The sequence below is a fragment of the Phyllobates terribilis genome, unplaced genomic scaffold (assembly GCF_046119375.1).
Source record: "Phyllobates terribilis strain yellow unplaced genomic scaffold, ASM4611937v1 Scaffold_4__5_contigs__length_816908805, whole genome shotgun sequence".
Lineage (NCBI taxonomy): Eukaryota > Metazoa > Chordata > Amphibia > Anura > Dendrobatidae > Phyllobates > Phyllobates terribilis.
Genome location: NW_027362764.1, coordinates 482,325,429 through 482,397,517, shown reverse-complemented (window position 1 = coordinate 482,397,517; position 72,089 = coordinate 482,325,429). Strand labels below are relative to the sequence as shown.

General features: G+C 42.7%; 2 protein-coding genes across 2 annotated transcripts in view; both read left to right on the top strand.

The window, feature by feature from the left end:
- RBM22 (RNA binding motif protein 22) overlaps nucleotides 1-5,601 on the top strand; it is an 18,564-nt gene extending 12,963 nt beyond the window's left edge. The window contains exons 9-11 of the mRNA XM_073678729.1: nucleotides 4,741-4,829; nucleotides 5,115-5,237; nucleotides 5,403-5,601. Of these exons, the coding sequence (XP_073534830.1) occupies nucleotides 4,741-4,829; nucleotides 5,115-5,237; nucleotides 5,403-5,530 (340 nt within the window). The 3' untranslated portion in view covers nucleotides 5,531-5,601. The remainder of the gene's footprint in view (nucleotides 1-4,740; nucleotides 4,830-5,114; nucleotides 5,238-5,402) is intronic.
- Nucleotides 5,602-51,224: 45,623 nt separating this feature from the next.
- On the top strand, nucleotides 51,225-65,297 carry SSR1 (signal sequence receptor subunit 1). Its single transcript, XM_073678728.1, has 8 exons — nucleotides 51,225-51,466; nucleotides 54,240-54,352; nucleotides 57,625-57,718; nucleotides 60,383-60,645; nucleotides 61,857-61,933; nucleotides 62,227-62,305; nucleotides 63,474-63,567; nucleotides 64,422-65,297. Exons 1-8 carry the CDS (start codon nucleotides 51,400-51,402, stop codon nucleotides 64,487-64,489), a joined length of 855 nt encoding a protein of 284 aa, XP_073534829.1. The 5' UTR covers nucleotides 51,225-51,399; the 3' UTR covers nucleotides 64,490-65,297.
- The last annotated feature ends 6,792 nt before the right edge of the window (nucleotides 65,298-72,089 follow it).

The window sequence follows — 72,089 nt, the reverse complement described above, 5'->3', positions numbered from 1 at the left end:
TGCCTGAAAATGGCACCAATAAAAACGTCAACTCATCCCGCAAAAAACAAGCCGTCACATGACTCTGTCGGCCAAAATATGGAAAAATTATAGCTCTCAAAATATGGCGATGCAAAAACTAGATTTTACAAAAAAAATGCATCTTTTAGTGTGACAATCATAAAAACCCCATATGATTCTGGTATCTCTGTAGTCGCACCGACCCGAAGAATAAAGTCGTCTAATCACTTATACCACACTAGGAACGGCATAAAAAATAAACGCTAGGGCTGGGGTTGGGGTTAGGGTTAGGGTAAAAAAAAAGATGATGGTATGGCAACTAGTGTTGAGCGCAAGTGCTCGTTATTTGAGTTTACATCGGGTGCTCGGGTATGCATTCACTATCGTGTGTTCTCGAGTAACATGCTCGAGTTTCCGCCACATATGCTTCGCGGCCAAAAAATCTTGCGGGGATTGCCTGCCATGCACGAGCGATCCCCGCATGTTTTTTTTTGGGTGTCTAATAACCGTGAAACATGCAGGCGGGGACTCAAGCATGTCACTCGAGCACCCGTGATACATGGTGCATACCTGAGTACCCAATGCAAACTTTAGTAGCGAGCACTTGTGCTCAAGAGTAATGACAACTTATTCAATATGATGACCTAATGTTATCAAATTCTGTGTCGTACCTCTGGGTTCAAAATGTTCACTATATCCCTTGATAAAATTCTTGAGGGGTGTAGTTTCCAACATGGGGTCACTTGTGGGGGGTTTCCACTATTTAGGCACATCAGGGGCTCTCCAAACGCGACATGGCGTCCGCTCTCGATTCCAGCCGATTTTGTGTTCAAAAAGTCACACAGTGCTCCTTCCCTTCTGAACTCTGCCGTGCACCTAAACAGTGTTTTTTCCCCACATATGGGGTATCTGCGTGCCCAGGGGAAATTGCACAACAAATTTTGGGGTCCATTTTTTCCTGTTACCCCTGCGAAAATAAAAAAAAACTTGGGTTTAAAGTAACATTTTTGTGAAAAAAGTTAAATGTTCATTTTTTTCTTCCACATTCCAAAAATTCCTGTGAAGCACCTGAAGGGTTAATAAAGTTCTTGAATGTGGTTTTGAGCACCTTGAGGGGTGCAGTTTTTAGAATGGTGTCACTTTTGGGTATTTTCTGTCATAAAGACCCCTCAAAGTGACTTCAAATATGATGTGGTCCCTAAAAAAAAAAAAAAAATGTTTTTTTTAAATTTTGTTGGAAAAATGAGAAATCGCTGGTCAACTTTTAACCCTTATAGCTCCCAATAAAAAAAAAATTTGGGTTCGAAAATTGTGCTGATGTAAAGTAGACATGTGGGAAATGTTATTTATTAACTCTTTTGTGTGACATATCTCTCTAATTTAAGGGCATAAAAATTCAAATTTTGAAAATTGCTAAATTTTTGCCAAATTTCCTTTTTTTTCACAAATAAACGCAAGTGATATTGAAGAAATTTTACCACAATCATGAAGTACAATATGTCACGAAAAAACAATCTCAGAATCAGGGGGATCCATTGAAGCGTTCCAGAGTTATTACCTCATAAAGTGACAGTGGTCAGAATTGTAAAAATTGGCCTGGTCATTAACGTGCAAACCACCTTGGGTTGTAAAGGGGTTAAAGAGAACCTGTTCTCCGATTCATGCTGCTTGGATGCAGCAGCATCAATCAGAGCGTGGCTGTGATTGCTGCCAGTTATGTTTTACTATGAAACACTGCTGCGTTTCAGAGAAAATATAGCTTATAGAAATAACTAGGGTCTATGTGTAGTGGCGTGACCAGTCTGATGCGGCCCCAATCTGACTACCCCCTTCCCTGCTCAAGTTGATTGACAGGTCTGTCCCTATATGTGTATACATAAGGTTTCATAACATAGTCAAATGGTTTGGGATAGCAAGAAGCAGGCTGGGAAATTACCTCAGGCTAGTCAGCAAAGACACACAGTTCCCAGCAGGCTTTCCCAAGTAGGAGTAAAACAAACCTGGTTGCAATCGCACAGTTAGGCTCTGATGTTTCCCGTGGTTCAAGCAGTATGAATCAAATCACAGGTTCCCTTTTAACCATATGTAAAGGGAGGATAAAAAGAACTCCTTGGATATTTTTATCAATTCACAACATTTAGAGAAATGGAAATGTAAGTGTCCCTTTACACAGGCTGGCGGCACGATACAACCACCGATTGGTAAAGCTGTACTGATCGGTTGTTTAAATGCCTGTTTACACAGGCAGACCAGAGAAAACAATGCGTACTGAGCGATTTATATTACACACAGACCGCCATTATTCTCGCCAGTGAGAGTCCTGTTTACATTAAACGATGCACCGCCAACAACGTTGATATTTTTCGCTGCATAAAAGATTCTCACCCTGTGATTGGGTGATCAGCAGCCTGATTACACGTTAAATTATAATCGTGAAATGAGCATTTTAACAACGCTCTTTCATGATTATTTAGAAGTGGTTGGCACGTAAGCACAAGTATGTAGTCACATGGCGAACGTCGGGATATGCAATCTGTAGAATCCGAACAGTGACTAAATGACCGTGTTAGATTGCACATTTTAGACTCCCAAATTCTATAAACGTCCTGGAGATTCCCTCTGATGCTGATCACACACCATGTATTTGATGTCTCTTGTTTTTAAGTTATGGTTTCAATCTTTTTTTATGTTGTCATTTTTTTTTTTTTTTTTTCTTTGATGTAACATTGTCTCTTCCAATTAGCCACTAACTTTCAGTGATAGTGGAAAACATTTACATGTGCAGTGCTCAGTACTTTATTGTACTTGACAATTTAGATTCAGTGTTTGCTCCTTCTGCAGATAAGATCAGTAAGTATGGATGTAAAATGTGTATAAGAGGTGATTGGCACTTAAAAGTGATCACCATCACTTCTTTCTATCTTGCTTTACAAAAGATTGAAGGGCAACTTCACAGTTACTGTTGTAGTTCTTAACCCCTTTAAAGCCTGGGGCATATTAGTACGCCCCAGGCCATCACCCCCGGTTCAGTGAGGGCTCCGGCGCTAAGCCTGCGCTGAACCGGGCACATGTCAGCTGATTCTTACAGCTGACATGTGCCCGCAACAGCCGCGGGTGGATTCGCGATCCACCCGCCGCTGTTAACCAGTTAAATGCCGCTGTCAATCTCTGACAGCGGCATTTAACAGCGCCGCACCGGAAGAGCGTCACTTACCCCGCCCATCGGTGACCCCTTCACTTGATCACTGGTCTGCAGCAGACTCCAGTGGTTGTCATGTACTGATTGCTATGAGCGCCACCTAGTGGTCGGCGCTCATAGCACAGGACCATTTCTGCTACATAGAGGTGATCTGCTCATCACCTCTATGTAGCAGAGGCGATCGGACAGTTGCTGCTTCTAGTCTCCTATGGAGACTATAGAAGCAAGCAAAAAGTGTAAATAAAAATAAAATAAAAAATGTTTTTAAAAATATTAAAAAAATATAAAAGTTTAAATCACCACCCATTCAAAATAAAATAATTAAAAAAAAATCCACATACATATATTTGGTATCTCCGCGTTCACAATCGCCCGATCTATCAATATAAAAAAAGAATTAATCCGATCGGTAAATGGCGTAACGAGAAAAAAATTCTAACCGCCAGAATTACATTTTTTGGTCGCCGCAAAATTGCAATAAAATGCACTAACGGGCGATCAAAACATCAGATCTACCCCAAAATGGTATCGGTAAAAACATCAGCCCGGCGCGCAAAAACTAAGCCCTCACCCGGCCCCAGATCCCGAAAAATGGAGATGCTGTGTGTCTTGGAAATTGGCGCCATTTATTTAGCAAACTTTGGATTTTTTTTTCATCACTTAAATAAAAAAGAACCTATACATATTTGGTGTCTACAAACTTATAATGACCTGGAGAATAATAATGGCAGGTCAGTTTTAGCATTCAGTGAACGTGGTAAAAAAAAATGAAAAAAAAAAAAATCTGTGGTATTGCACTTTTTCTTTTAATTTCACCGCACTTGGAATTTTTTACCGTACATGATATGGTAAAACCAGTAATGTCGTTCAAAAGTACAACTCCTCCCGCAAAAAATAAGCCCTCATATGGCCATATTGACCAAAACAAAAAAACGCTATGGCCTTGGGAACCAGAGGAGCAAAAAACGAAAATGCAAAAACGGAAAATCCCAGGGTCCTTAAGGGGTTAAATAAGTTGTCCACTACTGTCACATTGATGCCCTATCCATAGGATCGGGCATCAATGTATGATCGGCCTGGGTCCTGCACGCAGCACCCCCGCCGATCAGCTGTCAGCGATGGCGGCCGCCGGCCTGAAGTGCTTACCTGCAGTTCTTGGCCATCCATCTGTAGTGGCTGCCGCAGGGTACTGCACATCCGCCTCCCATTGAATTGAATAGGAGGCCGATGTGCGTAACAAGCGCCGGCCACTGCAACTTGACTGCCAGGCTCTGCAGGTAAGGACTTCCAGTCGCCTCTACCAATAACAGCAGATCATCGGGGGTGCTACGGATAGGGCATCAATATGAAAGTAGTGGAGAACTCCTTTAATGGCAGCAGTCTTAAAGTGGGTTCTGACCAGTATGACAGCCTGAAAGCACATGAAGCCATGTCAGTTTACAAATGGATTTTTAGAATAAAACCTGTGCTGCATATAACTTCTCATGTAAAGTGTCATGGGCCTGACAAGAAGTTGCTCTTATATATATTTTTTTTTGCAGATCTCAAGCCGCAAGAGGGAAAGAGAGAGAGCGAGAAGGCATTGCTGACTCTGGATTGAAACTTGAACCTGTCCCTGGGTTACCTGGAGGTATGTACAGCAGGACTTTTATTTTTTAGAAAAAATAGTCTGCACTCTATTCTTCTTTTTTTTTTTTTTTTTTTTGTAGACCAAAAAATGTCTTATTTAATTTCACATTGAAAGTACGTTGTTAAGGGGGTTTTCTGTTTTAAACCTTACTCTTGCACCAGTTAAAAATAATGAAGTCAGGGTTAAAATTGCCTCTTGTCCCGAACTCTGTAAGAAGATAAAGGGTACAAACTATCCAATTATAAAATATGCTAAATTAATAAATCTCATTTTTGTTTTCTTAAGTGTTGCCACCTCCACCTACAGAAGAGGAGTCCTCTGCAAACTATTTTAACCTTCCGCCAAATGGATCCTCTGCTTTGGTTAACATTGCACTGCCTCCTCCTGGATTAACTGCTCCACCTCCAGGTAATTTTAATTCCTCACCCACTGATCACTCTTGTTTTCTAGTGACGTTGGCATGCAATAAGTTTGTAAACTGTTGGTTCTTGTATTCTTTAACCATGCATTGGCACTTCATGATTGGGGTCAGTAAGCTCCGAGTCTTGTACTACTGTATTTTTTCTCTTGCAGGATTCAACCCACACATGTTTCCTCCAATGGCTCCGCCACCATTCCTCCGTGCTCCTGGTCATATTCATTACCCTTCACAAGATCCCCAACGTATGGGCGCACATACAGGCAAGCCTAGCAGTGTCTAATTCTGAGGATATTTACAATAATGTAAAGTAATGGCTGCTAATAAATCAATGGTAAATTGTCAAGAAACAAAGACTTCATATAACTGCCACAGTGGATGATGTGCGCCAATGTATGAGTCCACTATGGATCCCTCTAGGAGAGGAGTGAGGACACTTGTGTGGGATTTACAGGCTTTCAAAATGTATATGTTTTCATACTGGTAAAAAGAGGAGAAAAAATATCAAGTGTTTTGGAAATCTTTTACTAGTTTTGGCTGTCTTTTTTTTTTTTTTTTTTTTCTCACTTTTTTTAATAAATTAATTATCAAAACAGAACTTTTTTTTTTTTTTTTCATGAGATCTAATTTTTTATGTGTGCTTATATTTGGAGGTATATAAAACAGTATTTATAAATTATGACTTATCAAACAACATTTTATGGGGCTATTGAAATACATACACATTTCCTAGAAACAGGGTAAACGTCTAGTTTAGGCTGCAAAAAATGACATGTCCATGCCCTTCTGGCTAAGTGTGACCTAGGCTGAAAATATTACTTGCTCTTTGTTAAATAAACCATCTAGGGCTAATACTATAGATTCAGTCAGTATTAAATTATGTACATTGATGATTTATTTGCAATGCTCTTAACCACAGTATGTTTACTCGCTTTTTTTTAGCACAGATAGTGAAGTGGATCTGCTTCAAATACTCTTAAAATTTGTTAAAAAAAATCCTGGTGAACATACCCTTAGTAATGTTTGCACTTTGTATAGTCTTGCGCAGTAGCCCTTTAAATTCCATAAAGATCAGAGAATGAGGCCTATGTAAACTCAAAAGGTATACGAGAAATATTGAGATGCTGAATGATTGGACACAAACCCGTTGAAAAGCAAGTGCCTGCATGTGTGCTTGTCCTCATAGGGAACTTCTTAACCTCTTTATGACGTGGTACGTAATAGTACATACCACGTCATAACCCCCTGTTCAGCGTGGGCTCCGGCGCTGAGCCCGCACTAAACCGGGCAACTGTTCTATACAGCTGACATGTGCCTGCAACAGCCGCGGGTGGAATCGCGGATCCACCTGTGGCTGTTAACTAGTTAAATGCCGCTGTCAATCCATGAGAGCGGCATTTAACTCGCGCAAACCAGAAGCGCGTCTGTAAGGTGCCCTAGCGAGGTAATCGTGGGCGAGCTGTAGCCCCTGCTCGCTTTGACACCCTACAGACAATTTTGTGTCCTCCCTCTGATGTGTGGCTGGGTATGTGGTGCTCTTCACTCACTTCAAACCATCCGATCAGGGCTGTCTCCAGGCATTTCTCTTCTGGGACCAGGGCAGCAATAAATTCAGAGAACACAAAGTTCTTAACCATAACTGGGATTTTACTTGGGGGAGAGGAGTATATACAGTATTTACAGTCGGGTACATTAGATGAGGCCCAACAGGTTTTCATCTCCCATACAGGTACTACAAACACTTTCAGCCCTGATGCCCTCTTTAGGTGAAGCATCTCTCTAACTTCTCTAGCTGAAGAGAAGTTTCCTCCCCAGCGACAGTGTGTCCGGCTCCTAGATCTCCCTCACGGCTTAACCTGGAGTCCCATCTTCCTCTGCAACCTGCAGACTAGAAATGCCCCGGGGTCCTCAATACCTCTGAGTTTCTCCGGCCGGCTAATGGGACTCCTGCGTGAGGAGATATTTACACTGCTTATCCTCTGTCTGAGGGTAGGGAGCCCCCGTCTACCCTAGCAGACAATTTCCCTGGCTGTCCGCTCGTAAGGCTTCCTGTCACAACTCTGACAGGACTCTGACACTTTCTGGAAAATTCTCCAGATGTTACCTAGGATACCTCGCCCCCTGCGGCAGTTAATTCCTCACTGTCATTCATTTCAGGCTCTCACTAACAGCTGCGCCCAACAGTGGCATCTTGTGGCCGATTAAAAGTACTACAGCCCCACAAGGAAATCTATCAGGGACAAACTTTATACACACTTTATGCGTGATCATGGCACTAAGTTCCCCCTCTACTCTACTGGCTGGATCATGACAGCTAACCCCTTAACTGGACCTAACAGCAGCTCAGAGAGATCTAACTATGGGAACATTCTCTTTTTAACTCTTTTTCAGTGCCAAAGGAAGGCTACGTCCTTCTCCACTACTACACGTCACTTAACCTGCCCATCGGCGACCCCATCACATGATCGCGGGTGACCGATGGGTTGGCATGACAACCCAGGGTCTGAAGGAGACCCCTGTGGTTGTCACTGCCAGATTGCTATGAGCGCCGCCCAGTGGTCGGTGCTCATAGCATGTGAGCAAATCTGCTACACACAGGCGATCTGCTTATCGCCTGTGTGTAACAGAGGCAATCGGATAAGTGCTGCTTCTAGTCCCCATGGAGACTATTGAAGCATGCAAAAAGTGTAAAAAAAAAATAAAGTTTTAAAAAATATTAACTCCTTAACATTTGACGTACTAATACGTGACTGCCCTGGGACTTAAGAGCCAGACCCGTACTAGTACGTCATGGCGATCGCGCGCGCACACAGGCTGTGCGGCCGCGATCGCCGCTGGGTGTCAGCTGATAGTACCGGGTGTCAGCTGTGACAATGTGCAGGGAGCGGTCCTGCACCGCTCCCAGCACATTAACCCCCGCGATGCTGCGATCGAAGTCGATCGCAGCATTGCGGTGGCAAGGGGAGGTGATCGCAGATACTCACCTCCTCTTCCGGCTTCCAGCGCTGTCTGCCGTGGCTTCCAGGATATTGCCATGACGACCCGATGTCGTCATGACAACATCCGGGTCACCAGACAGCAGGAAGATTTTTTGGACATGCGCAGTGCATCTCTAAACAATCTTCTCCCTGTCCAGCGCTGACAGCCTGCATGGCACAGGGATGGTGCTGCATTCCTGTGCCATGCAGGCGATCAGAGAAAAAAAAGTGAAAGTCCCATAGTGGGAGAAAGTAATAAAGTATAAAAACTATCAGAAAGTGAAAAAAAAAAAGAAAAAAAAATTGCAAAAATATATAAAAAAAAAATAATCCACCAAAAATAAAAATATAATGTACCCATCAATAAATATTATTATAAAAAAAAAACAAAAGTACACATATTTGGTATCGCCGCGTCCGAAACAACCTGACCTATAAAACTATCCCACTAGTTAACCCCTTCAGTGAACACGGTAAAAAAATAAAAATAAAAAACTAAGCAAAAAACAATGCTTTATCGTCATACCGCCAAACAAAAAATGGAATAACACGCGATCAAAAAGACAAATATAAATAAAAATGGTACCGCTGAAAACGTCATCTCGTCCCGCAAAAAACAAGCCGCCATACAGCTCCATCAGCCATAAAATAAAAAAGTTATAGCGCTCAGAATAAAGCTATGCTAAAAAAATAATTTTTTTCTATAAAATTGCTTTTATTATGTAAAAGTGCAAAACATAGAAAAACGATATAAATGTAGTACCGCTGTAAACGTACTGACCCGAAGAATAAAGCTGCCTTATCAATTTTACCACACGCGGAACAGAATAAAAAAAAAAAAAAACAATTCCTGAATTGTTGTTTTTTGTTTATTCTGCCTCCCAAAAATCGGAATAGAAAGCGATCAAAAAATGTCACGTGCCTGAAAATGGCACCAATAACAACGTCCACTCATCCCGCAAAAAACGAGCCATCACATGACTGTCTGCAAAAATCTGGAAAAATTATAGCTCTCAAAATATGGCGATGCAAAAACTAGATTTTACAAAAAATGCGTCTTTTAGTGTGTGATAGCTGTCAGTCATAAAAACCCCATGTGATTCTGGTATCACTGTAATCACACCGACCCGAAGAATAAAGTCGTCTAATCACTTATACCGCACGAGGAACGGCGTAAAAAAAATAAACTCTCGGGTTAGGGTTGGGCTAGGGATAGGGCTGAGTTTGGGGTTAGGGTTGTGATGGGGTTGGGATTTTTTTCAAAAGTAAGAAAAAAAGATGACGATATGGCGACTAGTGTTGAGCGCAAGTGCTCGCTACTTGAGTTTGCATCGGGTGCTCTGGTATGCATTGAGTACCGTGGGTATTTGAGTGACATGCTCAAGTCTCTGCCCCATATGCTTTGCGGCCAAAAAAACTTTGCGGGGATTGCCTGCCATGCACGAGCGATCCCCGCATGTTTTTTTTTGGGTGTCTAATAACCGTGAAACATGCGGAGCAGGGACTCGAGCATGTCACTCGAGCACACGCTGTACATGGTGCATACCTGAGTACCCGATGCAAACTCAAGTAGCGAGCACTTGCGCTCAAGACTAATGACATCTTATTCAATATGATGACCTAATGTTATCAAATTCTATGTCGTACCTCTGGGTTCAAAATGTTCACTATACACCTTAATAAAATCCTTGAGGGGTATAGTTTCCAAAATGGGGTCACTTGTGCGGGAGCTCCACTGTTTAGGCACATCAGGGGCTCTCCAAACGCGACATGGTGTCCGCTAACAAATTGAATGGAAAATCGGTTCAAATTGTTAGCGGACGCCATGTTGCGTTTGGAGAGCCCCTGCATGCCTAAACATTGGAGCTCCCCCACAAGTGACCCCATTTTGGAAACTAGACCCCCCAAGGCTCCTATCTAGATGCATAGTGAGCACTTGGAACCCCCAGGTGCTTCACAAATTGATGTGAAAAAAACACTTTTTCATTTTTATGAATCAATTTGTGAAGCACCTGGGGGTTCCAAGTGCTCACTATGCATCTAGATAGGTGCCTTGGGGGGTCTAGTTTCCAAAATGGGGTCACTTGTGGGGGAGCTCCAATGTTTGGGCACATCAAAAAGTCAAATGGCGCTCCTTCCCTTCCGAGCCCTGCCGTGCGCCCACAGTGTTTTTTCCCCACATATGGGGTATCTGCGTGCCCAGGGGAAATTGCACAACAAATTTTGGGGTCCATTTTTTCTTGTTACCCCTGTGAAAATAAAAAAAAATGGGTCTAAAGTAACATTTTTGTGAAAAAAGTTAAATATTAATTTTTTTCTTCCACATTCCAAAAGTTCCTGTGAAGCACCTGAAGGGTTAATAAAGTTCTTGAATGTGGTTTTGAGCACCTTGAGGGGTGCAGTTTTTAGAATGGTGTCACTTTTGGGTATTTTCTGTCATAAAGACCTCTCAAAGTGACTTCAAATGTGATGTGGTCCCTAAAAAAAAATGTTTTTGTAAATTTTGTTAGAAAAATGAGAAATCGCTGGTCAACTTTTAACCCTTATAGCTCCCTACCAAAAAAAATTTTGGTTCCAAAATTGTGCTGATGTAAAGTAGACATGTGGGAAATGTTATTTATTAACTCTTTTGTGTGACATATCGCTCTGATTTAAGGGCATGAAAATTCAAATTTTGAAAATTGCAAAATTTTCGCCAAATTTCCGTTTTTTTCACAAATAAACGCAAGTGATATCGAATAAATTTTACCACAATCGTGAAGTACAATATGTCACGAAAAAACAATCTCAGAATCAGGGGGATCCGTTGAACCGTTCCAGAGTAATTACCTCCTAAAGTGACTGGTCAGAATTGTAACAATTGGCCTGGTCATTAACGTGCAAACCACCCTCGGGGGTTAAGGGGTTAAAATAAAAAGCGTTTAAATCGCCCCATTCAAAATAAAACAGTAAAAAAAAAAAAAACGCATACATATTTGGTATTGCCGCATTCAAAATCGCCCGATCTATCAATATAAAAAAATAATTAATCCGATCGGTAAACGGCGTAACGAGAAAAAAATTTAATTACGTTTTTTTTGGTCGCTGCAACATTGCAATAAAATGCAGTAACAGACGATAAAAATGTTGTTTACCCCCAAAATGGTATGAATAAAAACGCTTGAAGACGCTTACGGGTCTCGGAAAATGGCGTTATATTTTTTTAATTTTTTTTTTAGCAAACTTAAATATTTTTTTTCACCACTTAAATAAAAAAGAACCTATACATGTTTGGTGTCTAAGAACTCGTAATGACTTGGAGAAGAATAATGGCAGGTCCGTTTTAGCATTCAGTGAACATGGTACAAAAACAACTGGAATTGGACTTTTTTTTGCAATTTCACCGCACTTGGAATTTTTTTCTCGTTTTCCAGTACACAATATGTGTAAAACCAGTGATGTCGTTCAAAAGTACAACTCGTCCCACAAAAAATAAGCCGTCACATTTCCATATTGACCCAAAAATAAAAAAGTTATAGCTCTGGGAACAATGGAACGAAAACCGAAAATGCTTCAGTCATGAAGGGGTTAATATGAAAAATTTAATGGGAAAAAAATGTAATTTTTCATGTTCACAGGCCAATGTTCTAAAATTTTGTGAAACACCTGTTTGTTTAAAATGCTCACTGCAACTAGATGAATTCCTCAAGAGGTGTTTTCAAAAGGGGCTTTGCAAATATGACCTGGCATCCACAATCTAGTCTATTCCAACATAATTTACTCTCCAATGATCAAATGCTGGTCCCTCCCTTCTGAGGCCTGCTGTGTGTCCAAATAGTAGTTTCTGACTACATATAGGGATCATTGTACTCTGGACTGTGGGTTCCATTTTTTTCTTGTGAAAAAGAAAAAGTTGGGGTCCAATCAATATTTTAGTATAAAAAAAAAAAGTTTTCCTTTTTTTTTTTTCCTTTTACTTTGCATTAAAGGTGTGTCACCAGGTTATTGCTATTTAATCTGAGAGCAGCCTGAGTAGAGGTAGATGCACTGATTCCAGCAAGTTGTCACTGGGCTGTTTGTTGTAGTTTTAATAAAATCAGGGTTTTATCAGCAGTAGATTATCACTGGAGGATTAGTCTTGTGCCATGTAGTCCTCCTACTCTTTGTAATGCTGCCTCCATCAATGATTAGCAACTTACTGCCTATGCACAGTGTACACAGAAAGCTACCAATCAGTAGTGTGAGTGGGTTATACAGACCTCGGTATTCAGAAAACTGGTAGATCTGCAGCAGATAAAGGAATAACTTTAAAAACTGCAGCAAGCAGCCTAGTGGAATCAGTCTCTGTCATTGCATGATGCTGGTCTCAGATTACTTAGCAAAAAGCTGGTGGTTCCGGTTTGTGAAGGCGCACGCTGATGACGTCAGGAGCGCCGGAAGTGATGGATGTCGGGAGAGGTGCAAAATTCGAATGGCAGCGCTGTGTATGGTAGGGCATGAACTGCGGCATAAAAGCAGCAGTCAGCCCAGCGGCGGAGCGGCTAGGTGGCAGCCTGCGACCCTCCTCAGCAGCAGCAGCAGCGCCAGGAAGGTGGATTATGAACTCAAGATGGACGAGTCCACAGCCTCCAGAGGAGATCATCTGGAAGAAATGATTCCTTCTAAACTCCTGAGTGGTAAGTGACCTCCATGAATATTCACCTTGTAATTGGGGGTTTCTTGTCATTTTCCTTGTTAGGAAAAAACCTAGGAAAGGTGGTGCAAAAACTAAGCACAATGAATGTGCACTGTGCAAAGCAAGGTTACCAAGTTCATGGGATAAGAAGTTATGTCAGTCTCATATAGAGAAGACTATCTGTGACGAATTCCCTAACTTCGCCTCAGATATAAGTTCTTTAAGGCAGAGGTTAAGAATAACTTTTAAGTCCCTAATTCACCATAAAGTGGCTAAAGGGGAAAGATAATGAAATACAGAACTGTATCTTCAGATTCTGAGATGCTGATTATGTCAGAAGGGGTCCTGTAGAAGAAACCGACAAGCTAATTAGGGTGGTAAATTCCAGAATGGCTCTAGGAGAACCTAAGGCCCCAAAATCTGTCCAGGACATAAAGTTTGGGGGGCTGGAACAGCGGAAGCAGTGAACCTTTCCGGTAAATGATAGTTCTGTCCCTTATTAAAAGGGAGTGGAAAAAGCCAGAAAGGTAGGGGTTCTTGCCCTCATCAAAGCGCAGATATCCCTTTGAGGAGGATTCCTTGGCTATATGGGTAAAGGCTCCTAAAATTGATGAGGCTATTTCAAAAGCATCAAGAAAAGCGATGTTACTCTTATACAAAATGTGAACACAAAAAGACCTCCCTGATAGGAAGGCAGATAGTATCCTGAAGAGATCTTGGGAATCTTCTGTGGGTTCCTTGAAGCCAGCCATTTCAGCAACATGTACAGGCAGGTCCCTGATAGTATGGCTGGACCGGTTTGAAATCCAACTAAATAATAAAACATGGAGGGAAAATATTTTAGCCGCTATCCCCATGGTGCAGAGGCCAGCAGCGTTCCTGGCTGATGCTTCAGTGAAGATAGTGGCTCTATGGTTGAAGTGCTGGCCTGGGGCCATTCAAAGTCTACACTTTGTTCCATTCCCTGTCATGGAGATTACCTGTTTGGCACAGTATTGGATGAACTTTTGGAAACAGCAGGTGACAATAAAAAAGGGCTTCCCTAATTTAGCATTTCCACCATATAAGAGGTCCATTTGTAGGAGGAGATGCAGCCGGAAAAGGCCCCCAAGAAACCAAGACAAGTGAGAACAGAAAAAGAAGGGTTCTACTCTCCCCTTTTTAGTACAAAAACTGAATGTGACTTTCAGGACGAAAATAAAGCTAAAGAGGCTGAACAGCTTCCTGAAAGTCAGATCATTCAAAATGGAGTTTACAAGATCGGCAATAAAACTTCTGTTTCCAGATTGTTATATAGTAGTCTTGAATTTAAAGGACACGTACGATCATGTACCAATTCACATGAAACACCAAAATTTCCTGAGAGTGGCTCTCAGCATAAGAAGAGTAATCAGGAATTTTCATTTTCAGGCCCTTCCCTTCAGGTTGTCAATAGCCCCTCACGCATGAAAATTGCAGCAGAGATGATAGCTCACTTATGGGCAGGGCCTGGACAAGGGTTAGGCAGGTTAGGCACCTGCCTAGGGCGCTATATCTTGCCGCCCCAAGGGGAACGCAGTTTTAAATGCCTGCGGCCGCCCCCAGGACCTCCCGCAGGAATTAAGCACACTAATGGCCAGGGCGCAGGCACAGTGAGCAGTGTCAGTAAATTATTGACACCACTCACCCTTTTCTCTGCCTACGCCCCGGTTGTTGCTCCCTCCCCTCACTCAATTGTATTTGTGTCTATGATACGCAAATACAATTCAAGTGAGTGACGCCAGGCACAGGAGCTGTAATAGTCTTCCTGCTCCGCCGGGAACTCCAACAAGATGCAGGCTACTTCCGGTGTGTACCCTGTTGCAAACGGCGCATGCAGGGGACGTTGGATGGCGTGTTGCCATCACTGCATCTCTACGTCCAGCGCCCACTGCTATGCAAGACAGAAGAGCCTCGATTAGGTGAGTACAAGCTTTTTTTTCCCCTTATAATATTTGGTCATTATATGGGGGACATTACAAAAGAGCCTATGGGGGCCATAATATGACGGTCTGTGGGGGACATGATGTTAGGGCTGTGAGGACATCATACTGTATAGCAGGCACTGGTGGATATACTGTGTGGATTGCTGTTGGCGCCATTATACTGTATTGGAGACTGGGGGACCATAATGCTGTATATATGGGGCTGTGGTGGTGACCATACTCTATAATCAGAGAGCTGTGGTGACCATCATACTGTGTAGGGGGACAGTGTGAGGAGGGGTTACAGTATGGAGAGAGGTTAGCTTGGTGGTGGGACAGTGTAAACATATAGAGAGTGTAAGGGAAAACAGTGCAGAGGGAACAGCTATGGTATAGGCCATAGTTTATAAGGGTGGACGCTGTGGCGGTTATAGCTGATAATGACTAACAGTGAGGTGATTATAGCTCATTAAGTCAAACAAAGTGGAGTCCATATACCATAAGAGGCTTATTTAGGGCATAGCATGCAGGGCTGTGGAGTCAGCATAAAATGGACCGACTCAGACTCCTAAAATATATAATAAATTGGGTACAGTTCAAAGCAGCTTGTGGGGAATATTTTTTCATAAGAATTTGGGAAAGTTATGAAATGTCTTATAAATGTCTGTCCTATTCCTAATCTAAGGGTCTAGACTTTTAGCTGAAAAAAAATGTCCTACCGAAAATGTATCACTTAAACATGAGCCTTGTATGAGGGAGTCGGAGTCGAAGGTTTGGTTTACCGACTCCACAGCCCTGAGTATGGACAGATATTTTTATGCAGATGGCATTTTAATACCACTTATTTTTAAGAGCATAGTGTCGCGAAGGGCTGCAGAAGACCGAAGAAGATGGAAGTTTGCTGAGATGAGCTGTGGCTGTGAAAAGTCATCATGGAGTCTGGACAAGATGGTGATGAAAAGAAAGAGAATGACAATCAGGGAAGATATCATCTATAAGGTACCTGGATGCAAATGTTTTTGTGTGATCCTGCCTGCAAATCATCATTCCTGTATCGTCCACAGTCTCATGACTATTAACTCCCAGTACCACGTTACCATTGTTAAGGACATACTGCAAGTTGTAGATTTATGCGATATAAATGTATATGGGACTAATGACATTGCAATTGATTGATGTACTAAGCTTGGTTCTTGTATTCGAGTAGTACTGATGATGCTTCTAGTGATGTATTAACATAGTGATGATGGGACTGGTGTCGTATTCATGTACTAATAGTGGTTCTGGTGACGTATCCATGTACTGATGATGGTACTGGTGTTGTATGTTCTCATGATGGTTCTGTAGCCGTATTCATATACTGATGGTGGTTGTGGTGACACATTCCTGTTCTGATGGCGATTTTGGTAACACATTCATGTAATGGTGGTGATTCTGGTGACGTATTCATGTACTGAAGGTTGTTCTGATACCGTATTCATGTACTGACATTATTTACTTATGATGGTTCTGGTGTCATATTCATGTACTATTGATGGCTCTGGTGTTGTATTTATGTATTGATAATGATTTTGGTTTCGTATTTATATACTGATGATGGCTCTGGTGATGAATACATTACTAGAACCATCATCACTCCATGAATACAACATCAGAACCACCATTAGTACAGGAATACAGCACCAGAAGCACAATCAGTTTTGTGGCAAGCTGTATTTGTCGCATGATGGACATAGTGATACATATTATGGTTTTTTTTTAGCTATAATGGGGTCTGTTTAGTTTCCAATAGGGTATCCACCAAATGCTGGACACCTTAATTGAAACCAAATGGCCCCCATTATAGTTAAGCTATATTAGTTTCCATGACTGTCCTTGGGTCTGACATTTAAAATATAGGATGTGAGGGATGAATATGGATATTTGTCCTTCGTATGGTGTAAATGGTCTGCAAACAATGAATGATTCTATATTTAACTTTGAAATTGAAAAAGCAAACCATTCTAGTAGAAATGATCATTGAAGCTTGTTACCTGACCCATAGGAGGAAGGGGGTGTGTTAAGTGTCCTCTTACCTTCGTCTCTGACCCATTCCTTTGCTTGGGGTGAGTGGGGGAGGGGGTACCATTTGCTTCATCGGCCTAGGACACCAAAATACCTTTTCCTGGCCCTGCCTACAGAATAAAGAAGTATTGGTGATACCTTACATCAACGATTTCCTGATAGTGGGCAGATCTGTCGAGCACTGTAGAACTCAGTTGGCAGAGATCAGGGCTACCTTGACAAAACTATAGGTTAGCTACGCAAACAAATCAAGGTTAGAACCCAAAAGATTTCAGGTCTTCCTTGGTCTTATCCTAGATTCAGTGAGTCAGAGTTGCTTTATTTCAGAGGAGAAAGGGTCCTTCCAACTGTCAAAATTAATAAACAATCCACAACTCCTAGAAAGGCAATGTCGCTGTTAGGAACTCTAACCTCCTGCAATCCTCCTCCTCCTGCAGTAACATGGGCTCAAACACACAACCGTGTGTTGCAATGGGAGATTCTGTCAAACAAGTATGCATTGAAGGGTTGGTTAAATGGAAAACTTAGTCTTTCTTCGGACTCTCCTTAAATGGTTGGAGGCAAAAAATCTGACCAGAGGAGTTCCTTGGACGAATCAGATATCTCGGGATATTACTACAGATGCAAGCCCTCAGCGATGGAGGGCACATATGCGAGACCTCCTGGTCCAGGGCCAATGATCGAGGGAAGAAAAATCCAGTTCCACCAAACTAAAGGAGCTCTTGGCAGTAAGGTAGTCCCTGAGAAAGCTATTTTCATACATACAAAGTCACCACATAAGAATCTTATCAGACAACAGGGTAACTGTCCCTTATATAAATCATCAGGGCAGAACCAGGTACAGACCCCCTAATGACAGTGTCAAATCAGATTTTTAAGATAGGGGAGGCTCACCTATTATCTTTAACAGTGCTTCACATAAAGGGGTAAGAGAATTGCAAAGCAGTGGGAGTGGACTCTGAGTCAGACAGTGTTCAATCAGATTGTGGACCTCTGGAGGCTTCAGACATAGATCTTTTTGTAGACAGGCAAAAAAAGAGCGTGAGAAAATTCTATTCTCTGGATCCCAGGGGATACCCAGAAGCAGCGGATGCCTTGCTGCTCAAATGGGATTTTACTTTGGCATATGCCTTTCCTCCTGTAATGCTAGTCTCAGCGGTTCTAAAGAAGACCAGGGAAGATCGAGCAATGTTAATCCGTTTTGACCCACGAGGCCTTGGTTTTCCTGGATGAGCATGATGTCAGTCACCGAGCCGTGGGTATTGCCAGAGATTCCATATCTTCTGTTCCTAGGTCACATTCTACATCCTCAGGTGTCCAACCTGCATTTAATAGCATGGAATATGAAAGGAAGCATCTAGAACACACGTGTCAAACTCCGGCCCGTGGGCCAAATCTGGCCCGCAGGGTGGTTTTATTTGGCCCTCGACACCAGAACCATCACCCCTATGTGGGGCCCATTATTGTGTATTTAGAACTATGTGGCGCCCATTATTCTATATGGAGGACCCGGTAGGGCCCATTATGTTGTACTGGTTGGCCCACGACTTTGTCCAAGTTTTTCATTCTGGCCCTCTGTGTGTTTTGAGTTTGACATCCCTGATCTGGAAGATAGAGGGTGTTCACCAAATTTGATCTCGACCTTGCTACAGAGTAGGAAAGCAGTAACAACAAGACTATATGGAGGAAATTTCTGATCAGCTCGGAGGAAGGTATAGAGGATGGAGTACCGGTCAAAACATTTTGGAATTCATCCAGAAGGAGCATGAACAAGGACTATCCAGTAGTACTCTAAAGGTCCAATTATCAGCTGTGGGTGCTTTATATAACTGATCTGTCCAATAACCGGTGGATTTCTCGGTTCATTAAGGCAAGTTTTAGATCTAGGCCCACTTCCAATCCATAAATGCCACTTTGCGATCTGAATCTGGTGCTTACAACTCTAACCAAGCCTCCATTTGAACCCATGGATTCAATGTTCTTACACAATGTACAATACAAAGTTTTATTGTGGTACCGTGTTAGCCAGAAAAATCTATATAAATTCTTTTATGCTAAAAGTGACAAAAGTATTCTGTGAGTGATACCTTTATTGGCTAACCCGAAAAAATAAATAAATAATATAAATATAAATATATACAAGATTTCGGAGCACAGAGGCTCCTTCATCAAGCAAGATTACAAATGAATTCATAAGACAAAAGGCACAATATTTGAGAGCTGTTACAAGACAAGTTTGTTCATGAGGTGTAAGTTGTGATGGCTCCTGCTGATAAGTCAGGGAGATCAAATTAGTTTTTTTTGTTGTAAAAATAATTAAACATTCCAAAAGCCTCTCATTTTGCAACAAAAAAACCTAATTTGATCTCCCAGACTTATCAGTCGGATGCATCACAACTTACACCTCATGAACAAATGTCTTGTTGTAACATCTCTCAAATGTTGTGCCTTTTGTCTTATGAATTCATTTGTAATCTTGCCTGGCGAAGGAGCCTCTGTGCTCTGAAAGCTTGCATATACATATATTTTTTTCTGGTTAGCCAATAAAGGTATCACTCCCAGAATACTTTTTTCATTTTTGGCATAAAAGTATTTACAAAGGTTCTTACACTAAAGACTATCATCCTGGTGGGCTTGACTTCGGCATGGAGTTAGTGACATTCAAGCTTTGTCAATCCTCTGTTTACCATAGAGTCCAGAATATAGGGTAGTTCTGAAACCAGACCCGGCCTATTTTCCCAAGGTGACCTCCAAGTTCCATAGATGTCAGGAGATTTGTGTTCCCTTCTTTCTGCACTAATTTTGTGAATCCAAAGGAAGAACAATACCACACTCTAGACATTAGGAGATGTTTGATAGACTATATCTCAGCCAGAAAAACCTGGAGATGATGTCAGTAGCTTTTCATTTCCTTTCAGGGTCCTAGAATGGGTCTTAAGTAGTGTTGAGCGATACCTTCCGATATCAGGAAATATCGGATCTGATTGGATCGGACCGATACCCCAAAAATATCTGATATCTCCGATTCCGATACCGGAAACCAATGCAAGTCAATGGGACACAAATATCGGTATGAAAATAAACCCTCTCTTTCCTTGTAGGTTAATTCTACATGAAGGAAAACAACTAAGAATAATGTAGAATGTATTACATGAAAAGCCGGCAATTCAGCAGCGGCATACACCGGTACCAGACAATTTAGAACAGAAAGAATAGAGCTTCACACATAGATTAGATAGATAGAAACATGTCAGTCACATATATAAGAAGTACAGTGACAGTGTTGATTACTGTACTTGTCATTTAGTGTTAAAATAAAGGATTTATTAAAAAAAAAATTGGCGTGGGGTTCCCCGTAATTTTAGTCTCTAGCGGAGGTTAAGCAGACGGCTGGGGCAGATATTTGAAGCCTGGGAAGGGGGTAATAGCCACGGAGCTTCCCAGGCTACTAATATCAGCCCCCAGCTGAATACCTAGCCTTTACTCGCTATTAAAATGGGGGACCCAAAAAAAAAATGACGTGGGGTCCCCCCTATTTTAATAGCTAGCAAAGGCTAGGCAGACAGCTGGGGCTGATATTAATAGCCAAGGAAGGGTGCCATGAATATTGGCCCCCTCCCAGGCTAGAAACACCAGCCGTCAGCCGCCCCAGAAATGGCGCATCCATAGGATGCGCCAATTCTGGCACTTAGCCTCGCTCTTCCCACTGCCCTGTAGCGGTGGCAGTGGGGTAATAGGGCTGAGGTTGATGTCAGCTTATAATGCCTGCTGACATCAAGCCCAGGTTAGTAATGGAGAGGCGTCTATAAGACACCCCCATTACTAACCCCATAGTCAAAGTTAAAAAAAAACACAAACACCCAGAATAAAGTCCTTTAATTGAAATAAACACACAATTCTTTATTGTTCTAAATTAAACCATACTTACCATCACGCCCATTCCAGCTGAAGCCAACGATCTCCTGCAATAAAAATAAAATAATAAAGCAACCTCATCCTTACCTTTCCATGGTTCCCAGGACGGCTCCAGCTCTGCTACATTCACATGACAGGCTGGATCGCAGCCGAAAGCTGCCATCCAGCTTGCCATGCCGCAGACACTGAGAAGCGCAGGCATGCTTGTGCTCCTCAGTGTCTGGCTGTGACGGCATCCAGATGAGCCGATGTCATGTCCAATGAACTCGGCTCACCTCATGCACGTCACTGACAGCATGGGAAAATTCTCCTGCGCTCTGCGCTTCAGCAGGGGATTTCTCCCACGCTGGGATGGCATTGAGATGACAGGCTGGATCGCAGCTGAGCGCTTCCATCCAGCATGCCATCCTTCATAGACACTGCAGAGCGCAGGCATGCTTGCACTCTGCAGTGTCTCTGAAGGATGACAAGCTGGATGGCAGCGTTCAGCTGCAATCAAGCCTGTCATCTCAATGGCATCCCAGCGTGGGAGAATTCTCCTGCTCAAGCGCTGAGCGCAGGAGAATTCTCCCACGCTGTTAGTGACATGCATGAGGTGAGCTGAGTTCATAGGACATGAGCTCACCTCATGCACGTCACTGACAGCGTGGGAAAATTCTCAGCGCTTCAGCAGAATTCTCTCACGCTCACGGCAAGCGCAGGAGAATTTTCCCACACTGTCAGTGACGTGCATGAGGTGAGCTGAGTTCATTGGACATGAACTCGGCTCATCTGGATGCCATCACAGCCAGACACTGAGGAGCACAAGCATGCCTGCGCTTCTCAGTGTCTGCGGCATGGCAAGCTGGATGTCCAATGAACTCAGCTCACCTCATGCACGTCACTGACAGTGTGGGAAAATTCTCCTGCGCTTGCCGTGAGCGTGAGAGAATTCTGCTGAAGCGCTGAGAATTTTCCCACGCTGTCAGTGACGTGCATGAGGTGAGCTCATGTCCTATGAACTCAGCTCACCTCATGCATGTCACTAACAGCGTGGGAGAATTCTCCTGCGCTCAGCGCTTGAGCAGGAGAATTCTCCCACGCTGGGATGCCATTGAGATGACAGGCTTGATTGCAGCTGAACGCTGCCATCCAGCTTGTCATCCTTCAGAGACACTGCAGAGTGCAAGCATGCCTGCGCTCTGCAGTGTCTATGAAGGATGGCATGCTGGATGGAAGCGCTCAGCTGCGATCCAGCCTGTCATCTCAATGCCATCTCAATGCCTGCTGAAGCGCTGAGCGCAGGAGAATTTTCCCACGCTGTCAGTGACGTGCATGAGGTGAGCCGAGTTCATTGGACATGACATCGGCTCATCTGGATGCCGTCACAGCCAGACACTGAGGAGCACAAGCATGCCTGCGCTTCTCAGTGTCTGCGGCATGGCAAGCTGGATGGCAGCTTTCGGCTGCGATCCAGCCTGTCATGTGAATGTAGCAGAGCTGGAGCCGTCATGGGAACCATGAAAAGGTAAGGATGAGGTTGCTTTATTATTTTACTTTTATTGCAGGAGATCGTTGGCTTCAGCTGGAATGGGCGTGATGGTAAGTATGGTTTAATTTAGAATAATAAAGAATTGTGTGTTTATTTCAATTAAAGGACTTTATTCTGGGTGTTTGTGTTTTTTTTTTTAAACTTTGACTATAGGGTTAGTAATGGGGGTGTCTTATAGACACCTCTCCATTACTAACCTGGGCTTGATGTCAGCTGGCATTATAAGCTGACATCAACCCCAGCCCTATTACCCCACTGCCACCGCTACAGGGCAGTGGGAAGAGTGAGGCTAAGTGCCAGAATTGGCGCATCCTATGGATGCGCCATTTCTGGGTTGGCTGACTGCTGGTGTTTCTAGCCTGGGAGGGGGCCAATATTCATGGCACCCTTCCTTGGCTATTAATATCAGCCCCCAGCTGTCTGCCTAGCCTTTGCTAGCTATTAAAATAGGGGGGACCCCACGTCATATTTTTTGGGGTCTCCCATTTTAATAGCTAGTAAAGGCTAGGTATTCAGCTGGGGGCTGACATTAGTAGCCTGGGAAGCTCCGTGGGTATTACCCCCTTCCCAGGCTTCAAACATCTGCCCCAACCGTCTGCTTAACCCTCCGCTAGAGACTAAAATTACGGGGACCCCCGCACTAATTTTTTTTTAATAAATCCTTTATTTTAACACTAAATGACAAGTACAGTAATCAACACTATCAATGTACTTCTTATATATGTGACTGACATGTTTCTATGCATCTAATCTGTGTGATGCTCTATTCTTTCTATTCTAAATTGTCGGGTACCGATGCTGAATTGCCGGCTTTTTTAAAGAGACGGTGCATGAAAACACTTATTATTTTTAATAAATCCTTTAACACTAAATGACAAGTACAGTAAGCTGAGCGCAGCCATCCAGCTTGTCATCCTTCAGAGACACTGCAGAGCGCAGGCATTATGGGAACTTCCGATTCCGGTATTCGATATTCTAAAAGTATCGGAACTTAGTATCTGAACTCCGATACCGCGAATATCGGTCGATACCAGATATTTCAGTATCGGAATGCTCAACACTAGTCTTAAGACTTCTAAGAGCACGCTAGATAGATCTATTGAAGCGTCTATAGAGTTAGCTTATTATGAAAATAATAGGGCAGTTCCAGGAGACCTGAAAGCTTATTCTGCTAGGGCTATTTCAACCTCCTGGGCAGAGAAAGCGGATGTCTCCATCGAGCAAATGTGTAAGGCAGTGACGTGGTCCTCACCTTGCACTTTCTATAGGAACTATAGGCTTGATTTGGGATGTTCTGTGGATCTTTCCTTTGGGAGAAGGATTGTACAGGCTGTGGTCCCGCCCTAAGTTTAAAGTTTCTCTGTAAATCTCTCTGTGGTTGCTGTCATGGGTGATAGGAAAAGACTAAATTACTTACCAGTAATGGGATTTTCTAGAACCCATGAGAGCACTCTTATAATCCCTCTCTTCACTGGTAATGGGTGGTCTCTTCGTTTCCTTCCTGGTGTTGGTTTCATATACTGTTTAGAAGGAAAATTTGTGCTTGTTCTTGGTGTATATAATTAGTAGGGGGGTGTAATATCTGTTGCACAGATTCTGGATACCCACAGTTGCGGTAGAAACTTCACAGAGCAGATTACATGGGATAACAAGCTTTTACTTCTCAGAACATGAGGTAAAGGAAAAAACGCACAGTCACACAGTACTGCACCAGGAAGCAAGACCAAAACAAAGTACAAGAGAGACTTTTTTTCTTTTACAATACAGTAAACAAGGAAACTTTACACAACATCGCCATCTACTGTCAGATCAGCATAAAGTCCTCCTTCACACAAACAAAGAAGTCCACAACTGTTGCATATACCAACACCCTTTCTCAACAGTAAGGACTTATTCAGTCAAACCTAATTTCTTCATTAATCTCTGATGTTTTTCAGCATTCAATGCCTTTGTGAAAATGTCTGCTGTCATATCTTCAGTTGGACAATATTCTGATTTCAGGATTCCTTGTTCCTGATGGTCCTTCAAGAAATGATACTTCACATCAATGTGCTTGGTTCTTGGGTTAACTCTTACCATCTGAGCAAGAACAAGACATCCCTGATTGTCCTCATTTATTTTTGTTGGTTCCAACTGTGCTTGTCCTAGGTCTGTTAGCAATTGTCTTAACCATAGAACTTCTTGACTCGCATGTGCTGCTGCAACATATTCTGCTTCTGTTGACGACAGCGTTACTATTGATTATTTTTTATTAGTCCAACTAATTGGTCCACCTGAGAGAAAGAAAAGATAGCCACTGGTAGATTTTCTGTCAGTTGGATCTCCAGCCCAATCTGCATCAACGTATCCAGTTAAAATGCATTTATCACTTGTAGGCAGTTTCAGTTTAACATTGCTGGTTCCTTTCAAATAACGTATTACTCTCTTCACAGCATTCCATTCCGCTTTATTTGGCTTGGACACTTTTCTACTCAGAATTCCTACTGTCTGGCCTTGTAACAGTCACTAGATACAGTAATTTTCCTATCGCCATTCTGTACTCTTCATTATTTGGTAACACATTTTTCTCACTACTCATCTCTTTAAGATGATTAGTTTCCATTGGAGACTTTGCTGGTTTTGCATCCTTCAATCCAAATGTTTTGGTTATGTCTTGAATCAAGTGATTTTGATTAAGTAGGAAACTTCCATCTTCTTCTACCTGTATTCCTAAGTACTGTTTCACATTCCCAAGTCTTTGATCTTGAAATGTTGATTCAGGATTTTTAGTATCTCCTCTTTATCCCTTTCTTTTTCAAAACAAACTAAAATGTCATCAACATATAAGTACATAGATCCATCTGTCTATTAGTCTTTTTGTGTACAGGCAAGGATCAGCATTGCTTCTTTTAAATTTTTCATTTGTGAGCACCTCCGTGATTTTATCATTCCACGCTTTAGCTGCTTGTTTTAGTCCGTATTTACTTTTCTGTAATTTGCAAACCATGTTTGGGTTACTTTCATCTTTGAATCCTGGAGGTTGTTCCATGTAAATATCTTCTGTTAAACTTCCATTCAAAAATGCTGTCTTTACATCCAGATGTTTCAGTTCCATTTGTTTCATTGCTGCAACTGCAAACAAAGTTTTTATTTTAGTATGTTTGACAACTGGAGCAAATGTTTCATCATAGTCTTCTCCAAATTTTTGAGAATGACCTTTATCTACGAGTCTTGCTCGGTATCGTTCAGCTGTGCCATCTGTTCGGTACTTTACTTTAAAAACCCATTTACATCCTATAGCTTTTCTTTCTTCTGGTAATTCTGTTAGTGTCCATGTTTTTGAGTCATGCATGGATTTTATTTCTATTTCTGTTGCGTCTATCCATTTATTGGCTTCTTCTTCAGGAAGTCGAGATATGTCTTCCCAAGAGGTAGGCTCATAAATTTTACTTGTACGTGCCTTGTATGAAGGGCGTATTGGTGGTTTTCCTTTGTTTTCTCTTATTGAACGTCTTGGTTCTGTGTCTGTTTGTAATTGTATTTCTTCACTTTCAGTATTCTGTTTTTTATTAATTTCAATTTCTTTTTCATCAGATATTCCTTCAGCAATATCATTGCTGTTTTTCTCATTTTTTGTTTCCAGTGAAATCATAGTGTCTTCATTTAGATCCTCAATGAATGTCACACTGTTCCTCACCATAACTCTGTCTGTTTTGGGATCTAGGATTCTATATCCTTTGCAATTTTCACTATATCCAACAAATATTCCTTCCATGGACCCATTTTGAAGTTTGGAATGTTTTTCTATTGGAATGAATACAAAAACTTTACAACCAAAAACTCTTAAATGATTTACACTTGGTTTCATACCTTACCACAGTTCATATGTTTTTTTTTCAGTTTTCTAGAAAAAAGTCGGTTCTGTAGATATGTAGCTGTCATTGCTGCTTCACCCCAATATTTCTCTGATAGTTTGGAATCTGTCAGCATACACCTTATCATTTCATTCAGAGTCCTGTTTTTCCTTTCTGCTACTCCATTTTGTTCAGGTGTGTATGGAACAGTCTTTTGATGCTCTATACCATTTTTTCTTAAGTAATTTTCGATTTGGTATCCTGTGAATTCACCTCCATTATCACTTCTAATGACAATTGGCTTCCTCTGAAACTTGTTATTCCACTTTGTCACGTAGTCTACTAATTTATTGAAAGCTTCGCTTTTGTTCTTGATCAAGTATGTGACTGTGTATCTTGAGTAGTCATCTACAAAAGTCACCATATATCTATTGCCTCCTAATGTAGTCACTTTCATGGGTCCACATACGTCAGTATGCACCAAATCATAGAGTCATAGAATGGTTGAGTTGGAAGGGACCTCCTGGTCATCTGGTCCAACCCCCTGCTCAAAGCAGGATTCACTAGATCATCTCAGACAGATGTCTGTCCAGCCTCTGTTTGAAGACGTCCATTGAAGGGGAACTCACCACCTCTCGTGGCAGCCTGTTCCACTCATTAATCACCCTAACTGTCAAAAAGTTTTTTCTAATATCTAATCTGTGTCTCCTCCCATTTAGTTTCATCCCATTGCTTCTAGTCTTTCCTTGTGCAAATGAGAATAAAGATGATCCTTCTACAATGTGACAGCCCTTGACATATTTGTAGACAGCTATTAAGTCTCCTCTCAGTCTTCTTTTTTGCAAGCTAAATATTCCCAAATCCTGCAACCGTTCCTCATAGGACATGGTTTGCAGACCAGTCACCATTCTGGCCGCTCTTCTCTGAACTTGATCCAGTTTGTCTATGTCTTTTTTAAAATGTGGTGCCCAAAACTGTACACAGTATTCCAGATGAGGTCTGACCAAAGAGGAGTAAAGACCGATAATGACTTCACGTGATCTAGACTGTATGCTTCTGTTAATACATCCCAGAATTGTATTTGCCTTTTTTGCTGCTGCTGCATCACACTGTTGACTCATGTTTAGTCTATGATCTATTAGTATACCTAAGTCTTTTTCACATGTACTGTTGCTTAGCTCTATTCCTCCCATTCTGTATATGCTTTTTTCATTTTTATTGCCCAGATGTAGTACTTTGCATTTTTCCCTGTTAAAAACCATTCTGTTGGTTGCTGCCCACTGCTCCAGTTTATTTAGGTCTTTTTGAATCCTCTCTCTCTCTTCTCTAGTATTAGCTATCCCTCCTATCCATCCCTTTGTGTCATCAGCAAATTTAATCAGTTTACCCTCAATTCCTTCATCTAAATCATTGATAAAGATGTTGAACAATACAGGTCCCAGGACGGAGCCCTGTGGTACCCCATTTGAGACATTCATCCAGCTGGATGTGAAGCCATTTACAACCACCCTTTGAGTCCGATCACTAAGCCAGTTATGAATCCACCTAACAGTTGCCTGGTCCATTGCATACTTGGTAATTTTTTCAATAAGGATGGTGTGAGATACTTTGTCAAATGCTTTGCTGAAGTCAAGATATACTATATCTACAGCATTTCCCTGATCCACCCAGTCAGTGATTCTGTCATAGAAGGAAATTAAGTTAGTCTGACATGACTTGTTAGTTACAAACCCATGCTGACTCTGGTTAATCACTTCATTCTTATCCATGTACTTACATACATGTTGTTTAATAATTTGTTCAAAGATCTTTCCTGGTATAGAAGTCAGACTCACCGGCCTATAGTTCCCTGGGTCCACCTTCTTCCCCTTTTTGAAGATAGGAACAACATTTGCTCTTCTCCAGTCTTCTGGGACTTCTCCTGTTCTCCAAGAATTTTCAAATATTATGGAGAGTGGTTCTAAAATGTCTTCTTCAGTACTCTGGGGTGTAATTCATCTGGACCTGGAGACTTGAACTCATTTATGTTAGCTAAATATTCCCTCACAATCTTTCTGTTTACAGATAACTTTGATTCCTCTATTCCTTTAAAAGGACAGTGAAGATCAGTTGATGTTACATTTTCTTTCTGAGAGAAAACAGATGCAAAATAGGAATTAAAAAGTTCGGCCTTCTCAACATCCTCTCTTACCATTTCTCCATTTTCATCCTGTAAAAATCCTATAGCATCTTTGACTTTTCTTTTACTTTTGACATACCCCCAAAATCCTTTTTTATTGCTTTTGACATCTCTTGCAAGCCTTAATTCATTGTCAGCTTTAGCTAACCTGATACGTGCCCTGCAGGATCTGCAGACTGCATTATAATCTTCTTTAGATATGCCTCCCTCTTTCCATTTAATAAACCTTTCTTTCTTTTTAGCATGTGTTTAAGTTCTGTGTTCATCCATCCTGGTTTCCTTAAATGCTTCCCATTCTTCCTACTTTTCGGGATTGTTAACGATTGTGCTTTGAGAATCTCATTTTTAAAAATTTCCCATCCTTCCTGGACATTTTTGTCCTTAAGGACATCCAGCCATTGGATCCCTCCTATTCTCTTTCTGAGTCTCTTAAAATCTGCCTTACTAAAATCTAACCTTGAAGTTTGAGTCTTCACATGTCTTCCTCCTCTAGTTATCCAAAATTCTATAATAGCATGATCGCTGCCTCCTAGGGTCCCAGCCACCTCCTCAACCATTTCCTCCCTGTTTATAAGGATTAGATCCAAAGTAGCAGATCCCCTTGTTTTCTCCCCTACCTTTTGGAAGATAAAGTTGTCAGCAAGAGAGGATAAGAATTTGCTTGACCTGTTAGTTTTACTTGAGAGAGATTCCCAACAAATGTCTGGATAGTTGAAATCTCCCATGACCACTACGTCATATTTTTTGGAGAACTTGGTCATTTGATACATAAAGAGTTCATCCATATCTTCAGCTTGCCCAGGTGGCCTGTAGTAAATGCCTACAATGGTGTCCTTTCCGTTGTTCTCTCCTTGTATTCTTACCCAAACAGTTTCCACAGAACTTCCAGTCTCTGAAGCTTCAATCTCTGTGCAGATATACGCTTTTCTAACATACAATGCAACACCTCCTCCTCGTTTATCAAGTCTGTTTCTTGCAAATAAGTTGTATCCTTTTAGTCTTTTATTCCAATCATGTGTATCGTCCCACCAAGTTTCAGTGATTCCAATGACATCATATTCCTTTTCCTGCATTAGTAGTTCCAATTCTCCTTGTTTGTTGCCCATGCTTTGTGCATTTGTATAAAAACATTTTAGTTTGTGATTGGATTCTCTTCCTCCCATATTTTTATTATTTAAATTGTTTTGTCTTTGTTCTTCCTTTCCACTTCCAGTAGCAGAGATCTCAATAGTATTTGTCAGCTGTATGGCTTTTTCTGGCCTTTTGCTTCCCTTCCCACATTGTTCTAGTTTAAAGCTCTTCTGATGAGTGTAGCAAGGCGACTTCCAAATACTTGTTCTCCAGTCTTCGTAAGGTGCACCCCATCTCTAGCAAGTAGTCCATCGTATAGGTAATTCATTCCATGATCCAGAAATCCAAATCCTTGTTGACGGCACCATCGACGTAGCCAGTTGTTCACCTGTAGAATCTTATTCCACCTCATTGTTCCATGGCCATCCACTGGGAGGATGGATGAGAAGACCACCTGCGCTCCCAATTCTTTCACTTTCTTGCCTAAGTCTTCAAAGTCACTGCAGATGGTTTCCAGGTCCTTTCTTGCGGTGTCATTTGTCCCCACATGTATTAGCAGACATAACCTCATTTCTCTTGAGGTTATGTCTGGTCTGCAGATAGCGGCCTCTGTTCCTCTTAACAGGGAATCCCCCATGACCACCACTCTCCGTTTTTTCTTCACAACATTCTTCTTTTTCCATCCAGGAGGATTCTGAGGGCTTACAAGGTTATTCATTGCTGGCAAAGTCTTATTTTGCTGTATTTCTTCATGGTTCTCCTGCGTGAGAGCCTGGTACTGGTTCCTGAGCAGTATGGGTGCTGACTGCCTCTCGATCCTCCTGCTTCTGTGGGTCACATGCTTCCATTCCTTTGTTTCGTCAGGTGCAGTTCGAATTTCTTCTCTTTCTGAATCATGAAGAGATAATTCTGCTCTGTCTAAGAACTCTTCACCTTCCTTAATGATTTTCAAGGTAGTTAACCTCTCTTCTAGATTTCGCAACTTTTCCTCCAACAGGGACACAAGCTTGCATTTCTGGCATGTGAAGTTTGGCTTTTCCACTGGCAAGTCTGTGAACATGTAGCAGGATATGGAGCTCACCAAATGGCTCCTGGACTCTTCCATGTTCTTATTGTTAATGTTCTGAAAACAGTGAAAAAAGCTTCAAAAAAAAGCTTCAAAATGCGCGCGCTGGTAGGCGCGCGGTTTACCGATGTTCTCTTTTCAGCTCCAACAGCCAAAATCCAGTGTTCTTTGAGCTCACAGAGACTCTTCACTTACCACAAAATGCAGTGGGAATATGCAAATTATCTCCTCAGGACTCCTCCCCTGGTCTTGTGCTTTTCGTTTCACTTTCTTTAGGAATAGATATCCTTGTGGCTTTGGATTTTATACAACATTCACATCTTACAGTAATTGAGCAATCAGATATCAATAGATCCTTTGTCAATTCTTTCCTTTGTAGCTCCATTATACTTTCAGGATGTCTGTGTCCTAGACGTCTATGCCACATGTGAATACAATTCTTGTGATCATGTGTACACAACTTCATCTGTTCCTTTAATGTGTCTAGATGATATAATTGTTCATCTGCCTTGACATTGGTTATTACCTTGTTTCCTGCTAGGATTGTACACTCATTATCTTTGAATTTTACAGTAAGTCCTTTAGCTGTTAGACGTTTTACAGATAACAATCCTTCTTCTAATCCTGGAACATATAACACCTCCTGTACAAGTATTTTTGAATCATGCCCAAACTTGTTAGAACAGTTTAGCATTCCTTGTCCAACACCTTCTGCAGTTATTTGGCTTCCATCTGCAAGATAAATGGCTTCCTTCTTATTTAAATTAAGTTCAGTAAAGAATTTTTTATTACTTGGCATGTGACTTGTTGCTCCTGAGTCAATAAACCAAACCAACGATGATTTCTTATCAGACACTTTAAATGTGCCATTCCAATTATTTTCACATGAATCAGAAATTGTGTTTTTCAACTTCTGTGTATTCTCTTTATGATGTAATTTCTGTTGTTCTGCTTTCCATATAGTACAGTCTTTGTTTAAATGCCCTTTTTTCTTTCATCTGAAACATTCTCTGTCTCTTTATTATAGGGCCTTTTTGATTCTGTAGCTTTAAGAGCATTTCCATTATCTTTTTCAGTAGAAGAATCATTTGTTTGTTCTTTCCTTCTTTGATATTCATCTATGAGTCTGGTCTTCACAAACTCTAATGTAATGTCTGTTTCAGGTCTTGTCTGTAGTGCATTTATCAAAGCAGTATATGAATCCGGTAAACTGCACAATAATATTGCTGCTACATGGCTTTCCTTAATATTTTCACCAATTGATCTCAGCTGTGATATCCCTTCCATAATGGAGAATATATGCGTCTGCATGTCATTGTCTGCACTTAGTCTCATACTGTAAAGCTTTCTTAGCAGAAATAACTTGTGATTTAAGCTGGGTCTTTCATGTAGCTTTCTTAGTGCTTCCCACATTCCCTTTGCTGTATCATCATTCCTTATGTGGATTAATTGAGCATCATCCACGAATAGGCTGATCGTAGCTCTTGCTTGTCTATTTTTCTCATCCCATGTCTGATTATCCTCATCAGGTCTATCTGTAGTGATTACTTCCCATAAATCATCTTTAGACAATAACATTTCTACTTTGAACTTTCATAACTGATAATTCTCATTATTCAGCTTAGCTACTGTGAGTTTTAGCACTGTGCTACTTATCTTTAACTTGTCTTACTTGTTTGGAGAGAATAGTACTGAAGAATTCTTCTGCATTCACCAGGGTCTTGCTGGGAGTTCCGGTGTCTGGGGTCCTCTGTGTCTGGGCCCATAACCTGTTGCACAGCTTCTGGATACCCACAGTTGCGGTAGAAACTTCACAGAGCAGACTGTCATGAAACAACACCCACTTTTGGGTCAGACTTTGCAGCCCTCTGGCGCCCCCTTATCCTGCTGGTCAAACATGGTATTGACCGAGGATAAGCACGGGTGCAGCTGCTCTATTTTATGTCGACTATTGTGGCACGTGATGTGACAGGACGTATATATACCACCAGTTCCTTGCAGGAACGTATATATACCTCCAACCAGCCACCCTCAAACCACAATATCACATAAATACTGGTATACTGCCACCACCGATCGCTTAACAGGCGGATCGGGTACCTGGTAGGTAACGTGAATTAGCAGGTGAGGAACGTGTTTGCTCGACATAGGACAAGAAGAACGAAACTGGTAAATAATGATTTACTCCAAAAAGTGGGCAGTGTTTACAAAAGATATACAAGATATTATAAAAGAGACAATTTACATATATGCATAAACAGTTATTAAAATAAAAGGGATAAGTAAAAGCAAAACCTGCGTCACGAGGTGATGGTCTCAGATTCTGTGGGGGGGACGGCTCCCCGGAAATTAGATGTGATTCTTCCACGCAGCGTGTAGGGCATACGTCTGACGTCCCTGGCAAGAATGACTTGGAAAATGGCCGTTCTGGTTTTTAGCAAAGGGCCAAAACCTTAGGAGACACCTATGGTGTTTACCTCACACGGGGGCTCGGTTTTGTGAACCGACCCAGCTGCAGAAGACCTAAAACTCCTTCAGATTTCATAACTTGGTGTGGGGGGGTCCCACATCCAAGAAGGAGACATCATGTTTGCCGTCACCACTATTCATGAAGATGGATATCAAATATGAAATCTCTATGATGCTCAGAATCCATTTCCCCAGTTCCCGGTCGTTTCTCAGTTATGCAAGATATACTATTATAATGGGAAAAAGGTGAGCATTCCAAAAATGTGGTCCCTGTGTTTGTGACCGTCATGTGCATTATTAAAATCGACATTAAACGTTTGTAAAGCTAAACAATAGAATTGGAGGGAAAAATCCAGGGTATACCTGTATACTTGCTCTGGGCTGAGGTTTTATGGCGTCATAAAAATTCCTGGGTTGGGGGAAGCTACAGTGAGTCCTATGTCTTAGAATGGCCAGGGGGGTGGAAATTTAGGACATCTCTCATTTTTAAAACTCGGACACAAATACATTTTGCCTGACACAGATTACGTGGAATAACAAGCTTTTACTTCTCAGAACATGAGGTAAAGGAAAAAACGCACAGTCACACAGTACTGCACCAGGAAGTAAGAACAAAACAAAAAGTACAAGAGAGACTTATTTTCTTTTACAATACAGTAAACAAGGAAACTTTACACAACATCGCTATCTACTGTCAGATCAGCATAAAGTCTTCTTTCACACAAAGAAGTCCACAACTGTTGCATATACCAACAATCTCATGGTCTGTAAGCAACTGATGTGGATAGGCTCCGCCCTTTTATTCTGTATGTTTCCTGTTCCATGTTTCCTGGAAAATCCCATTACCGGAAAGTAATTTGATCTTTTTTCAGCTTCCTTCCATGACTGAAATCACTGCAACAAATGTATGCCAGTCAGGGATTAGTAGATTTCGGTTGTAATTTATGCCCTTTTATGGTGTAAATTATGATAAATTTGCCAGCTGTGCGCAGCCAAGCTGAATCTCAGCAAAGCTTTGCCCACACTTTTCAAAAAGTTGGCGGAGCTGATCAGGATTAGTACTAGACAGGCCCAGAGCAGGCGGGGAGGGGGGCCCAATCACCATTGGGCACCCCTGCGCGCTTTGGGACCCGTGAGCAGCGCAGTGCCGGTGCGAGCTCCCCTCTCGCTCAGGGCCCCGGCAGCCGGCACAATACTTACCTCTCCCCGTGCCTCCACAGCAGCTTCGGTGTCTTCCGCATCCTCTTACTGTGACATCTCAGGTCAGAGGGTGCTGTGACTTCTTTCCACCGTGCCCTCTCCTGAGCCGTCACAGCTTAGAGCTGGAAGACGCCGGCGACACTGAGGAGTCTGGAGCAGCGGCAGCAGGTGAGAAGTGAGGTGAGTGTATATATATATATATATATATATATATATATATATTTTTTTTTTTAATGTACAGAGGCATGGGGCATTATATGGGGGGGGGAAATGACATCCTGCATGGGGCATTATATGGGGGGGGAAATGACATCCTGCATGGGGCATTATATGGGGGGGGGAATGACATCCTGCATGGGGCATTATATGGGGGGGGAAATGACATCCTGCATGGGGCATTATATGGGGGGGTGACATACATTGGGCATTATATGGGGGGAAAATGACATCCTGCATGGGGAATTATAGGGGGGGTGACATCCTGCATGGGGCATTATAGGAGGGGGGGTGACATCCTGCATGGGGCATTATAGGAGGGGGGGTGACATCCTGCATGGGGCATTATAGAAGGGGGGGTGACATCCTGCATGGGGCATTATATGGGGGAGTGGCATCCAGCATTATGAAGGAGGTGACCTCCTGCATCAGCGGTATTTGTGCATCATGAATCGTGGTATGTGTTAAAGGGGCCCACTGAGACTCGCCCGGAGCCCACAAAAACCTGCAGCCGGCCATGGTACCAGAACGCCAATTGTCACAAATTTTTGGAGCAGCTACAAGTTGCACAAAAACTTTCCAAAATTTCAAACAGTTTTATGCCAGAATTGTGTCAAAACTGTTTAAAGGGAATCTGTTACCACTTTGGAGTCATCAGACCTCTACTATGGCCATACAGGGTATAGAAAAGTAAATCTATACATACCTGTATGGCCTATAGTAGAGGTTTGATTGCAGAGAAAAACGCTTTAATCAATTCTATTTTGTACAGGCTTGGCGTCCAGGGGACGCCAAGCAATCCCAGCCTATGTGCTTATTATTCCCCCAAATCCCCGCCTATAGGCTTAATTATCATATTCTCCCCCTCCCCTGCACATCACAGGGCCCTGGGACGTGCACTGTGCTCCCTGACTTCCTGGGCATGCGCAAAGTACCGTTCACATAGCACGAGCTTTGCTTCATCCCGCCCCGTCTGCCTGTGCAAGGTACCAGTGTTCAAGAGTTTTTCACTCGAAACGCGTATGGCATTTTTTTTATACACACCACCCCATAAAGGATTTGCCAATAAAGATTGTTGAATTTTAATTAATTGACCGGTGTGTTCAGCTGGATCCATGTTCACTTCCTCATTGACCCAGGCGTTGTGCAGCAGCGAGGACTCCGTGCTCCATGCCAGACTGGGATTACATCTCAGGGGTGAGCTGAAATTTTCTCTTTATTCATATTACTGTGCAATGCGCCGCACGTTTCTATTGCGCAGGCGCCGGGGAGTCAGGGAGCACAGTGCACGTCACAGGGCCCTGTGACATGCAGGGGAGGGGGGGAATATGATAATTAAGCATATAGGCGGAGATTTGGGGGAATAATAAGCACATAGGCAGGGATTTCTTGGCATCCCCCGAACACCAAGCCTGTACAAAATAAAATTGATTAAAGCGCTTTTCTCTGCAATCAGACCTCTGCTATGGGCCATACAGGTATGTATAGATTTACGTTTCTATACCCTGTATGGCCATAGTAGCAGTCTGATAACTCCAAAGTGGTGACAGATTCCCTTTAATGAATCTGGGTCTTAATAAATAAAAGTATTGAGATTTACCTCTTAATTTTTTAATTCACGTTTTTCATTCAGTCCATTTTCACAGGTGTATAAAATCCTGCACCTAGCCATTAAGTCTGTGTTTATCAACATTTGTGAAAAGAATGGGTCGTTATAAAGAACGCATTGAATTTGAGCGTTGTATTGTAGTAGGATACTAATACTACAAGTAAATTTATGAAATGTCTTCCATCCTAAATATTCTATCAGCGGTGAGAGGTATTATTAAAAAGTGGAAGTGTTTAGGAACCACAACAACCTTCTCAGGCATTAAAACGGCTGGAAGCTTTACGGCATGATGTTTCCATGGCCGAACAGATGCATGCAAGCCTTACATCACCATCAGTAGGAGTGATGTATAGCACAGTGCTACTGGACTCTGGAGCAGTGGAAGCCTGTTTTCTGGAGAGGTGAATCATACTTCTCTATGTGGCAGTTTTGATGGATGGGTCTGGGTTTGGCAAATTCCAGAACATTACAGTTGTAACAATGTAGTTAGGTAAAGCATGACTGATGCAGCAGGGGTTAATGGTATGGGGTTGCTTTCCACTGGTAGGCCTAGGCCCTTTAGTTTAACTGAAGAGAAATTTTAATGCTTCAGCATAAAACATTTTTGGACAATGGTAAGCTTGCAAATTTGTGGGAACACCCTTTTCTGTTTCAGCATTGACCCTTTTCTGTTTCAGCATTACTATGCCCAATGCACAAAGCAAGGTTCATAAAACAATAATTGGAGGAGTATGGTGAGTCCGTGACTGGACAGACCGAGCCCTGACCTCAATCACATTAAACACCTTTAGGATGAATTAAAAAGGAGATTCTAAGCCAGGCCTTCTCAAACATCAGCGTCTGACCTCACAAATGCTCTTCTAGATGAATGGGCAACAATTCTAACAGATACATTCCAAAATCTTGTAGAAAGCCTTCCAAGCAGAGTGAAAACTGTTATAGCTGCCAAGAGAGTGGGGGCCCTCTCCAGAGGATTTAGAATGGGATGTCAAGAAAGCTGAAGGTATAATCTCTAGGTGACCCCATACTTTTGTGCATATAGTGTATGTGTGCGGGAGACAAAGTGTTAAGCTCCTTTTACATAGGCAGATTAATGAGCGACAAAATAGATAGCCAGTGGGTAATAATTTACTTGTATTTGTTCAAGTAACAATGAGTTTTTTTCTTGAATATCATCTGTTGTAATACAGATTGTGAAGACAACATTGTATGCTGCTGCTAGAGGGTGGGCCATTTATATGGATACACCTAAATAAAATGGGAATGGTTGGTGATATCAACTTCCTGTTTGTGGCCCATTAGTATATGGGAGGGGGAAAACTTTTCCAGATGGGTAGTGACCATGGCGGCCATTTTGGATCCAACTTTATTTTTTCAATGGGAAGGGGGTCATGTGACACATCAAACTTATTGAGAATTTTATAAGAAAAACAATGGTGCCGCTTGGTTTTAATGTAACTTTATTCTTTCATGAGTTATTTACAAGTTTCTCTTTGTTTACAGCCATTGACATGTCGCCGAGGTTAACAAGTGAGGAGCGGATAGAAATTGTGTTAATGTTTGGTGAATGCAGTACCCGGGTCATTGCAGCAGATTTCAATGCAAGGCATCCTACGAGACCACCCATCTCCCATGCTACAGTTAGCAAACTGCTTGCCAAATTTCGTGAAACAGGTTCAGTGTTGGATTTGCCAAAATGTGGACGCAAGAAAACTGTCACTAATGAAGAAACATCAGTGGCTGTCCTAGCTTCATTCAGAAAGAGCCCACAGCGTAGCACTCGCCGCATGTCCCTTGAGAGTGGCATCAGTTGAACATCCCTTCGGCGGATATTAGCTACTCATAAATGGCACCCTTACAAAATCCAGCTGCTGCAGCATCTCAACGAGGATGACCCAGATCGGCACATTGAATTTGCAGAATGGGCAAAACAAAAATTGGAACAGGACCCTCAGTTTGCACAGAACATTATGTTCAGTGATGAGGCAAACTTTTTTGTGAATGGTGAAGTTAACAAACAAAACCACCGCTATTGATCTGATACTAACCCACAGTGGATAGATCCCTCCAAGACTGTTGGAACACAAAAATTGATGGTATGGTGTGGTATATGGGGTACAAAGATAGTGGGGCCATTCTTCATCAATGGAAACCTCAATGCCACTGGATATCTGAAATTGCTACATGATGATGTGTTACCCTCTTTATGCACTGAAGATGACACGTTCCCTGAGTTTTTCCAACAAGATGGTGCAAAACCACATTATGGGTGTCAGGTCTGAGCATTCCTACATGAACAGTTTCCTGGAAAGTGGATTGGTCGTCGTGGGCCAGTTGAATGGCCACCAAGATCTCCCAATCTGACCACCTTAGACTTTTATCTTTGGGGTCATCTGAAGGCAATTGTCTATGCTGTGAAGATACGAGATGTGCAGCATCTGAAAAATGGATACTGGAAGCCTGTACTAGCATTTCTTCTGCGGTGTTGCTATCAGTGTGTCAAGAGTGGGAGAAGAGGGTTGTATTGACAATCCAACACAATGGGCAGCACTTTGAACACATTTTATAAGTGGTCATAAACTTGTAAAAAACTTATGAAAGAATAAAGTTACGTTAAAACCAAGCACACCATTCTTTTATGAAATTCTCAATACGTTTGATGTGTCACATGACCCTCTTCCCATTGAAAAAAATAAAGTTGGATCCAAAATGGCCGACTTCAAAATGGCCACCATGGTCACCACCCATCTGGAAAAGTTTTCCCCCTCCCATATACTAATGTGCCACAAACAGGAAGTTGATATCACCAACCATTCCCATTTTACTTAAGAGAGTCTCAGTGCAGCCATCTCTGTAGTAAGACAGCTATAATGAAGTTGCTGCAGAGAGAACATCCTTATAGACGTCCTTCTAAATAAAAGGATTTGGGAATGTTTAGCTTGCAAAAGAGAAGACTGAGAGGAGACTTAATAGCTGTCTACAAATACAGTGCCTTAAAGTATTTGGCCCCCTCGAACTTTTCTACCTTTTGCCACATTTCTGGCTTCAAACATAGAGATATAAAATTCTACTTTTTGGGGGAAGAATCAACAACAAGTGGGACACAGTTGTGAAGTGGAACTAAATTTATTGGATATTTTAAACTTTATAAAGAAAAAAAAAAATTGAGAAGTGGGGCGTGCAATATTATGTGGCCCCTTTACTTTCAGTGCAGCAAACTCACTCCAGAAGTTCAGTGAGGATCTCTGATCCAATGTTGTCCTAAATGACTGGTAATGATAAATAGAATCCACCTGTGTGTAATCAAGTCTCCGTATAAATGCACCTGGTCTGTGATAGTCTCAGGGTTCTGTTTCAAGTGCAGAGAGCATCATGAAGACCAAGGAACACACCAGGCAGGTCCAAGATACTGTTGTGGCGAAGTTTAAAGCTGGATTTGGATACAAAAAGATTTCCCAAGTTTTAAACATCTCAAGGAGCACTGTGCAAGCGATCATATTGAAATGGAAGGAGTATCAGACCACTGCACATCTACCAAGACCCGGCCGTCCCTCTAAACTTTCATCTCGAACAAGGAGAAGACTGATCAGAGATGCATCCAAAAGGCCCATGATCACTCTGGATGAACTGCAGAGATCTACAGCTGAGGTGGGAGAGTCTGTCCATAGGACAACAATCAGTCGTACACTGTACAAATCTGGCCTTTATGGAAGAGTGGCAAGAAGAAAGCCATTTCTCAAAGATATCCATAAAAAGTCTCATTTGAAGTTTGCCACAAGCCACCTGGGAGACACACCAAACATGTGGAATAAGGTGCTCTGGTCAGATGAAACCAAAATCGAACTTTTTGGCCACAATGCAAAACGATATGTTTGGCGTAAAAGCAACACAGCTCATCACCCTCAAAACACCATCCCCACTGTCAAACATGGTGGTGGCAGCATCATGGTTTGGGCCTGCTTTTCTTCAGCAGGGACAGGGAAGATGGTTAAAATTGGTGGGAAGATGGACGGAGCCAAATACAGGACCATTCTGGAAGAAAACCTGTTGGAGCCTGCAAAATACCTGAGACTGGGACAGAGATTTATCTTCCAACAAGATAATGATCCCAAACAGAAAGCAAAATCTACAATGGAGTGGTTCAAAAATAAATGTATCCAGGTGTTAGAATGGCCAAGTCAAAGTCCAGACCTGAATCCAATCGATAATCTGTGGAAAGAGCTGAAAACTGCTGTTCACAAACGCCCTCCATCCAACCTCACTGAGCTCAAGCTGTTTTGCACGGAAGAATGGGCAAGAATTTCAGCCTCTCGATGTGCAAAACTGATAGAGATATACCCCAAGCTACTTGCAGCTGTAATCGCAGCAAAAGGTGGCGCTACAAAGTATTAACTCAAGGGGGCCGAATAATATTGCACGCCCCACTTCTCAGTTTTTAATTTTTTTAAAAAGTTTAAAATATCCAATAAATTTCGCTCCACTTCATGATTGTGTCCCACTTGTTGATTCTTGCCAAAAAAAATAGAATTTTATATCTTTATGTTTGAAGCCAGAAATGTGGCAAAAGGTAGAAAAGTTCAAGGGGGCCAAATACTTTCACAAGGCACTGTATCTCAAATACTGTCACACTGTAGAGGGATTAGCTTTATTCTCATTTACGCATGGAAACACGAGAAGCAATGGGATGAAACTGAAAGGGAGAAGATACAGATTAGTTATTAGAAAAAACTTTTTGACAGTGAGGGTGATCAATGAGTGGAACAGGCTGCCACGAGAGGTGGTGAGTTCTCCATCAATGGAAGTCTTCAAACAGAAGCTGGACAGACATCCGTCTGAGATGGTTTAATGAATCCTGCATTTAGCAGGGGGTTGGACACGGTGACCATTGAGGTCACTTCCAACTCTACCATTCTATGATAGTACAGCAACTCCAATATAGTCACCTCTGTATTGAGACAGCTAGAATGGAGTTGCAGTAAAGAGGACGTCCTTAAAGCCAGTATTGAGTGCATAGAAATCATGAACCTCAGAGCAGCAACTCCAATTTAGTCATCTCTGCAGTGAGACAGCTATAATGGAGTTGCTGTACAGAGGACGTCCTTATACACAGTACACTGTGCACAGAAATCATGGACCTCCGTGCAGCAACTTCGATCTAGTCATCTCCGTAGTGTGGTGGCTAGAAGTAGAATAGAGTTGTACAAAGGACATTCTAATAGTACTGTGTGCAAAGACATTATGAACCTCCGTGCACCAACTCCGATCCACTCATCTCTATAATGAGACAGCGAGAATAGAGTTGTACAGAGGACGTCCTTGTAGACAGTGGTGAGTGCACAGAAATGATGAACCTCTGTCCAGCAACTGTGATCTAGTTAGCTCTGTAGTGAGACAGCTAGAATGAAATTGCTGTACAGAGGACGTCCTTATACACAGTGTTGTGTGCATAAAAATCATGAACCTGTGTGCAGCAACTCCGATCTAGTCATCTCTGTAGTGAGACAGCTAGAATGGAGTTGCTGCAGGCAGTTTTATTATTTCTTGGCATACAGTTACACAAGATTACAGCCCCAATTCATGAAGAACAAAATTTTGTATGCCAGTCTTAAAGGGTATAGCTGGGACTTTATGGGAAAACAAAAAATGTGCCTAACCAATAACAGGCAGATAGTTGCTACTTACCTGTCTGTTGTTCTCGGTGCCGTTCTACCCCGGCACAGATGCTCCTGTTGGAGATTCACCTACCTCTGTTGACACGATGTAACATGACTTTCTGGCTCATTCTGATTGACAGTCGGTTCCCCCCAGTTAAGCAGCAGGGATCTGTCTGTCAATCAGAACGATATCAGAATTCCCATCCTGTTAACAGAGCGCAGCAGAAAACAAGTGGCTGCTGTATAAAAAATGACACACAGCTTTTGATTGTTCAGTTTTGATAGAATTCACCTTTTCGTCTATGTACACAAGTCTCAGCCAGTGACGGAGAGCAGCTGACAGAATCATCATACTTAACATCACAAAAGTGGCATAAATTACAACAGAAATGTTCTCCAGTGGCCCTGGACATCTCTGTAATAATTTGTCACTTCTGTGCTGTAAATTATTGTGACTGTCGGTGGCGCTCTTTTACGCCTCTCTTCACAGAGCTCCGCCCACTCTTCAGAATGTCAGTGCTGCGGACAGGACTGGTGGACATATGGGAAGAGTCATATTCTGGCAAAACTGAACAATCAGTGCTGAGTATAATTTTTTATATTACAAAAAGAGATAATAAAAATGCTAGTTTTATTAATCAGGAAAAAAAGCCTTAGTTACTTACCGGTAACGGGATTTTTTGGAGCCCATGACAGCACCACGAGAGAGAGGATCCGCCCATTATGGACAGGAAACCTACAGGTTAAAAAGGGCGGCACCTCTCTCCCGCCTCAGTTTAGTTAACAGAGCATGAGAGGACCGCCAAAGTTAATAACAACAAAACAAAGTCATTTTAAGCCAATTACTCTAAGTAACTTCCCCCGAAGGTGCAAAAAAGAAAAATAACTCTACGAGAGTGCAAAAACACCAGTGTAGGGAGGGAATATAAGGGTGCTGTCATGGGCTCCGAAAAATCCAGCTACCGGTAAGTAACTAAGGCTTTATTCGTACTCCCATGACAACACCACGAGAGAATTACAGAGACGAAAGAGATTAGGGAGGGACCACAGCTTGGAGCACCCTTCTCCCAAAGGTGAGATCAGAAGAGTCACCCAAATCCAAACTATAATGCCTATAGAAGGTGGAGGGAGAAGACCAGGTGGCAGCCTTACATATGTCTTCGATGGAAACCTCGGTCAAGTTGCTACTGCTCTGGTGGAGTGTGCCCTCAACCCTTCAGGTACTTCCCTATCCCCCGAGGAGTAGGCGAGGGAGATGGCCTCTCTAATCCACCTCGCAATTGTAGATTTTGAAGCTTTACAACCCTTTCTAGCCCCCTGATGGCATATAAATAGGGAACTACAGTGGTGGCCAAAAGTATTGGCACCCCTGCAATTCTGTAGATAATACTCAGTTTCTTCCTGAAAATGATTGCAATCACAAATTCTTTGGTATTATTATCTTCATTTAATTTGCTTGCAAGGAAAAAACACAAAAGAGAATGAAGCAAAAATCAAATCATTGATCATTTCACACACAACTCCAAAAATGGGCCAGACAAAGGTATTGGCACCCTCAGCCTAATACTTGGTTGCACAACCTTTAGCCCAAATAACTGCGAACAACCGCTTCCGGTAACCATCAATGAGTTTCTTACAATGCTCTGCTGGAATTGTAGACCAATCTTCTTTGGCAAACTGCTCCAGGTCAATGATATTTGAAGGGTGCCTTCTCCAAACTGCCATTTTGAGATCTCTCCACAGGTGTTCTATGGGGTTCAGGTCTGGGTTCATTGCTGGCCACCTTAGAAGTCTCCAGTGCTTTCTCTCAAACCATTTTATAGTGCTTTTGGACATGTGTTTTGGGTCATTGTCCTGCTGGAAGACCCATGACCTCTGAGGGAGACCCAGCTTTCTCACACTGGGCCCTACATTATGCTGCAAAATTTGTTGGTAGTCTTCAGACTTCATAACGCCATGCACACCGTCAAGCAGTCCAGTGCCAGAGGCAGCAAAGCAACCCCAAAACATCAGGGAACCTCCGCCATGTTTGACTGTAGGGACCGTGTTCTTTTCTTTGAATGCCTTTTTTTTCCTGTACACTCTATGTTGATGCTTTTTCCCAAAAAGCTCTACTTTTGTCTCATCTGACCAGAGAACATTCTACCAAAATGTTTTAGGCTTTCTCAGGTAAGTTTTGGCAAACTCCAGCCTGGCTTTTTTATGTCTCAGGTAAGAAGTGTGGTCTTCTTGGGTATCCTACCATACAGTCCCTTTTCATTCAGATGCCGACGGATAGTACGGGTTGACACTGTTGTACCCTTGGACTGCAGGGCAGCTTGAACTTGTTTGGATGTTAGTCGAGGTTCTTTATCCACCATCCGCACAATCTTGCGTTGAAATCTCTCGTCAATTTTTCTTTTCCGTCCACATCTAGGGAGGTTAGCCACAGTGCCATGGGCTTTAAACTTCTTGAAGACAATGCGCACGGAATACAGAGGAACATTCAGGTCTTTGGAGATGAACTTGTAGTCTTGAGATTGCTCATGCTTCCTCACAATTTGGTTTCTCAAATCCTCAGACAGTTCTTTGGTCTTCTTTCTTTTCTCCATGCTCAATGTGGTACACACAAGGACACAGGACAGAGTCAACTTTAATCCATGTCAACTGGCTGCAAGTGTGATTTAGTTATTGCCAACACCTGTTAGGTGCCACAGGTAAGTTACAGGTGCTGTTAATTACACGAATTAGAGAAGCATCACATGATTTTTCAAACAGTGCCGATACTTTTGTCCACCCCCTTTTTTAGGTTTGGTGTGGAATTATATCCAATTTGGCTTCAGGACATTTCTTTTTGTGTTTTTTCATTGAATACAAATTAAATGAAGATAATAATACCAAAGAATTTGTGATTGCAATCATTTTCAGGAAGAAACTGAGCATTATCTGACAGAATTGCAGGGGTGCCAATACTTTTGGCCACCACTGTATCTTTCCTTAAACTGTGTGAAACCTCCAGATATTTAAGCACGCACCTTCTAACATCTAATGTATGTAGTTTCTCCTCTTTATGATTTTTAGGGGGGAAACAAAAGGTTGGAAGATTTACCTCTTGAGTTCTATGAAAACGTGAGACTACTTTTAGAAGAAAAGCCGGGTCAAGCTTTAACACAATTCTATCATCCATAATTTGGGTAAAGGGTGGGGATATAGAAAAGGCCTGTATATCACTTACTCTTCTGGCCGAAGTTAGGGCCTCTAACAGGGCTGTTTTAAGAAGAATAATTTTATGGGTGGCTGAATCTAGAGGTTCGAAGGGGGGGTTAGTCAAGGCATTTAAGACCAGGTTTAAATCCCAGGGAGAGGGTTTGGATTTAATAATAGGTCTAAATCTGAAAGAGGCCTTTATAAACCGTGCTACCCAATAATTAGCTGCTATATCAAACGCAAATTAGGCTCCTAAAGCCGAAACTTGTACCTTCAAAGTACTAGTGGTTAGGCCCTGTTCTAAACCCCGCTGTAGAAACTCTAGTATCTTCCCAATAGGGATCCCATCCTCTAGTTTGAATTCTGCAAGGGACAGGAACTTTCTCCAAGTTCTAGCATAGATGCGGGTGGTAACGGGCTTTCTGCTACATAGGAGAGTGTTTACTAAATTTGAGGAAAACCCATTGCTGGTTAACAGTGCCCTTTCAAATTCCATGCCGTTAAATGGAGATTTGAGACTGGAGGATGGGAAACCGGACCCTGAGTAAGAAGGTCCGGGATTTCTGGAAGGATCCAGGGGTCTGATATTGACATTCTGCGGAGACAAGAGAACCATGGCTTCTTGGGCGGCCAAAAGGGGCATATGAGGATCATTCTGGCTTCATCTGTCCTGATCTTTCTTAGGACTGATGGAAGCAGGACCATGGGAGGGAAAGCGTAATCCAAAGGAAACTCCCAGGGAATCATGAAGGCGTCCACCGCCAGGGGCTTTTCTCTGGGGTTTAGAGAACAAAATGTTGTCACCTTCCGATTGGACTTCGTCGCGAACAAGTTCACTGCTGGACGACCCCACATAATGCCACAATCTTGGAGAATATTCGAGGGTTCAAGGACCATTCTCCTTCTTTTAGGGAATTGTGGCTGAGAAAACCTGCCCTGATGTTTTCTTTTCCTCTTAGATGAACCGCAGAAAGGGAGAGAAAATGATCTTCTGCTTTTGTCTGCTACTCTCATTAAGTCTCTTGAACGGGTCCCCCCTTGATGATTTATATACGCTACTGAGACTTGATTGTCCAAGAGTATACTAACATCCTGGCCCTGTAAATATACAAGGAACCCATTGAGCGCATAATCAACCGCCAAAAGCTCCTTAACATTCGAGGAAAAGTGTATCTCATTTTCTGACCAGGTTCCCTGAATTAAGCTGTTTTCAAAATGAACTACCCAACCTCTAGCACTTGCATCTGTAGTTAAAAATGCCATAGGTTTACTTTCCCAAGGGACTCCCCTAGAAAGGTTAGTGTATACCTACCACCAGCGAAGGGATTGTAAGGAGCAAGGGGCCAAGGTAAACTCCTGGTCTAGATGTCCATCTAGGATTGAGTCATTATATAACACATCCCATTGAAGAGCCCTTGAGTGAAATTGGGACCAGCGCATATGGAGAAAAACTTGAGGTCACGGTCCCTAATAATGAGATGGCTTTGCGCAGTGTCATGGAGGTCCTATCCATACAATGTTTCACTAGTCCCTGGATTTTTGCAATTTTTTCATCTGATAAATGACATAACCGTCTATCTTAATCTAAAATGACCCCCAGGAACTGTTGGGCTTTTTGTGCAGTCAACCTAGATTTTTCCAGATTTACAAACCAACCTCGCTCTTGTAGGACAGAAATTGTTACCTGAAGGTGGGCCTCGCATTGTGCAAAGGAATTCCCCACTATCAGGAAATCATCGAGGTAAGGGATTATTAAAATATCTTTTTCTCTTATGTGGGCCATAACTTCTGCCACCAGTTTAGTAAAAACTCTCGGGGCTATAGCCAACCCAAAGGGAAGAGCAGTATACTGGTAGTGTTTTACCACCCCTTTTATTTTGATGGCTAATCTTAAATACTTTTGATAATCCCTATGAATGGGAATATGGTAATAAGCGTCTTTAAGATCCAGGACTACCATATAACAGTGGGGAAAAAGCAATTTTATTATTGTTTTTAATGATTCAATTTTGAAGGTGTCTATTTTAAGAAACGTATTTAAGGATTTTAAATTTATGATAGTCCTGAAACACCCATCCGGCTTGGGAACCAAGAAGAAGGTGGAGTAGAATCCGTCTCCCTCTTCTGTTCTCGGAACCTCAATCAGAACGTTTTTCTTTGTTAGGTCTTATATTTCCGATATGAGGGCTGTCTGCCGCTCTGGGGAGGAGCTAGAGGGAATAATTACGAATCTCCTGTAAGGAAGAGCTTGAAATTGAAATTTAAGACCAAAACCAAGCAGGCCTAAAATCCAACTGCTATGTGAAATAAGTTCCCAAGCCGGAAAAAACAAGGACAATCTCCCTCCCACCTGGGTGGATTGTGATTCCCCTGGCTTCTGCTCATCTCTGGAAGAACCAAAGAGTAGGTCTCTACATTTGCGACCTCTTTCCTCGAATTTCTCCTGTTCTCTAAAGAATCGTCTTCGGACAAACTTCTTTTCCGGAAAAGATTTTTTAAAAGAGGGTAGAGGTACAGACGGAAAGCCCCTCTTAGGATCTCCTGCTTTTTCCAACAGATCATCCATGGTTTGGCCGAAAAGATATTCACCCTCACAAGGAATTGTACAGAGTCTAGATTTTGTTTGTATATCTCCAGGCCAGCACTTTAGCCAAAGGGCTTGCCGAGCAGCATTTGAAAGAGCTGACGATTTAGCTGCTAGTCTGAGTCCGCAGATGCATCAGCAAGAAAGGCCGCTGCACCCTGGACTAGGGGGAGAGAAGAAATAATCTCCTTCCTGGAGACACCCTCTTTCAATTGGTTGTCTATCTGTTCCAGCCAGACCATCAGGGCTCTGGATGTGCAGGTGGCAGCCACTGCTGGTTTCAGGGCTCCTGTAGTGGTCTCCCAATTACCTTTTAAAAAGGTATCTGCTCGTCTGTCCAGGGGGCCTCTTAAAGCTCCCATGTCGAAGGGGAGGGAAGCCTTTTTTGATGCTTTAGCAATGGCAACATCAAGCCTTGGTGCCTTTGACCAGGAGGAGCATGCGGTATCATCAAACGGATACCTCCTTTTGAAAGAGGGAGGGATGCTGCCCTTTCTGTCTGGCTTTTGCCACTCTCTTTCAATGAGATCCTTAATCTTTGTATTCATGGGGAAGGATCTTTTCTTTTTTTGACCTAATCCTCCAAACATAACATCCTCCAGAGACTTCTCTGGTCTAGTGTCCACAATGCCCATAGTAGAACGGACAGCTTTCACCAAGGCATCCACCTCATTTAAAGGAAAACATTGTCTCTGAGATTCGCTATCAGAGGAGGATAGGGAAGAGGAAAAAATGTCTGAGATGTTGGAATTTGAGCCTGGTCGAGGGTCCTGAGGAGAATGCCTGACCTCAGAATTCCCTCGCAAAGCCTTGCCTACTTCTTCTTTAATTAGAGTTTTTAGACCCAAAGAAAACCCTGGGGTTTCTTCCGTCATCACCTTGTCAATACAAGGCTGGCACAACTTTTTAATATATGCATCAGGGAGCGGGCTGCTGCATAGGGCACATTCTTTATGCTTTGAATTAAACGAACATTTCTTGCTCTGAAAAGATTTCATAGACAGAGAAGTAAAGGGAAACAATTAGTAGAACTTTCACCAAGATTCCACTTACCCCCTGGCATATGCGGTACCGTAGAAGCAGAGGAATCCTTCTTAATCGGCGGAGGATCACGCCGAACGAGAGGACCTTCCTTCCTGCTCTTAGCGGTGAACTTCGTAGTTGAACGGCTAGACCCGGTCCGGGAACGACGTTGCACCGCCTGTTGTGAGGGCTCCCCAGAGGGCTGTTCCTGCAGCAGTTGTTCTTACTGAGGGGAAAGCTCCTGTGTATCTCCCATTGTCATGAAAAAACAAGGGGCAGGGAAGCACCTCTGCATGTAACCAGGCCTTTTTTTATACTGGCCATGCAGGTACCTGTGTGGAACCGGGGGGGGCCTCCCTTTCCCCCTCCCCGGGATGGGCAGAACACTGCGCGTAGCAGTACTTGCGGGATGCCCTATACTGTTACGGGCTCCGGCGTCCCCACTGCTCGCATGCGTACTTCCTGGCCGCGAGCGAACTGCACCCACTTCCGGAGGCCAGCGCACCGGAAATACGTCATAGGCCCGCCGTCACAGGGCCGGGCCTTACACATTCCCTGCCGGCGCGGCCCCGATCTCTTATAGTGAAGGGGGGGGGGGGGGGGGGGGGGAGTTTACCCGCATGCGGTCCCACACACAGCGGACCATCCGGCTCCATCGAGGGGATGTCACGCTGACCGCAACGCACACGGAGGTGCCCCAATGAGCCCTGCCGTGGCGTATCCAGGAAGAACAGGACCGACCAGGGCAGGAACTTCACCGCTCCAGGGACCCTGTCTATCCCTCTGGGCAAGAGACCACTTCCAATATTCATCCTGCAGGTACATGATTGGTCTCCCATCATGGACAGGAAACCTAAACTGAGGCGGGAGAGAGGTGCCACCCTTTCTAACCTGTAGGTTTCTTGTCCATGATGGGTGGATTCTCTCTCACGTGGTGCTGTCATGGGAGTGCGAATAAAAAGAAATTTGCCCAAATACATAAAATATAACCGTGCAAAAAAAAATTAATGTCTGACTCTTGATGTTTGCTCCATTAAAAACATGAGCAATTCCCTAAAAAAATAATTAAAAATCTAGATGAGTCGACTGGAATGGAGTCTATGGATTCTGGAATAATCTGTACAGTGGAGCTGTCCCTGTGAGGACCTCGCTCCAGCAACTCCGGTCACCTCAGCACTGAGTCGTCTACATTGGAGTTGTACCTGTGAGGACCTCGCTCCAGTCACCTCAGCACCGACCCGTCTACATCAGAGCTGTCCCTGTGAGGACCTCTCTCCAGTCACCTCAGCACTGAGCTGTCAACATTGGAGCTGTCCAAGTGAGGACCTCGCTCCAGTCACCTCAGCACTGAGCTATGTACATTAGAGCTATCCCTGTGAGGACCTTGCTCCAGTCACCTCAGCACTGAGCCGTCTACATTGGAGTTGTCCCTGTGAGGACCTCGCTCCAGTCACCTCAGCACCGAGCCGTCTACATCAGAGCTGTCCCTGTGAGGACCTCTCTCCAGTCACCTCAGCACTGAGCTGTCAACATTGGAGCTGTCCGTGTGAGGACCTCGCTCCAGTCACCTCAGCACTGAGCTATGTACATTAGAGCTATCCCTGTGAGGACCTCGCTCCAGCAGCTCCGCTCACCTCAGCACTGAGCAGTCTACATTGGATCTGTCCTTGTGAGGACCTCGCTCCAGTCACCTCAGCACAGAGCCGTCTACATCAGAGCTGTCCCTGTGAGGACCTCTCTCCAGTCACCTCAGCAGCGAGCCGTCTACATCAGAGCTGTCCCTGTGAGGACCTCGCTCCAGCAGCTCCGGTCACCTCAGCACAGAGCCGTCTACATCAGAGCTGTCCCTGTGAGGACCTCGCTCCAGTCACCTCAGCAGCGAGCCGTCTACATCAGAGCTGTCCCTGTGAGGACCTCGCTCCAGTCACCTCAGCAGCGAGCCGTCTACATCAGAGCTGTCCCTGTGAGGACCTCGCTCCAGCAGCTCCGGTCACCTCAGCACTGAGCCGTCTACATCAGAGCTGTCCCTGTGAGGACCTCGCTCCAGCAGCTCCGGTCACCTCAGCACTGAGCCGTCTACATCAGAGCTGTCCGTGTGAGGTCCTCGCTCCAGTCACCTCAGCAGCGAGCCGTCTACATCAGAGCTGTCCCTGTGAGGACCTCTCTCCAGTCACCTTAGCACTGAGCTGTCAACATTGGAGCTGTCCGTGTGAGGACCTCTCTCCAGTCACCTCAGCACTGAGCCGTCTACATCAGAGCTGTCCCTGTGAGGACCTCGCTGCAGTCACCTCAGCACTGAGCTGTCTACATTGGAGCTGTCCCTGTGAGGACCGCTCCAGCAGCTCCGGTCACCTCAGCACTGAGCCGTCTACATTGGAACTGTCCCTGTGAGGACCTCGCTCCAGTCACCTCAGCACTGAGCCGTCTACATTAGAGCTGTCCCTGTGAGGACCTCGCTCCAGCAGCTCCGGTCACCTCAGCACTGAGCTGTATTGTGGAGGCTCCGGTGAGACTCGCAGTACAGGCACGCCATTAGACACCTCACTAGTGAGCCGTCTAGAGTGGAGGAGCTAAAATGAGGTCCTCAAAATAATCAACTCCACTGTAGACGCAACACTTTAGGCAATAGTTTCCTATTCAACGGGCCTTGAAGCGCTGGCGTCTCATTGGCTGGCGCGAATCTGTATGAATAGGCCACACCTCCTCACTACGCACGCGCAGTATCGTGCGGCTCATACAGCCACGTCCACTTCCCTCAGAGCCGGAAAAGGCGGGTTCTGTCTGTTCCTAATGCCCGCCCCTCCCACTGGCCATGCCCCCGCCCTCCCATTTCTGGAGGATACGTATCACGTCGCCATTGAGTGAAGGGGTCTGATAATAGTGTAAGAGGCGGCGGTGTCAGGAAGAGCCTCCCCCTCCCGAGCTTCTCTCTTCGCTTCTCTCTGGACCTTACAGCTACGACACACCGTGCTCTGCCATGACCGCGCTCCGCCATTGGCTGCTGTTATTGCTGCTGGCCTTCCCGGTCGCGCTGCTCGGCAGAGGTACGTCACTGTGCGCCTGTTACCAGCTCGTGTGTGTTACATTGGAATTGGCGCAGACGTGTCTGTCGGCTGCCGTAGTCCCGCAGTTTGGGGGAGGCTCCGTGCAGGAGGTGCGCGGTGTGTGCCTGCTCCGGCCTGCGGTGACGTGTCACTGCGCCCATTCATTCTGCAGCTCCTCCCCCGCTATACAGGGCAGTGGGGTCCTGGGGGCTTTGTGCTCCTAGGGATGATTATTGATGGGGGGTCTTCACTTTCCTTGAGCTGATGATGGCCCCTTGTAACCCACCTGTCAGAATCTGACCAGTCTTAGGTCCCCGTACACATTAGATGTCTGGTGAAGCAGCGGACAGCTATCTGACCCGTCCACCATATACAGGAGCGCTCCTTACGTCACACGACTCTTGCTGCATGATCAAAAGGATCTGTGTTCTGGGTCAGACATGCCTGTTACAGGGGCCCAAGAGGTAAGGGGGCCACTTCTGCAGGTGGACTTGTGATGAGCTGTTGTCTGCAGAAGGCCGGATATTGTTCTTCACCAACTGTCTGTGTCCGCCCCTGGCCCATTTCTTCTCTCCCCGACATCATCAGGGGCCCCCTTTATATCAGACTGTCAGACGATATCAGCGGGTTTAACCATAGAATCATAGAATGTTAGAGTTGGAAGGGACCTCCAGGGTCATCGTGTCCAACCCCCTGCTCAATGCAGGATTCACTAAACCCTATCCAGCCTCTGTTTGAAGACTTCCATTGAAGGAGACCTCACCACCTCTTGTGGCAGCCTGTTCCACTCATTGTGAAACTTTATTTGAAGGGTGATGCTTGAGGCGAATAGTGGGACGTCTCGGCCAACACTGTGGGAAACAAAGGAGAAAGAATTACCAGGAAACCAATCCGGTAGTAGGTGTCTGGGTATAGACACGGATGGAGTATGCCCGTCAGTTAGAATTCTAACTGACGGGCATACTCCATCTGTGTCTATACCCAGACACCTACTACCGGATTGGTTTCCTTATCTAATAATTGCCCCTCACTTCTACTTGACTGGTAATTCTTTCTCCTTTGTTTCCCGGATGTGTCTATCCACTTGCGACATTGTGATCAAGGCCACAGTGTTGGCCGAAACGTCCCACTAGTCGCCTCAAGCATCACCCTTCAAATAAAGTTTCACCTAAAGCATACCATACCTCTCTACGTGTGCAGTGTTTTTTTTTTTTTTTTTTTTTTATTGCTGACGGAACCACTGGCTCCCTTCACTAGCACCGTGCCTTTCCACTTTGTTGAGTGCTAGCCTTTATCGTTTCCACTGTTCCACTCATTGATCACCCTCACTGTCAAAAAGATTTTTCTAATATCTAATCTGTATCTTCTCCTTTTCAGTTTCATTCCATTGCTTCTCGTGTTTCCATGTGCAAATGAGAATAAGGATTTGCACAAAGAAAGACTAGAAGCAATGGGAGAAGATACAGATTAGATATTCTAAAAAAAAAATTGACACTGAGGGTGATTAACAAGTGGATCAGGCTGCCACAAGAGGTGGTGAGTTCTCCTTCAATGGAAGTCTTCAACCAGAGGCTGGACAGACATCTGTCTGAGATGGTTTACTGCATCCTGCCACCTTTAGGCTATTTTCACACGTTGGGGTTTTTTTTTGTGTCACAAATCTGCAGCAAAACTGATCTCTGGCAGGAAATCAGCTGCGTCAAAAACGCAGGTTTTGCTGCATTTTTTTCAGAGTTTTTTTTCATTGTCGTTCTGTTTCTATTTATGCATGTACATAAAGTTTTGTGGGAAAAAAAGAGAGAATCCTATTCTGTTTTGCCATCAAAAACACTGATGCAATTTTTGATGCGTTTTTTTCACCACTCATCCTATGGGTGAAAGTGACATGCTCTATTTTACAAAAACCCAATACCAAGGCCCAAAATACGCAACAAAAAAAACAATATGTGAACAGAGAATTCTGGTTTCTTATAGATTTTGCTGGTGATGCAAAGCGTAACTTAAAATTTGCATAAAAATCTGCAGCAAAAAAAGCTGAAAAATACAGCATGTGTGAACATAGGTTAAGTGTAATGTGTATTGGGGTCTTTATGCTATAATTGCTGTAATACACAGATCACACCTGGCAGCTGCTGATCCCCTCTCTGGATAAACGTGAGACCCCCAGTGTTTAGTTGGCAATAAGCAAAAGAAATCATTGTGTGATTCCCTAAGAAATTAAATTGTTGTTGTGAAATCTTCTAATCGGCAAGGTCCCTCTGACATATGGTAAGGGTTGTCCATGTAGAGGAGGCAGTGTTAGGAGAGACCCCCAACTCATCTGCTTCTCATCTGTAAATGATGAGGAGATGCTGTTTATTGGTGGAGATGGTGATCAGTGACCCAGAATAGCCCATTACCTCTGTGGCCTGTAGATGACTACAACAGGCCTGGCCTACACAGGGGGCCCCAAGATAATGAGTGATGGAGAGAGGAAGGTGCCACAACATACCATGTGCCTGACTTTACGTCTTGCCACCTCTGACATAAGGCACCTTCTTTTTTTTGTTCAGCGTTTGTGTCTTCTCTTGGCAAAGCTGTTCAGTTTATTTCAGACTTTCTTGGATGTCCTTCAAAAAGTGTGCAGTGGGTGATGACTCCACACTTGATACCCACTTGGCATCATGCATTTTTGGCCTTTTTCCACAGCACTGTTTGAGTTTTAGAACTTCAAGTAAAATCTCATCATTGCCTTTTGGAGTGTTTAAATGTAAAATGCTTTCTTTTATCACAGGTCCTTTAGTTGCTGCCCAAGATGCCACTGAAGATGAAGAAGCCATTGAAGACTCTGTAGTAGAAGATGATGATGACGAGGCCGAAGTGGAGGAAGATGAGTCGACAGACTTGGTAAATGTGCATACATAATAGAGGATGGATGGTCAAGCTGGGCTATAATAAGAAAATATCACTATGAACTACCAATCAGGATGTAAATACGGATACAGCAGGGTAGAAGTATTTAAAACATAACTTTTAATGTACTCGAATAAGATAAAAAGCCATAGGCTAGTTAATAAGCAACATGTATAAACATATATCGCTTTGTGTAATTCAATTAGAATAATGAATCCTCATATCTAATAGACAAAATATATGTTCTTGGTGGAGTCCCAATGTACGAATCCAGGTAACGATCCCTTGTACAGGATAGAAGAAGTGGGGAGACCCAGTCACAGGAAAGCCACACAGTACCCACAATACTCTTCCGGGGATCAGACAAGGGAGTACTGTGGGTATGTGTATGTCTGATCCCTGGAAGAATATTGTGGGTACTGTGTGGCCTGCAGTCCTGCACAGTGTTGGGCTGAAGGCACAATACCCACTTGTGGACATCGGGCCATCATGGAGTCTGTTTCTGACAGTTTGAGCAGACACATGGATGTTAGTGACCTGTTGGAGGTCATTTTGCAGGGCTTTGGCACTGCTCCTTCTTACACAAAGGAGGAGGTAGCGGTCCTGCTGCTGGGCTGTTGCCCTCCTACGGCCCCCTCCACATCTGGTGTACGGGCCTGTCTCCTGGTATCTGCTCCATGCTCTCGACACTGCTGACAGACATCTACCCTTCTTGCCACAGCTAGCATTGGTATGCCATCCTGGATGAGCTGCACTACCTGAGCAACTTCTGTGGGTTGTAGACACCGCCTCATGTTATTGTACTTCTAGGGGTGAGAGCAATGACAAAATGCAAAAGTGACCAAAGCAACAGCCAAAAAGGATGAGAACAGAGAAATTGTCTGTGGTCACCACATGCAGAACCACTGCTTTATAGGGGTTGCCTTGCTAATCAGGGCTGTGGAGTCGGTAAGCCAAACCTCTGACTCCTCAATTTCCATGTCACCGACTCCCTCATACATGGCTCATGTTTAAGTGATAAATTTACTGTAGCACAGATTCATCTCAGCTAAAAGTCTAGACCCTTAGATCAGGAATAGGACAAACATTTATAGGACATTTCAGAACTTTCCCAAATTCTTATGAAAAAATATTCCCCACAAACTGCATTGAATTACTGTACCCAATTTATTATATATTTTTGGAGTCGGAGTTGGTCCATTTTATACCGACTCCACAGCCCTGTTGCTAATTGCCTATCATTTCTACCAGTTGTCTGTTCCATTTGCACAACAGTAGGAGAAATTGATTCACAATCAGTGTTTCTTCATAACTGGACAGGTTGATATTACAGAAGTGTGATTGACTCGGAGTTACATTTTGTTTTTTAGGGTATGTGCACCCGGTGTGGATTTGCTGTGGTTTTGACGCTCCGTCTTTAGGGTATGTGCCCACGATGCAGAAAATTTCTGCAGCGTTTCTGCTTGTTCTTGGCAGTAAAAAACGCTTGCAGATTTTAAACGCTTTTTTGACACATTTTTTACATGCGGATTTGACTTGCTTTTTTCAAATGCATTGAGACCTCAAATCCGCATGCAGAAACGCACAAATAATTGACATGCTGCGGATTTTTCCGCAAGGAAAATCCGCTGCGGATAATTCCGCAGCATGGGCACAGAACATGCAGATTATCATTGGGGATCATGGGGCACAGATTTGCAAGCGTTTACGCTGTGGAAATTTCGCAGCAAAAACGCATAGTGGGCACACAGCCTTATGCAGCGTCGAAACCGCAGCGGCCAGATGTTACAGCATAGTGGATGGGATTTCAATAAATCCCATGCCCACTATGCGTTTTTGTGCACCTGCGGAAACTGACATGAGGTGCGTTTTTCAGATCCGCAGCATGTCTATTTCTCTTGCGTAAACACATGCAGATTTTCCCCATAGACTTGCATTAGATGAGGAAAATCCGCATGCGTAAAAACCGCATGTGTATTTTGTGTGCGTTTCCGCTGCGGAAACGCACACAAAAATGCTACATGATCAATAAAGTTTGTTAAAAAAAAACAACTATTCTCTAATTTCAACATGATGACTTCAAAAACGCATGCAGCAAAACCGCATGTAAAAAACCCCAAGTAACGTAATTCGCATATTAGGAGCGGAAATGGTGCAGATAATTCTGCAGCGTCAAAACCCCAGCAAATCCGCACCGTGTGCACATACCCTAGGTGTTCCCTATATTTTTTATATATTGTATTTCTTGTGATGTTTTGATTACCTCTACTTCGCTGTATCCATATTTTCAATCTTGACTATAGCCTGAGCAGGGACACCATCTCAGAAAGGTTTCCTCCTATTACCTCCTTTTCTTTTTTTTTTTTTTTTTCTCCAGCTGCTTGAAACTTTTCACTGAAAACGCAGAATGTAATAACACAAACTGAATTGCTTTACTGAACCCCCCCACTCCGTTGATCATGGGGGGCCCAAGAAACAATGGGTTACTAGCAGCAGGGTTTGGTTAGGTAGTTATTCGAGTTGAGGAAAAATATTCACAGGACCCTGAAGCAACGTTCATGTCACTATCCCACGGCACTCAGACCAGGGCAGAGTGAACATTCTCTGTCAGCAGTCGAATGCCATCATCCTGGTCTCCTATTGTGATTGCAAGGCCCCCACCTAAAACTTCTACATAGAACTTTATAAGCACAAACTGTCATCTCCTATCTCAGTAATGGGGAACTCTTTATTCACTGAAGACAGCTTTTACCTGTAAATTAAGAATTAATGATCCACTCAGGACAAAGAAGCAGATTTCTTTAAGATGCATTAAAAAGTTTCTTTTTTTAACATGTGGTAATGATTTATGGAAAAACCGTAAAATGACGGTTACTCTTTAATAAATCTAGAACAGTCTTGTTCGGTCAGTAGTATCATACTGTGTGTCTCAGAGAGCAGCAAATATATGCATTTTAAATGCCAGGAAATGACTTTGGCTTGTTTTACTTAATGGTCAGACAGTAATAACTTCTATGGACTCTACAAAATAAAATCCAAAGTGTCAGATACAAGCAGTAAATCTCAGATCTCTTCTGCACCCTGGAGTTTGCCCAGTCATTTGGTCTGCAGCCTCCTGCTTCAGTGCAGGTATGAGAAGGCTTCTAAATGATAAGAGGATTTATAGGAAATAGTCATTCACTGTGTAACTAGTGCTTGGGGCATCTGCGTTGGATTTTCTGCAACATATTTTGTGTTCATAGGATATTTTTTTTCTCTGTTAACAGACAGGAGAAAAGGAGGAAGAAGAAGATTTGAGTTCAGGTGAACCGAAAGCTTCTCCCAATGCTGACACCACCATTTTGTTTGTTAAAGGCGAAGGTAATTGACTGTAACATCCATTGTCTGTCTAGCTGTTACTTCTATTTCACTAAAGGGGTATTCACATCTTCTAAAGTGATTGAATGCCCTAACGATATGTCACCACTTTGTGATTGATGCCCCTGACCACGGAGCCCCCTACTGTTTTTGAGCATTATGGGCATGCAGTGCTGCTATCCCATAGTGGCCATATCATTATTTCCCTGCACCCAGGCCAGAAGCATGTGGCCTGGCTATAACTCCCTGTCCAGCCAGGCTGTTGGAAATGCACTTGTGCAGAGAATTGGGAAGGGGGCACAGCACTACAACAGCCAGTGTGCCATAAGGGGAGACCAGCAATCATGCAGTGATGGCACATCCTTGCCATATATTATTATACAAGATAAGAATTCCCAACTAGCCTTATTGCTCTTTCTTAATTATCATATGGCTGGCTCACCTTTATACTAAAGCCAGAGTCCGACTGGGATTTGTTGAGCTTTTGTTGTAATGACATGATCGGTCCATAGCCTTATAATAATCATTGGGACAGATTTCAGTCTCTTTACACTAGTTTTCTGGCATAATAAACATGGAGTTTATTAGTGAGTATTTAAGTCTTTAAATCAGGAAGCATGAAAGTGTGTGCTGGGACAAGCATGTGGGGCTTCAGAGTTGCATCAAATGCAACTTTTAGGTCAGAAGATTTTCTTCACTTTTTACTTGCTGACCTGTTTTTTTTTTTTGTTTATTTTCTTATCTACACAATATTAATCAAAAGTGCATGCACCCTGTTAAGTCTAGCACTACTACATTGGAAGGAGAGAGGGTCCTTATCTGCACAGCGCTCCTGTTTTTAACCTTTTCTCGGCATCTATATATGTACTGCGCATGTCTGTTCTGGCTTATGGAGCAGGGTCAGTGGCTGAGGCCGCTGTGTTATCCAGTCACATCTGCCTGTAACAGCAGCAATCCGAGCTGAGCTCTGATCATTGCCATTAACCCATAAGATGCTGTTCTCAATCTCTGACGGTACCATTTAAAAGCATGTGGCCCAGGGGACACGCCATTTCAAATCCTTCCCAACACCACACCTTTCCTCCATGAAAAGTAAAGAAATTAAGAAACAACGCTTTTTTTTTTTTTTTTTTTTGTTTATCACTGTCTGTAAGACTCCAATCTATGAACATATAAAATCAACTTTTTTTGGTGAGCAACATAAAGGGGAAAAGAACAAACACCACAATAATATTATTATTATTATTATTTATTATTAAGCGCCATTAATTCCATGACAATAGCGGTTTTATTTGTGGCTGAAGCACAGCGATTAAGACATGATGAAAACTTGTCTACTTCAAAATGGTACTGACAAAACCATCAAATCGCCTTGCAGAAAAACAAACTTTTAAATAGTTCAATCAGCAAAAAAATAAAGTTATGGGTCTTGAAAAATGGCGATGCAAGAGAGATATATGTATCTATATAGCTATCTCTGAGTTTGGTATTGCTGTAATCATACTGACCCGGAGGATGATGTTCATATTTACAGTACGGTAAACGCCGTAAAAATAAAACCTAAAAAGCAATTTTTTTATTTTGTTTGGATTTTTTTGTTCCCCATTTTTCCAGTACATTGAATGATGTAAACTACAGCTTGTCCTGTAAAAAAACCAAGCCCTCCTAAGGTTATGTGGATAGAAAAAAAAAACAAGTTATGGCTCTTGGAAGAAGTAAACAAATTTCGAAAATTGCCCAGTCAAGAAGGGGTCAAAAAACACACCAAAATTTAAATCTCCTGCTTTCCCTCTATTAAAAATATTTAAAAAAAAATGTACATTCTGTATTATGTCTGGTCCAGCAAAATCTACAATTATTTAACCCATACGGTAATCTCCAGAATCGTTGTTTTTCTGTTACAGCACCGCCATACTTAAAAGCAGTAAAGTTATTAAGACATCGTATCCACCCCAAGGTTCTATCAATCTAAAATTATCTGCCCGCCACATATAAAAAAAATAAATAAATTAAAAAAACTAGTCTTCGCTGCTCAATTGATGAAGTTATGGGTCTCAGAAATAGCGACACAAAGCATTTTATTTTATTAACCGCTGAAATAAAAAAAAGTTTGGTATCTTAGTGTCCTGAACAATCATGTTTCCAGGTAATTTTTACCACACCATAAATATCGTAAAAGCTAAATCTAGGAAAAAAAACAATGGCGGAATTGCAGTATTTATTTTTTTTGCAGTTTCACCACAGTTGGAATTTTATTTACCAATTTTTCAGTGCATTATAGTAAAATGAATGTCATTCAAAATTAGAACTTGTCCAGCAAAAAAAAAAAAAAAAAAAAAAAAAAAAATGGAAGAAGGAGGGAAGAAAAAAACAAATATACAAAAGTTGGCTGTGATGGAAAAGGGGTAATCCTTTTTTTTTTTTTTTTCCCTTCTGAGTAATGTTACTTATTTCTGACACTCCAGTGGAAGGAATATTCTGTACAGTTCTTCCCATCCAGCCATTTTTTCCCCCAAGCTAATGACAACTAATTCTGCTTTCTGGATGTTTGCTCTGGTCCTATAATGAAACCGCAGTATGTACAAGTATAGAGGTCTGTAACGATGTTACTGCAAGCCTTATACTCCATATGTGTTGTGTGAATAACGCTATATTTTTATCTTTTAGATTTCCCAGCTAATGATATTGTAAAGTTCCTTGTTGGCTTCACAAACAAGGGTACTGAAGACTTCATTGTGGACTCCCTGGATGCCTCCTTCCGATACCCGCAGGACTACCAGTTCTATATCCAGAATTTTACAGCTCTTCCTCTGAGCACAGTGGTCCCTCCTCAGAGGCAGGCCACCTTTGAGTACTCTTTTATTCCAGCAGAGCCAATGGGGGGACGTCCCTTTGGGCTGGTCATCAATCTGAATTACAAGGATGCCAGTGTAAGATTTCATTATTCTTTTTAGAAAACATTAAGATTTACCTTACCTTTAAATCATTGCAGAGTATATAATATGGCGACTTGCACCACATAAAAAAATATCCTATTGTAATCTATAGGGATAAAAATGTGCTACTATAGCCTACAAAGGGAAGATTTTGTGTTAGTCTTTAATGTAAAATTGTAGCATGGTTTATCATTTTGCAACTAAATTGTAAAGAAGTCTCGCCTCTGTTGCAAAATTCCCACCACTTCCCAGTGTCCGGCCTCCAAAATCATACAAGTTAAAACAATAAGAAATAAAAGTTTATCACAAATCTGTCATCTAGTCGCAATTCTTGCAAGGTCACCTTTCTAGTGAGTCAGCCCAAAGTTTACCACTTTTTTCTGTTTTTGCACTTTCATTTTTTTCCTCCCCCTTTTTCCAAGAGCCATAACTTTTTTTTCCCCATCTACATAGCCATATGAGTGTTTGTTTTGTGGAATGGGTTGTTTTGAATAACTCCATTCATTTTACCATAAAATGGGGGGAAAAAAAATCTAAGTGCGTTGAAGTAACGCAAAAGTGTCTTCATATTCAGAAACTTGTATATTTTTCACTTTCCCGTCAATTGAAGTGATTTGACGTTTTTATTGATGCCATTTTAAGGCATGCACAATGATTTGATCACTTTAGCATTGCATTTATTTTGTGGTGTTTCCACGAAAAAAAAAAAAAAATCACAGCCTCTTATAAAATCCAGCCACAATGGGATGGGTGGGGGCATATGGAATGTGATCCTAATGCTCATACCTTCATAGGCTATTAGGATAACAAAAATAGTGCTGTTTTCCATTCTCACAGTAGCTGTAATTCTGTGAGGCTGGAACTGCTCCTTGCTTCTCCCCCTCCCTTATGGGATGTTGTGACACATTAGGGGGCGTGGCTTGCTCCTGGCTGCTTGCAGCAGCCAGCCCTGTGATATCTCCTTCCCTGCAGTTCTAGATCATGGAGCATGATGTGTGACGTTGCGTTCCATGAGGGAGGGGGAGCAGCAAGGAGCAGTTCCAGCGTTATAGAATTACAGCTACTATGAGAAAGGATAACAAGAATAGTGCTGTTTTCCAAACTGGAGTTGAGGAAAACGGAGTTACAGCACCAAGTTGGGGAATGAGATGATAAAATTACCTTCTTTGCACTTTCAACAACTTTTTTTTTTATTTTCTCTCTAGGGCAACTCTTTCCAGGATGCTGTGTTCAATCAGACTGTGACCATTATTGAAAAGGAAGATGGCCTGGATGGAGAAACGTATGTATACAACTGCTTCCCTGGTGAGATGGATATTGGTGGTGCTGGGTCCCTATAGAGTTATTGCTGATGGGCCCACACTAATTTTGTCATAAAGGGATTTTCACTTGTAACACATTCACAAATGTGAGACTGAGATGAATTACCCTTTTTGCTATATTATGTGAATGGAATAATGTGTTTTCTAAGTGAGTTTTGGGTGGTGTAAATTAAGTTGCTACATTCACTCTCCATTCTTTTACTAATGTAACATCCCCCTTTACTGTTGACTCGTGTTACTTTTGTCTTGGCAGAATCTTCATGTACTTGTTCCTTGGTGGTCTTGGGCTGCTTGTAGTTGTTGGTCTGCATCAGTTGTTGGAGTCCAGAAAGGTAAGCTGCTTGTACTCTATTTTATTCTTCTGCTCCTGAGTAACCTGTCTTGTTGTTCTTAAAATCTGCATTACTGTTTCAGAGAATGAGCTTTTTGTTTTGTTTTACTCAGGGCTTCTTATTATGGTCTTTTAAAAGGGGGGCGTGGGTCACTGGTAATAATGCTGAACAGTGTAAAGATATGCCCCCTGGGAATTCTGTAATCGCCCACCCCTCCCCATTCATAAAAAATAGCACAATGTAAAAAGGCCCATATCTCTAGAACCACAGTGTATATTTAAAAAAAAAAAAAAAAAAAAAGTGGATTGCGGTAAATTTTGTATGGCGTGTGCCGAGTCCTGGACTTTAAGCCCATGCCACTGCAAATATACTGCACACGTCTTAAGGGCTCATTCAGACTTCAGTTTTTCACAGAGGGCACTTGTAACTATTTTTTGTTTTCCTTGGACCAGTTGGTCCGCACCAAAACATGGTGACTTGTTCAATATTAATCGAAATGTCAGATCAATGGGTCAGTGAAAAAACTGGATAGCACTCTGATGCCATCTATGTGTTTTACGTTTTTCACTGACTGTTTTGAAGCTTGAGAAACCTTCATTAGTGTGTTTTTTGTTTGTCCACCTCCCCCCCCCCATCTGAGAACTGTCAAAACCCAGACTAGTTTTACTATGCTATAAAATTCACTGGCCTCTCAATGAGCCCTAATTAATGCGGTCTAGCAAAAGCTGATGGGGTATATGGCTGTCAGACAAACAAGCCACCCACCATCACCTCAAACCCAAAACCTTGTCACAGCTGCCTACATCACCCAAGACTGTGCATGTAATATATCTAAATCAATTAAAATGGGGAACCTGTTCTAATACTTTATTTTAGTGTTAATTTCCATTTAAAATGGTAAAAGGTGTAATAAAAACAGCTGTATGTGTCGCCCAATGACGATGCAAAAGTTATTTCTTGGCATTTAAAAATATGGAGTAAACCACAAAACAGATGCTTCTCTATTCAAATAATAATCCCAGAGGCAAAAATATATTAAATTAACTTCATTCCATGGTGGACACGAACTACAAAGAAAACTATGTAACAGCATGTCCATACAGGTGATGTCTGAGCTGTGCCCATGGTATTGAACTGTATGTAAATGCCTGTGTTTTCCTGTCTGCAGAGAAAGCGACCTGCCCAAAAAGTGGAGATGGGCACATCGAACCAAAATGATGTTGATATGAGCTGGATTCCTCCTGAGACGTTGAGTCAAATTAGTATGTATTCTACATGCATGGCTGCTCTTTACTCTCTATAGTATACATTATAAATGCATTATTTCCCAATATGCTAGTAGGACTTGTAGGATCCTCTACTGAAATGTGATACATGGTGTCCTTGTACAGTATGTAGCGGTCAGTGGGAATACTGAACTGTACTAGTAGGAAAATAACTGGCTTCTGTTCTCTTCTCTAATACTTCTTGCTGTCTTTTTGTTTTTTTTCCTTTGCTTCCTTGCAACTTCAGTGCAAAGTAGACGAGGTGAGAGCACTTACATCTGAGTGACGTACTGTTATGTTTCTGCACTGTTTGTGATTTTGGCTGCTATACTACTGACTATAAAAGTAAAGATTTGGCCACAATATCTGGAGCGCTGGGGGTTTTTTTTGTTTCTTTTTTTTTTCTCCCCTCTAATGATGAGGAATATTTTCTACAATACAGACCAAATGATTTTCACTTAAAGACATTCATAATTTTTAGACTTTTTTTTTTTTTTTTTTATATATATATATATATATATATATATATATATATATATATATATATATATATACATACATACATACATACATACATACATACATACATACATACATACATACATACATACATACATACTATGTATGGTAGGTAAAATATGTTTAGATTGTTGGCGATTAATTATTAAATTTATGGTCAGTACTAAAGTGTTTTGTGTGTAGCTGAGCACTCGTCCTGTTGTGCCGATGGCTTTCTGCATAAATTGGTAACCACAAGAGTGTGCATGTTATATTTCTGTGAGGTTACTTAGCTGTCAGACAACTGTCCATCTACGCAATACTTAAGTTTTTATTTTCCTCTTGCTTTCTAGACAAAGCTTCCCCAAGAAGATCTCCTCGTAAAAGAGCCCAGAAACGATCAGCAGGATCCGATGAATAAACAGACTTTGATTTTGAAAAATCATCTGTCCACTAATACCAGTTTCTCCTATCCAGGATGGATAAACTTGTGACATCCATAATGGAAAAGTGGAGTAGGATGTGAAGTCTTGTAAAATCATTGACTGCAAATTTTTTTTTTTTTTTCTCTTTCCTGTAGGGATTTATATTTTTTTTTAATAAAGAAATCTTTGGTTCCCCCCCCCCCACCCATTAAACTAAAGAATAATACATCAGCAAGGACTTTGAAGCACTGTTATACTGCAGGGCAGTCCTAAGTTGCATGACTACTCCATTCACTGGCCTGTTTGTACAGTTTGAGAGCAATGTGACTATGGGCATATTAAGTCTTTATTCCCCTCCTTGCAAGCTGCAGTGTATTTTGGCTGTGGCCCTACTTCTGTGCCTGTTTTCTGAGACCTGGTGAAGTAAACCAGTGTATTTGACTCCTAGGTTACCACACTCTACTATGGAGGAAAGGGCTGATGAGCTTGCCTGTCTCCAAGTTTGCAGCTGAGTTGTGACCTAAAAAAAAAAAAAAAAATTAATTGTGCAAAGACTTCTACCAGAAGCTTTTACTGACTATCTTGGTTTGGGAAATCATGGTTATGTGGAATATTATAAGATGGGGTTTTTAATAGATTGGCATATCGAATGGTTGAATAAGACATTGTGTCCGTGCAGGTGGGCAGAAATGTTCAAAGAACAAAGCTTACTTTTTGTAAACAGAGAAAAATGTAATTTGGATCAGTGTGCCTGCAAGTGTACAAAGAAATAAATTCTTAAATAAAGCTAACTCCATTTTTGTACAGCTGCTCCACTTTCTGTAGGGCTAAACAGTGACGTTCCATTATTTCACCGCGTGTGACCTTTTTCATTAAAGGTTTACTCCTTTGCAGAACTGATACCCTGTATATAATACCTGGTTCAGGGGCTGATCAGGTGGGTGCAGGAGACGGGAATTCAGGCCTTGCACTAGACGTCATACAGTATCTGTTTTGCCTGGAGTATTTAGTCTGTAATTAAAATAACTTGTTAATTGTGCAGACAAATATTAACCCCTTTAAAGCCCAAGACGTATTAATACGTATCTGCGCCCTGGGCTTTAAGAGCTTGACACAGGCAGCATTGCGGTGGCAAGGGGAGGTGATCGGGATACTCGCCTCTCCTGCCGGCCTCCAGCGCTGTCTGCCGCGGTTAGGGTTGGGGGTCAGGGTTAGGGTTGGGATTTTTTTTCAAAAGGTTAAAAAAAAGACGATATGGCGACTAGTGTTGAGCACAAATGCTCGCTACTTGAGTTTGCCTCGGGTGTTCGGGTATGCACTGAGTATCGCCGGTGCTCAAGGCTCCGCCCCATATGCTTCGCGGCCAAAAAAAACTGTCATGCACGAGCAATCCCCGCATGTTTTTTTATGGGTGTCTTAATAATCGTGACACATGCAGGTGGGGACTCAAGCATGTCACTCGAGCACCCATGATACATGGTGCATACCTGAGTATCCGATGCAAACTCAAGTAGCGAGCACTTGCGCTCAAGACTTATGACAACTTATTCAATATGATGACCTAATGTTATCAAATTCTGTGTCGTACCTCTGGGTTCAAAGTGTTCACTATACCCCTTGATAAAATCCTTGAGGGGTGTAGTTTCTAAAATGGGGTCACTTGTGGGGTTTCCACTGGTTAGGCATATCAGGAGCTCTCCAAACACGACATGGCGTCCGCTCTCGATTCCAGCCGATTTTGCGTTTAAAAAGTCACACAGTGCTCCTTCCCTTCTTAACTCTGCCGTGCGCCCAAACACTGTATTTTCCCCACATATGGGGTATTGGCGTACTCAGGAGAAATTGCACAAGTTTTTGGGGTCCATTTTCTCCTCTTACCCTAGTGAAAATAAAAAAATTGGGGCTAAAACATTTTTGTGGAAAAAGTTTTTTATTTTCACGGCTCCATGTTATAAACTTCTGTAAAACACTTGGGGGTTCAGGGTGCTCACCACACATCTAGATAAGTTCCTCGAGGGGTCTAGTTTCCAAAATGGTGTCACTTGTGGGGGGTTTCCACTGTTTAGGCACATCAGGGGCTCTCCAAACGCAATATGGCGTCCGCTAATTATTCAATCAAATTTTACAATCAAAAAGTCAAATGGCGCTCCTTCCCTTCCGAACCCTGCCGTGCGCCCAAACAGTGGTTTTCCCCACATATGGGGCATCTGCTTACTCAGGAGAAATTGCACAACAACTTTTGGGGTCCATTTTTTCCTGAAAATAAAAAAAATTTGGGTCTAAAGTAACATTTTTGTGAAAAAAGTTAAATGTTCGTTTTTTTTCTTCCACATTCCAAAAGTTCCTGTGAAGCACCTGAAGGGTTAATAAAGTTCTTGAATGTGGTTTTGAGCACCTTGAGGGGTGCAGTTTTTAGAATGGTGTCACTTTTGGGTATTTTCTGTCATAAAGACCCCTCAAAGTGACTTCAAATGTGATGTGGTCCCTAAAAAAAAAAAATAATAAATAAATTGTTTTGTAAATTTTGTTGGAAAAATGAGAAATCGCTTGTCAACGGTTAACCCTTATGGCTGCCTAAAAAAAAATGTTGGGTTCTAAAATTGTGCTGATGTAAAGTAGACATGTGGGAAATGTTATTAACTCTTTTGTGTGACATATCGCTCTGATTTAAGGGCATAAAAATTCAAATTTAGAAAATAGCAAAATTTACAAAATTTTGGCCAAATTTCCGTTTTTTTTCACAAATAAACGTAAGTGATATTGAAGAAATTTTTACAACAATATGTCACGAAAACCCAATCTCAGAATCAGGGGGATCCCTTGAAGCGTTCCAGAGTAATGACCTCATAAAGTGACAGTGGTCAGAATTGTAAAAATTGGCCTGGTCATTAACGTGCAAACCACCTTTGGTTGTAAAGGGGTTAAAAATTAGCAGTATTTGAAAACACTCTAGCCATAGAATAGATTTGTAGAGTAAAACCATTACGATTCTAACCATGTTTTAGTTAGCTGGGAGAGCTGATCTAGCGCTGCTGGGTTGGGGATATACTCATCCATAACATGATTGGACTACTAATGCTTCCATTTACTCTTTGAGGCCTATATAAACTGAAAAAGTGAAGACAGAAGTGGCTGAACTGCATCCTATCTTCCCCACACTCTTCTTTCTCTGTTCTCCTTAGGTCTCTGACAACCAGTCATACTCCTCCTATTCATTATCCCTTTTCACTTTGGAGTGGGAAATATAGAGCCCAATTTAGAACAGTACTGATATGCACACTGTGGTATAATTAGATATTATTTATATAGCACCATTGATTTCATGGTGCTGTACATAAGGGGTTACATACCAAATACAGATATCACTTACAGTAAACAAACTAACAATGACAGACTGGTATGGAGGAAAGAGGACCCTGCCCTTGTGGGCTTACATTCTACGGGCTGTTGGGAAAGGAGACAGTGAGTTGGGGGGGGGGGTTGCAGCATCTCCGGTGATGGAGAGGAGGAATCGGGGTCATTGCAGGCTGTAAGCATTCTTGGAAGATGTGTTTTCAGGTTCCATATGAAGGATACAAATGTGGATAATCGCACGTGTTGAGGCCCAGAATTCCAGAGGATGGGGGATATTTGGGAGAAGCTTTGAGGCGATTGGGTGAGGAACAAATAAGTTTGGAGGACAGGAGCTTACGTGAGGAAACGCATCGGGAAGTTAGTTCAGAGATGTACGGAGGAGAGAGGTTAGAGGTGGCTTTGTAGGTCAGTGTTGGCTTGAACTGGATACACTGGGCAATTGGGAGCCAGTGAAGGGATTTGTCAAGGAGGGTAGCAGATGAGAGAGATGAACTAGTCGCACAGCAGAATTAAGGACAGACTGAAGAGATGCAAGAGTGTTAGCAGGTAGGACACAGACGAGGATGTTGCAGTAGTTGAGGCGGGAGATGATGAGGGCATGCACAAGCAGTTTAGTAGATTGAGGGTTGAGGAAAGGACGCATTCTGGAAATATTTTTGAGCTGGAGGTGGTGAGAGCTTGGATGTATGGTTTGAAGGACAGAGCAGAGTCAAGGGTTACACCAAGGCAGCGGATTTTTGGTACAGGGGAAAGAGTGGTGTTTATTGTGATAGATCAGATGGGGAAGATATGTGAGATGAAGTAAAGATGAGGAGTTCAGATTTGTCCACATTGAGTTTGAGGATGCGAGAGGAGAAGGAGGATATACGGTACAGACCAAAAGTTTGGACACACCTCATTTAAAGATTTTTCTGTATTTTCGTGACTGAAAATTGTACATTCACACTGAGGGCATCAAAACTATGAATTAACACACGTGGAATTATATACTTAACAAAAAAAGTGTGAAACAACTGAAAATATGTCTTATATTCTAGGTTCTTCTAAGTAGCCACCTTTTGCTTTGATGACTGCTTTGCACACTCTTGGCATTCTCTTGATAAGCTTCAAGAGGTAGTCACCGGAAATGGTCTTCCAACAATCTTGAAGGAGTTCCCAGAGATGCTTAGCACTTGTTGGCCATTTTGCCTTCACTCTGCAGTCCATCTTACCCCAAACCATCTCGATTGGGTTCAGGTCTGGTGACTGTGGAGGCCAGGTCATCTGGCGTAGCACCCCATCACTCTCCTTCTTGGTCAAATAGCCCTTACACAGCCTGGAGGTGTGTTTGGGGTCATTGTCCTGTTGAAAAATAAATGATGGTCCAACTAAACGCAAACCAGATGGAATAGCATGCCGCTGCAAGATGCTGTGGTAGACATGCTGGTTCAGTATGCCTTCAATTTTGAATAAATCCCCAACAGTGTCACCAGCAAAGCACCCCCACACCATCACACCTCCTCCTCCATGCTTCACGGTGGGAACCAGGCATGTAGAGTCCATCCGTTCACCTTTTCTGCGTCGCACAAAGACACGGTGATTGGAACCAAAGATCTCAAATTTGGACTCATCAGACCAAAGCACAGATTTCCACTGGTCTAATGTCCATTCCTTGTGTTCTTTAGCCCAAACAAGTCTCTTCTGCTTGTTGCCTGTCCTTAGCAGTGGTTTCCTAGCAGCTATTTTACCATGAAGGCCTGCTGCACAAAGTCTCCTCTTAACAGTTGTTGAAGAGATGTGTCTGCTGCTAGAACTCTGTGTGGCATTGACCTGGTCTCTAATCTGAGCTGCTGTTAACCTGCCATTTCTGAGGCTGGTGACTCAGATAAACTTATCCTCAGAAGCAGAGGTGACTCTTGGTCTTCCTTTCCTGGGGTGGTCCTCATGTGAGCCAATTTCTTTGTAGCGCTTGTGAGGCAGTGACCGGGATCGTATACGAGGGACGTTATATATCCCCCAGAATGTGTACAGAGACCTATTAAAACCATTGGAGTGCATTGCAGTCACAAACTCACCTGCGGCTGCAATGCAGGAATGAAGGTGAGAAATGACCTGGTCAGACTACCTGGCTAAGGCAGATAAGTAAAACCCGGCAGGGCCTTCATTTCTTGGAGGAGGTCACAGGAGGCAGGGGGGCGGCCACCTCCCTCCAACCCGGGTTTTCCAGTGGCTCTTGCCACAGGTCCTTTAAAACCCCTGCACGAAGGATTAGTGTTGTTCTATGTTGGAACCTGCTAGGAGCATAGCAGGAAAGCTCAGCAGGATTGAGTGTAGCTGAACCCCCCCCCCCCCCCCGAAAGGCTCTGCACCTGTCAGGCTCTGAGAGGTTTGTTTATGGACTCATGTTAACCCGGCTGCGAACCGGAGGACTTTCTGTTTACCCGTGATTTGCTGAATAAAAGCTGTTTATGTTGGACTTGCTTGGGTCACTGCCTCAGTTACTGCACGGTGTGAACACCGCCGCCTTACACGCTTGATGGTTTTTGCAACTGCACTTGGGAACACTTTCAAAGTTTTCCCAATTTTTCGCACTGACTGACCTTCATTTCTTAAAGTAATGATGGCCACTCGTTTTTCTTTACTTAGCTGCTTTTTTCTTGCCATAATACAAATTCTAACAGTCTATTCAGTAGGATTATGAGCTGACTTCTGCACAACACAACTGATGGTCCCAACCCCATGTATAAGGCAAGAAATCCCACTTATTAAACCTGACAGGGCACATCTGTGAAGTGAAAACCATTTCCGGTGACTACCTCTTGAAGCTCATCAAGAGAATGCCAAGAGTGTGCAAAGCAGTCATCAAAGCAAAAGGTGGCTACTTTGAAGAACCTAGAGTATAAGACATATTTTCAGTTGTTTCACACTTTTTTGTTAAGTATATAATTCCACATGTGTTAATTCATAGTTTTGATGCCTTCAGTGTGAATGTACAATTTTCATAGTCATGAAAATACAGAAAAATCTTTAAATGAGAAGGTGTGTCCAAACTTTTGGTCTGTACTGTAGCTGATAGACACGCTGGGATTCTGGACATCAGAGAGGTAGAGCTGAGTGTTATCAGCATACAGGTGGTACTGGAAGCCATGGGACTTTATATCACAGATCAGGCTTCTATGGTCTGCTTTCTATGGTATCAGTTGCTATTCATCCAGAACATCAGTTTTGTGATGGATTAGAACTGGAGCAGAAGACCTTGCAAGCAGTGGTTTCTGATCCAGCTATGGAAATTTGCACCAGTTATGACCCGCTCAAGCATAAAGCAACTGCGCAAGCCAGACACAAATTTATAATGACTGAAGGGAACAGTCATCTTTATTAAAGTCTGAGAGTTACATAATGTTAAACGAATATTTAAAGGAGGATATCTTTGACTTAAAAAGAAACAAAAACAAAAAAAACATGTAGTTGCTAACCGAGGCCCCTACCTGACTGTTGTACCCGGCACTGGTCATTGACAGCTCTTGCCGGAGATTCAGCTGCTCCCTGTTAACAGAGAAGCAGTTTATCTTTCTGTTGACATTGCAGGACTACTGGCATCAAGCTGATTGACAGCCAGCACTGTTACAACGGGCAGATAGTTGCCTCTGTTAGCAACTACATGCCTTTTATTTTTTTTAAAGTCCTGGATGTTTCCTTCAAAGGGCTTCTGTTAGTACAGAACTGTTCAAACGAAGTCCCACGGCTCTGGCTTCATGGTGGGGCCAATCATTAAATACACCTTCCCACCTACTTGTTTTCCCTCAATATCCCCCACCCCCCATCCTCCTCCTTTGACTGACAGCTGTGGCTTTAGAAGTCCAGAGAAGGGTGAAAATGGATGTAAACCAAGCAGGTGGGTAGGGGTGTTTAAATGTTTGGCCACGCCTGGATGCACAGACCGCCTGTACTTGGTTTCAATGGTCATTCTGTGCTGACAAGACTCTCCGCTTAGCCTGTAGCTGAATGTCACTGCCTTTAAAGAGGTTGTCTGGTCTAAATTGATAAGTCTGCAGTCACTCTGTGTGACTGCAGACTTTTGAAATCCCCAGCACACACACTGTGCGCTGAGAGGGTTCACTGGTTTCTGAGCCTGGAAGAGCGGTGATGTATGCAATATGCATACTCCTGGGCAGAAGTTGCATAGTGGACGTGGCATGTCTCCATACAGTTAATGGAGCGTGGCCGTCCAGTGGGTGCAGCCTCGCTCTATACACTTGTATG

What these genes read in the sequence shown, in the direction of transcription:
- SSR1 (XM_073678728.1), top strand. Translation starts at nt 51,400, where the DNA reads ATGACCGCGCTCCGCCATTGGCTGCTGTTATTGCTGCTGGCCTTCCCG. An exon ending in TTTGTTTGTTAAAGGCGAAG is followed by an intron (nt 57,719 to 60,382) that starts GTAATTGACTGT and finishes TTTATCTTTTAG; the next exon opens with ATTTCCCAGCTAATGATATT. An exon ending in GATGGCCTGGATGGAGAAAC is followed by an intron (nt 61,934 to 62,226) that starts GTATGTATACAA and finishes TTGTCTTGGCAG; the next exon opens with AATCTTCATGTACTTGTTCC.